The 72,089-nt window shown below is 31.9% G+C and overlaps 4 protein-coding genes across 4 annotated transcripts; 2 read left to right on the top strand and 2 right to left on the bottom strand.

The window, feature by feature from the left end:
- Positions 1 to 6,831: 6,831 nt before the first annotated feature.
- On the top strand, positions 6,832 to 8,409 carry LOC129286299 (uncharacterized). The gene is made up of 6 exons (XM_054922293.1): positions 6,832 to 6,888; positions 7,040 to 7,113; positions 7,196 to 7,301; positions 7,591 to 7,880; positions 7,985 to 8,080; positions 8,364 to 8,409. The coding sequence occupies exons 1-6, from the start codon at positions 6,832 to 6,834 to the stop codon at positions 8,407 to 8,409; spliced, it is 669 nt and encodes a 222-aa protein (XP_054778268.1).
- A 31,292-nt stretch (positions 8,410 to 39,701) lies between these two features.
- LOC129286298 (uncharacterized) lies at positions 39,702 to 41,704 on the top strand. The gene is made up of 6 exons (XM_054922292.1): positions 39,702 to 39,814; positions 39,894 to 40,023; positions 40,120 to 40,292; positions 40,419 to 40,707; positions 40,822 to 40,991; positions 41,562 to 41,704. The coding sequence occupies exons 1-6, from the start codon at positions 39,769 to 39,771 to the stop codon at positions 41,702 to 41,704; spliced, it is 951 nt and encodes a 316-aa protein (XP_054778267.1). The 5' UTR covers positions 39,702 to 39,768.
- A 2,164-nt stretch (positions 41,705 to 43,868) lies between these two features.
- Positions 43,869 to 51,061, bottom strand: LOC129286680 (GDSL esterase/lipase At1g28580-like). The gene is made up of 5 exons (XM_054922662.1): positions 50,752 to 51,061; positions 47,630 to 47,860; positions 46,402 to 46,550; positions 45,404 to 45,677; positions 43,869 to 44,331 (listed from the first exon to the last, which is right to left on the bottom strand). Exons 1-5 carry the CDS (start codon positions 51,044 to 51,046, stop codon positions 44,075 to 44,077), a joined length of 1,206 nt encoding a protein of 401 aa, XP_054778637.1. The 5' UTR covers positions 51,047 to 51,061; the 3' UTR covers positions 43,869 to 44,074.
- A 4,194-nt stretch (positions 51,062 to 55,255) lies between these two features.
- LOC129286681 (GDSL esterase/lipase At1g28580-like) lies at positions 55,256 to 68,004 on the bottom strand. Its single transcript, XM_054922663.1, is given in 7 exon segments — positions 55,256 to 55,627; positions 55,761 to 55,826; positions 55,829 to 56,033; positions 56,593 to 56,708; positions 56,711 to 56,740; positions 67,375 to 67,605; positions 67,711 to 68,004. Coding segments are annotated over 7 exon segments (1,116 nt in total). The 5' UTR covers positions 67,991 to 68,004; the 3' UTR covers positions 55,256 to 55,439.
- Between the last annotated feature and the right edge of the window lie 4,085 nt (positions 68,005 to 72,089).

The following is a 72,089-nucleotide window of genomic DNA, read 5'->3' as shown; positions in this document are numbered from 1 at the left end:
CAGCTAGTTAGAATTAAAAATAGAAATAAAAGGCAATAAAGTCAAGAAGGGTGAAGCTAGTCAGTGTGAGTGTCTGAGTCTTAATCAATATCAATATTAGCCTCCTCTTCTTCCTCTAGCACGTCCAACTGAAATCTCTGATGCAAGAATAACTCAATGTGGTGGAGCTTGAAGTCAATCTAATCCAGCTGGCTCTAGAGGCCCTCATGCATATTCTAGATGAGTACTATGAGGTTGCTCAGTGTAGGCTTAACATGAGGTGGATTAATATGCCTTCTGCCATCCGCAACTTGATCTGGCACATCTCTTGGTCCCTTAGCACATTGAATTTTTTTGTAATTGAACTTTGGCAAAGGAAGGAGCATAAGATCCTTCAGATAAGTGGGAACCTTCTTTTCTAAGCATACTTGAGTAATCAAGTGCGGAAATCCAAATACCTGCTTGTGATATCTACTTCTGGGCAACTTTCACATGTACTTAAACATGATCTTTGGAAAGTCACTAGGTTGCCTCATCATTAAAGTATATAAGAGGGCAACTTAATCAACGTCAAATCACTCATATGGATCACTAAGATAACATTAAATGCCAAGAAATGCCACCATATGCTAGTTGTCTTGTTCAAATTACAGTGCAAAATGCTCTTGGGATTGTCATGAGTGTCATGTTGCCAAATATTTTTGTCAGGAAGGCATAGTACTCAGGCTACATCATCAAATGGCAATTGATTTCTATCATTCTTGTAAATGGTATATTGGCACTCTTCTATCGTAGAAAGGTTGTACACCTTTCAAAATGTGTCCTCAGTGATCTCTACCCATTTGCCCCTTATCTTGCATCGCAATGTATCCTTATAAGTAGCATAGGCATATTAAGCTTCAACAAGCAGCTGAGAGGCATGACTTCATTCACGGATGAGGCTAGTGGCATGATAGACATCATACAAATTATTGTAAAATTGTTCAGACCATCTCAAAGGGAAGGGTCTTTCTTAGACTATTTTTCTCTCCTTCAAATTTTGCTCAAAATAATTTTGAATCACAACATTGGAAAATCAAGTTTTATCCCATCCCGATCCCTTGAAACTTTCACCAACCTCAGTGACCTTGGCTTTTTTAGAAAGTGAGACACTTTTCTTACCCATTACCTGCATAAATGCCCAAAACACAGCAAACTGAGACCACAAACAGCAAAAGCAAAAATAACCCATAAATTAGAAGCATAAGAATACAATGAATTCAACACAAAACTTGCTCTTAACTTAAAATATAAGCTGTGCCATACAACTAAACAAACAAGAATCAAGCCCAGTGGAGGCTATAATCAGGATACAAACCTAATAAAGGCTATATAATTATGAAGAATAATTTAAATTCCCAAAGTGAGGATAGTGCATCATCACAATTGCAATTTTATTGCCAGAGTAAATCACAAAAATCAATAAAAGTAAGCCTTAACAGTGAAAAATTCCCAATGAGCATCTCCATTGTGTCAGTCAAACAATAAAAATTATTATTAGGGCAAATGCAATTCATTGTCATCTAAAATTCAATCTCTAGCAGAGATGTGTTTATACCCTTTGATGCCCAAGTTTGCCCCAGCGAGAATTCCAAAAATATAACTCTACTTAATCTCAAAACCACTATCCAAATTAGCATTACAATCAGAAATAAGGCACAAAATCACTATCAAAATGCCAATGCATTCTCATAAATTTATAACACCATTGAATTCAGCTCCAGTAGTAAAATCAAATCAAAAATTAATACTAAATATCTCAACCAACAAAACCACATGAACACAAAGAAGCTGGCATGATAGCATACCTTAAAGCGCAAAGAGATAACAAATGCAGGATTATGAAGTGAGAAGACGATAAGGATAGGGGTGAAGAAACTCGAACAATGAGCTTTATAGCAGAAATTATGAGAGTAATTTTAGACCCAGCCAAAGCAATAATCAGAGCTTTACTTAGCAATGAAAGGAGATTTGAAATTCATAACAGCATAATGCACATAATAGCAGTTGGGCAATGACAAGATTCAAGGCACTTGAATCTTGAAAAAAATAGTGCACATTTCAGCTTGTGATTTACAAACAAAGCATAAATGCGTTTAAGAAGGGAAGAGATGATAGTGAAGACCTACTCAAGAATGAAAATCATGAACGAAGGAGCAGGCTTGTGGCTGCAAGCAGGACAATGGTGAAGATGATGATGATGAACTGTGGCTGAAAGCAAGAATGAAGAAAACACTAAGGGAGATCGAGTAAGATGAGACTCACAACAGCAGAAGCACCCTAGAGCTCCACGATTAGCTATGGTAGAGAGGAAGAAGCAGTAGCAGCGGCAGGGGCTACGGCTAGAAAGCTGTGGTGAATAGTGTAGCTCCAATGGAAATGGCAGTGAAATGAGATGCTTTTGAGTGACTGGACCAGAGAAAGTAGTTGACAGTGATGATCTAGGAAGAGCTAAGATTGAAGCTTGTGAAGAAGAAACAAGGACGAATCGATGAGAATCAGAAAACGTGACGGTAGCTTGAACAGAAATGATGGAGTGAGGGAGGAAGCAGTGGCTACACAGGGAATGAGAAATAAGGGGCTGCGTGGGTGTTAATGGTGAATAATGAAGTGAATGAGAAGAAATGGAGGTCGACGGCAAAGGCAAGTAGATGTAAAGAGGCCGGCGGATGGCGGTGGAGCGAGATAAGAGGCAGAGTGCGGGTGAGGTAATGAAATGGAAAATAATAAAAGGAGCTGAGGGTTTTTAAATTTGGGTCAAAAATAATTTTTTTTAAACTGCAAGACTTAGCACATTAGGGGAAGAGAAAAAAATTATTATTAATATTATATATATATATATATATATTTAAATACTGTAAAACATAGCACATAAGGGGAAGAAAAGAAAAATTATTATTATTATTACATATATATATATATATTGAAAAAGAAAACCCAAATTTTTTTATAAAAAAAAACAAGTCCAGAGAAGATGAAAGTCACGACTTTAGGTTTAAGCCTAAAATGAAAGTCACAAATTTTACTTTCTCTAAAATCTCAAAGTCGTGAGCCCAAAGTCATGACTTTTGTCAGAACTTTCTTGACAGCAAAATTCTGCAGCACTCTGTTTTTAAAAATCTGATTTGTTTACCCCTTGAAACCTCTTCCAAGCATTATATTCACTCTAAAATCAATCTCTAACCATCATTCATCAATCATACATAATTTCCTTCAATTAAAATACAATCAACCCTAAAAAAGAACCATTTTTCATGGAAATCAAACCATAAAAAATTTGCATTCACTTCAATAAGCTCAAAATAATTGCCAAGACAAGTTTATAATCATAAAAGAAACTAAAGTAGCTTGACTTCCCTGAAATTTTCCCTCCTCTTAGATTCTTTTAATCTTTGGCCACATTTCTTGTTTTTTTTCAAAGGCTCACACTTCCTCATATATATCTTCATGTTAACCTATAAAAGACACAAGATCATATATAACTTTACCAAAACAACTAAACTACAAAGGAAAAATCAAAAGAGAAGGTTTAGAGCTTGGGTTGCCTCCCAAGTAGTGCTTGTTTTATAATCATTCAGCCTGACTCTTCTCTTTTTAAAGAGGCATCAGATAAGGGCAAGGTGATTGCTTCACAGTCTACCTCACCACCCCAGTAATGCTTTAATCATTGCCCATTGACTTTAAATCTTTCTCATTCAATGCTCTCTAGCTCAACGGCACCATGATTGAAAGCTTAGACTACAGTGAATGGTGTTGATCATCTAGACTTGAGTTTGCTAGGAAATAACCTCAATCTAGAGTTGTATAAAAGTACTTTTTAGCTTGGTTCAAATGTTTTGCATAAAATTTTGTTGTCATGCCATCTCTTTATCTTTTCCTTGTATTGTCTAGCATTTTCATAAGCATTGAACCACAATTCATCAAGTTCATTCAGTTGGAGAAGTCTCTTTTCACCCACAACCTTAAAATCAAAGTTGAGCTTTTGGATAGTCCAATAGGCACCATGTTCCAGCTCTACGGGGAGATGACATGCTTTTTCAAAAACTAATCAGTATGGAGACATTCCAATAGGAGTTTTGTAAGCCATTCAATAAGTGCACAATGCATTGTCAAGTTTGGTGGACTAATCATTTCTTGTCACTCCTACCATCTTCTCAAGTATCTTCTTGATTTCTCGATTAGAAATCTCAACTTGCCCGTTAATTTGAGGATGGTAATCAAGTGCAACCTTGTGCTTAACAATTCTTGATTCCCCCTTGAATTATTGCAGATGTAGAGAATGAGTTGAAACATTTTCATGTGGGGAAGACACAGTGAGGTTTTGATGATCTGCTTCCTATGGATACATTCAAAGATGTTGCTAATGGATATCTAGTTCACGATTCTTGTGTATTTGGAGCTGGGGTCTTTGTTGTTCAGTGTTCTAGAAATTAGGAATGTCTTTCAACACTGGATGACAAATTTAAGGATTCATATACATGGAATTTGTCTAAATACTCGTAGATTGTGGAGGCATTTTGTGATTTCGAAGCATTCTCTATTAAAGGCAAAACATGGTAAAAAAAAAAAATCATTTTTCTTAGTTTTTACCCCCTGAATCTTCATAAATTTTTTAATGCTAATGTTCTGTTTTGTGTTTAATTTGTAATTAAGTAAGCTGAGAGTTTATCCCAGAGGTGATAGGTCTCCCAAAAATGAGTTTCTGTCCATATTTTTTGTCTTGAATGAAGATGAAAGCTCGATGGCAAGAAAGAAATGGTTCGCCGAGTACACATTACGCCTTAAGAATCAATCTGTACCATCGAGAACTCGGGAATTGAATGGTACTTTTCGACATCTTTACGACACAAATGTTTATATTTATATTTGTAGTGATCATTCAATTTTTTTTTGAGCATTAATATTAATAGGTTGTTTTGGATGTTGCAGGTGCATCATGGTTCAGTCACGTGACAAATAAATGGGGATTCATTCAATTCATGACGTTGAAGGATCTTAATGAAGATGCTCTGATTATGGAATGCCAGATTACTTTTCTTAGTGAAGTTGAGCATTTCAAACACTGACAAAACTGTTGTGTTTGATTATAATGAACACTCCCACTTCTTTTGGGTAAAGTAGTAGTAAATTAAAGTTCATAGTTCTGGATTTTGTGCACATGTTGTGCTCGTTAGTGAAGTTAAATATTTGTTTTGAAACTTCAATCAATGAGATACTCTCTCAGTTAAAAAATGTAAGGCATTTTTAACCGAATCTCACCCTCAATAAAGTAGTTACCTACTTTCAAACTAACCCTATCTTGAAATATTTACCCCTATTAAACATCTGACAATAAATATAAAGTCATTATTAATAGAGACACATTTGAAAAAAAAAAAAAGCAATGATTACACATCGAAAGACTAAAAATATCTTATATTTTTTAACATTTAATTTCTTAAAAAATGTCTTACATTTTTGAACGGGGGGAGTATTTAATTAATGGAAGATATACAAATATTGCTTCAGTACAGAATGGCATTATTTCCTGGATAATTTTTTTATTATAATGTTATAATAATTTATTTATATAATCATAATCTTATTTAATGGATAATGTTGATTATGTGTTTGTTTAATTGACTTTGACTTTTAATTTTAAAAATGCATACTAATTTATTTAAATTTTAATATCTAATTCAAACACACAGTTTTGAGTTTACACACAAAATTGTTAAAAAATGTTACTTTGGAAGAATAAAATTTAAATTGCTAAATGTCTTTAATGAAAAGATGTGGAGGGAATACTACGACTAGTTTACACACATCTTCACTATGATGGAGTTAAATCGTCATGGGTTATAAATCTTAAAAATTTACCAATTAAAATTGGTGTTAGTGACAGAAGCTCTCATCATTTAATTAAGATTTACACACATCTATTTATTGTTCTCAGTATTTCGAGAAAGTTGGTGGTGTCTATTCCATACGCTTAAAAAAAAAAAAAAATCTTAAAACTTCTGAAGTATTCAGTGACAGATCTAAAATAAATTAGTTTTTTTTTTTTTGCCACACCTAAAATAAATTGGTTAGTGGAGACGAAATTTGTGCTTAAGGAATTAGTAATGTTTTCTCAAGAATATAATTTTTTTAATGGAAATGAGTGGTGGGCGGACGATGTTATTGTTGGGATTTTAAAAAGTCTCAGGAAAAAATATATTTTCCTTGGGTCTGGCTAAAGAATTTAAATTTCAGGTTCTTGTCGGTAAATCAATTATACTGAAGGAAATTTTAAGTGAACCAAACGCAGGAATTTAGCCTTTTCCATTCTGGCATTTTCCTTCTCTCATATTCCAGCCAAATCAAACGAGGCCGTTAGGTATCCTAGTCATAATCTACTTACACACACACACACACATATTAGTATATTAATAGATTAAATAAACAATTATTAGTTATATATAAATCTTTGAGATAATTTTTAAAAAAATAATACTAATCTGGTTGAAACATTTTGCTTTCTACACTTCTTTATCACTCAAGTTTTAACTATGATTTTTTTGCCCGGGAAAAAAAATTAATATTTGGCCGAGAAAATTTAACTAAGTTTTTCACTTTCGGTTTTAATAAAGATGACTAATTATTTCACAACCATGTTTGTTTTGGATAGATGATGATGATGATTGTGATTGGCCATGAAAAGTTAAGTATTTTTTTCCTATTTTGTTTGATTAAGGATGATTTATTATTTTACAATTATATATGCTATAGTAATTCAATTTGACAGATACGAAGATGATTTATTATTTTACAATTATTATTTCACGAGTCTTCATGCAAATTGCGAAGAATAGGAAACAGATACGTCCATCATGGCAGACACTAACGCTGGTACGTATAACAACAATTAGTAAGCAACAATAAGATAAAGTCTCATTCGATACGTGAATATGATACTTATAATTAACTAATTCCTTACAACGTTTGTGGAGGTCTCATCCGATATGATAGACAGCATGGACCAACGCACTATTTGATTTAGATAAAGTCATATTCATCACTGGCTGAGCTTGAAATCTATGAATCTCACGTGTTTGAAGTCATTGGCCACAACTGGTGAATTGTCTGTCACTGGGTGTACAATTATATTATTTCGTTTAGAATATATATTAATCTCCATCTCTTTTTTCATCTGCAGGAAGATGATCTTGCATCTTCGTGGAAAGAAAGAAGCCAATAGTGATTGGCGTATCTCTCTATATGTAGCAATTGCAAAAACGGAGGATCTCCCTGCTGGTTGGGAAGTCTTTGTTCATTTCAAATTTTTGGTTTATGATCAGATCCATGTTAAGTACTTCGTCATTCAAGGTATTATTACAATTTTCTTCACTTACATATATATATGAATTATTGAATATATGTGTGTGTACGATACGTTATATGCATGTATTGATGATGTCAAAACCAATTCACGCTAGTTCAGTGAGGAGCGCCTCTCCAAGTTCCATGAACAATTGAAATTTCAAATTTTCAATGTATAGATTAATGTATCATATTTTTAATTAACGTTGACGAAATTTTGTTCATTTTCAGATGAAGAGAAAGCGGTTGAAACGATATCATGTAGCAAAGACACAGCAGGGATTTGATGAACTGCTTCCTACGGATACATTCGAAGATGTCACCAATGGATATCTTGTTGATGATTCATGTGCATTTGGAGCAGAAATCTTCGTATACGAATATTGTGGGAATTGGGAATGTGTTTCCCCAGCGATTAAGGATCCATCATTTGGTACATATGCATGGAAGTTATGTAACTTCTCCAAAATCGGAAAGAAATATTGTGACTCTGAATCATTCATTGTTGAAGGAACAAAATGGTGGCGATGTGATTTCATTTTCTGCTTCTTCTTCTTCTTCTTCTTTTTAAATCATTAGATATTTGTGATGCTAATTATTCAAACGTTCGTGTCGTGTTTTTAAGGAATTTGAGACTTCATGCAAACGGCAGTAGGATCAAAGAGTGTCTGTCCATTTTTCTCATTTTGAATGAAGATGAAAGCACGACATCAAAGAAACGGTATGTCGAGTTCACTTTAAGCATTAAGAATCAACGATAACCATGGTTAAGGAATCAAGGGAGCGGTACGTCAATTTGTGTACGTCACTGAAGTTTATGATTTAGATAGCTTATTGTTATGATGTGTGCATATTTCGAATGATACTGCACAGTATGTGTTAGGGATAATAAGTCTTTTACATTTAATTTTCAAGAAGTTAATTTTTAGTTGGTCTGGGTGTTCCTTATTGCAGTTAAAACGAAGGGTTACTATTGGAATGATACTGTGATCATTGAATGCCAGATTACAAAATTTTGCGAAGCCGAACGGTTCAAAAAATGAGAACTGATATGTATGCATGATGCTGGGTGATCTCGTGTCTTTTGTTGGGAGTTATGGGCTACGTAGTCCATGACTTCTCGATTTTATTTTTCGTCGTTGCCTTTTATGATGGATAAGGGTTGATTTTATAGTAAGAAAATTTGTAAAGCTTATTGTTGCTTTTGATGAAAATCCAAAGTGCAGGCATGATGTTCAAAAAAGATAAACGAAGAAAACCTATTCATGTCTTATTTACACATTAAATTTAACATCATTGAAAAAAAAATTAAAAACCTATTTATTTTTTCCTGGACTCCATGTGGCATTCATGTTGGATGTCCAGTCAATTAAAGGTCACTTGTTTATTTTAAGTTTTCGCTTAGGGATATATACTTGAACTTGATTTTGGGTTAATCTAACTATGTATATCCTGTGTCGAGTCATAGGCAAAACATTAATTTAAATTAGTGATTGGACATCTTCTTGGATAATTTAAGTTTTTGAAGTGTAATTTTATTAATTTCTGATTGGATGTCCATTATTTGGATGCCATGTGGAGTGCCACGCGTGTATATCAGTGATGCATTTTTAAACGTTTCAGCTGGGGCGTTTTGATCCAAAATCGAGCTTAGGTACTTATAAATCCTAAACGAACACTGAGGGCAAAAATAACAAGGATCTTGGCAAGGTGCTGCTCACTTTCTCTCAGCCACCAGTAGCCTATTGGTATCCAATGTGCTTGGTTATTTATTACAAGGCACATTGAAGGTTATTTTTTATAATTTTATAATTTTATTCCTATTATAGATTTAATTTTATGGCACATTGTATATTGTGTATATCTCTCTTCTTATTTCTAATACGGGTAAAGTTAAAAAAATTTCATTTTAAGACATTTAATAAATTAACTACGTCATTCCTGTTAAATCTAATATCTCAATTCTTATATGTTCTAATAAGATAGAATAAAGAAACATGTGCGGATCTAAAAATCCATTGATCACTTGAGAAAGCTCGATTATCTCAAGTGTAAAGAGACGCACAACCCACTGGTTTTCAGAGTCTTCAGAGCAAATAGAGATAATAGATCAGAAAAAAATGTATCATGTGTTTTGTGGTTATCAACTGATCGAGTAATAAAAATCAGATCAGTAATCGCTTCATTTTATTAATTAAATAATTATATTCATTATCTCTGACTTAGTCAGTTAAGAGATAGGAAATAATTGATAACTATTGGGTTGTGAGTTAGGCCTCTGCTCATTGAGCTTACTTATATAGTTCACCTATCACAGTCCACACAAGATTATAAAGACCAATCTGCTTGAATTTATTAATTAATGTTAATCTATAAATAAATATTTTAACAATTCCTAGTTCCAATAATGTAATCTTTAAAATCATCTTAAAATAGGGACAAGAGAAAGTATAAAGTTTGTGCTACTGATATAATGTATATATAGTACATGCAAGGGTAAGATTGGCCCTTGCCTGATGCTTAGCCCAAAGGAGGAACGTTCTTGCTTGTGGGATACCCAAGCATTTAATTTTGGGTTGGGCAAAATTGGGCCGTCCTTCCCAAATGGTGTTGCTATTGTGCTCATGATGATATGAAAGTTCTCGACTTTATTTTTTTATAAAATTATTAGTTAACAAATATAATGAATCAAACTATAAAGGTTGAATTAAAATAAAATAAATTCTAGAAATCTAATTTAAAATTAAAAAAACTATAAGAGCACATAATTTAAATTACCCCATCATGATAGCGTTTTAAACAAATGCAAGAAACTCATTATTTTTATCAATAAAAATATGAAGATTCTATAGCACACTAGTAATTTATAGCATAAATCTTTTCTTTTGTAAAACTTAATCTTTTATTATTGTTTGTTCTACAGTGAAAAAAACAGTAACATTTTTTAAAAAAAAAATCAGTAACACTAACGTGTTCCTGTGCGTCGCACAGGGGCATAATCTAGTCGGAAATAAAAATTAAATCCCTTCTCAATTCCTAAAAGATGGAGGCGCATATTGCATGTGAAAATAAAATATGCACACACAACCTTGGGCTGGGCCAAATGGGTAGGGAATATACATTGCTTGATGTTCAACCCAGCTCAAACATGTCCAAATTCTTTTGGGCTCTATTTTCAGGTGGGGCTGGGTAAATTTTTTTTTCCAGCCTGGGCTAGACGAACAGCCCTATGTAAACCATATTCTAGGTTATGTTGACCAGCTAACTGCTTGCTGAAGATAATGTCTTAAAATAGTGACAGAGATTATGTCTATTAATTTCAATAGTGCCTATTTGCGATCTCCACATGGTATCATAATAATTTTATAATTTTACTAGGCCCAGAATGTACGTTGCATATCGATGAATGCCCTTTTTCCCAAATAATAGTTCAGTTGCATGCGTGAAAATTTCTAATTTCTCAAGTGTGCAGATTCTCTGTACTATATTTAGGGCTATTTATGGATTATGGTTGGCTGAGGTATTCATATAACTGAAAATGTATTATTCTTTAAGAATTTTCAGCTTATCTGGCTAAAATAAGAAGAAACAAATGTTCAATAGCATGTATTATCTTTTTTGAATATCGTATGTATTTGCAATGAAAAATTGCTGCTTAAAACTTATATTTATTAGGCACTATATTTTTTAAAAAATTTATAAATAAGAAAAATAACAAAGAAATCTCAATAATCTAAATTAAATGTGAACACCACTAAAACTCCAAAGATAATGTGTTCAAATACGATCCTAAAATTTTTCTTGAAATAAATTCCATTCCAACTAGTTTTCTAAGGACAAGTAAAGAGTCTTTTGTGCTTCTATACATTATCAAATTATCACCATAAACTTTTTAAAATTTATTTCACAATAATATGACATGATAAATCTTCCACATCCACAAATGTGGAACCACATCCGTTCTCAAGCAAGCCTTATGTAATAACCCATATTACAATTATAAAATTAGATTAAATAGTAAGATAAATTTATTGTATTTTCATCAATTCTTGGGAGAGAGGATAACTACATGCATTAGTGGCTCAATGAAACTTCTATTGATCCTTGTTATTTGGGTCTTGTGTTCGAATCCCCATTATGTATTAACGGAGATTTTTATTTTCACCTTCTTTGCTCGAAATTACAATCTTGCCCCTGAAAAAAGAATAAAATAAATAATAATAGAGAAAGGGGGGATCAGAAAAATCGTGTGTGCGTTCTATACCTTCGATCAAATGGGGAGTTCTAGAGAGATTCAGAGAGAGCAGCGTCCGAAATCCTCACCCTCCATCCATTGATCTTCGCCTTCATCCTCCTCAGCGTCGCCGGCGACTGTGAATAACTTTCAACTGTTGTTTTCCCTATCTCCATCTTGTCTCCTTGCCAGAATTCTCCAGAGCTGTCGTGAGAGGGGGGAGAGAGAGCACTTCGACCGACCTTTCCCTTTGCCTTCTTTGCCTTCTTCGATGGTCACCAAACCTTGCTGGTGTGCGCATGACGAAGAGAGAGCTTTGTCTACCACTGCAAGAGGTTTAGGTGCCATCATCATCGTCCTTACCCTGCTCTTCTTTGTCCGTGCGATGGTTTCCCCTGCTTCTTCTTGATTCAAATGTTGCCATGGTGTTCAAGTCTAGGTGGTTGTGGGTGTGTCGATTTCATTCTCCATTTTTGCTCAGCAAATTTCCTCATCCTGCTACTAACTTCGTTGATTTGAGGTAGGTGTTTCAAATTCTATTTTTTTCTGTTGCTGGATATGTGTACTGTGGATTGATATTGTGAATTTGTTATCTATTTTTCTACTAACCGTAAGTAGTGTAGTGTTGGAAATTTTCTTTGGGTGTTTAAATTTAATTATGGTTGAAGGGCTAGAATTTGGAAGGCTAAATTATTTCAAATATGAACGTTAGAAAATTTGGGAAAATGAAATTGGTAGAAAAGGAAGTTTGGTTTTAGTTAAAGGATTCATGCTCGCAAGATGTTGGATAAAAGGCTTATTAGGAGGATTTTGTTTAATTTTGTATATATAATATTGTTGATTTTTCAAGAAATATGATTTGGATTAGGTATTGGTATTTGTAAATTTAAACTGGGTTCTGTAGAGGAGTTTATTTAAGAATTTATGAAGATCATATCTCAACTTTGGATTATTGAGGATTATATGATTTATAATTTATAAAGTATATTATTGTTTTAGAAGTCACACTTAAATGGTTGAAAATGGTTGGGCAAGAGAATTAAATGTTGTATGTTTTATTGAATGGTTTGAAATGTCGCAAATATATGTGTGGTTGGTAAAAAGCCTAGGAAGAAACCTTTATATGTGAATTTTGTTGCTAAAATTTTAAAATTATTATTATTAGTTCTACTCAACTGATTCTTTTGACAAAAAAAGGATTCAAGGGTTCAAAAATAAAATTCATTAAGATTTTATTATCTTATAGGGTGATCGTAAGAAGGATAGCTCAAATGGAGTGGTAAGAAATAAGTTTTGAGCTTTGAGGGTATTACAAGTAAGTGGATAGCATCTTAATTGATATTTCAATAAAACTTCCTTAATTAAAATATTACATTTTTATGCAAATTCTTTTTACAACAACAATGTGATTATTAGATATTTTGTTGATTAAATTACTTTAATTTGTGAAATTATTTTACCAGAATTGATTATTTTAGTTAATCAATAAATATAAGTTTGGATTCTAATTATGAGATTTCATTCTAGAAATTATTGAATTGCTACAGAAAAGCTATTCATGCAAGTTTGACATCAAAAATAAAAATTTTATTTTAAAAATGATGATTTTCTTGCATGTTTGAAAATAGATTTGAAGGGAACTTTATACAAAACACTGGTTGCTAACAACAGTTTCGTTAGCCCTTGGCATACCATGATAAATGACTAACTAGTTTGATTTTCATGAGCTCCGTTCTCACGTTTGTTATTCGTGGGTCTCGTACTCGCGTTTGTTTTTATGGCTTCAAACCGCATTTGATTAGTATTACCCTTATGGACTGTGTGTCCACGTTTGTTTCGTAGCTCAAGCTACCTTTAGTTATTTACTCTTATGGACTGTGTGTCCACGTTTATTTTCATGACATAAGCCGCATTTGGTTATTTATCCTCATAGACTGTGTATCCACGTTTATAAATTATTCTAATAAATTTTCATAAATATGAGATTTTAATTAATTGATGATTTCATAAACTAATGGTTTTTAATTAACAATTTTTATTTTTGTTTATTTAATCATTTTGATTTATCAAAATTAAATGTTAAAGCTCCTTTGTCATTATAATTTTAAAGTTTCAAAATATTGAATTTATATAGAACTTTTATTTCGTATTTACAAATTTGTTTACATTAAATTATTTTCTCCTTAATTTATATAAATGTTGTAGTTTCTTCATTTTGATTCTGCAAAAATATTATGGTTGGGACGTTATTCACTAAAAATATTTTAGTTTCAGACAGCTTATACCTTCTTCAAATACTTTAAGGGATTTTGCCACTAGATTGAAGTTGTGATGCCAATTTGGTTAATCTTTATTTTATGTGAAATTTTAATTTATACATTGTTTTTTATAAATAATGTTATAGGTGCTCTACACAGACCATGTTAGAGTTTTTATTTTGTAAATATTTTGTCTGTTAGTTGGTAGGAGTTGAGCTCCTGCATGTTATAATATTTCTTTAAAAATTTTGTATTGTAAAATTTTAAGGAAATCCTATTCTTAAGGGAAATTTTGTCAGAATTTTCACAAAAATATTAAAAATTTATTTAAATGAAATGTATTTTTAAAATGAAATATTTCTTGAATTAGACTTAAGGGATATGTGTTTAGGTGCACATCTCATGCCCGTCACTCTAATTTTTGGGGTGTAGCAAATTGATATCAAAACTTAAGTTTTTTATAGCTATGTGGAGTAATGATTTTTCAGTGGGGTCTCAATTATTATTATGAACCCACGCATAATCGTAATTGAGTCATCATTGAAGGCCTTATAGAGGTCCTTGAATATCGTTCCCCTCTTTTCTACTAACTTCCCTTAATATATAGAGTTTTGTATCTCGAACTAAACGTTTCCTTTGTATTTTTCTTATTGCGTGGTGAGAAATAATGTTTAGGTGCTAACTATCAAATAGAATGATCTAAAGCAAGAGAGCTTCTCCTCGAGCCTGAACTCAATTTAGTTATATGTTTTTTTTTTTCAAGCTCATGTTTTTCTATGTGTTATAAATTTTATTAAGTTTAATAATTTTTGTGCTTTCATTTTAGAAAGAACCCAGTACACCCAAGATTACAAGTGCTATAGGGAAATGACCGAAGTGGTAGATCTCTAAAACTCTTAGTAGATGCTTTATTTCAAAGTGCAAATGGATCCCTTCTCAATTCCAAATACACACACGCAACATTTACTCATGAAAGAAAAGATAGAAGATTTGTGTAGGGATTATTTCAATTCATGTTTAGAAGACTAGCACTATAAATTGTATAATTTGGGTCAAAGATTAATTTGGCATACTCTAATTAGTTCTATGTCATTATTGGATGGATTTGTTGGAGCGATATCCAGACTACAAGAAGTTTTGGGTACAGAACACAAAATATCAAGCAATATAGAGGTTTATTGCTCTGCAACAGATAGATAATACAACAAAGAATCAGGATAACTATAGTATATATAGAGCATCTAATCATATTTTTCATGACGTAATTCATAAATTCATATTTACATAAATAAAAAATATTTATAGGACAAATGCCGACCAAGCTCAGCAAAAATACCTCATTTGAAAGCAGGACGTAGAGCATCAGCTACGCTATCTGAGAAAATAACTTTCTAGTGAATAATGTCATAACCATAATATTTTGTAGAATCAAAATGAATGAAACATATGATAGTTATATAAATTAAATGAGAAAGCAATTCAATGCAAAGAAATTTGTAAACTTGAAATAAAAATTTTATTTAACTTCAACAATAAAAACATTTAAATCTATAATGACAAAATAGCTTTAACGATAAGTCAAAATTATTAAATAATAGATAAGGATAACAATATTTACTACTTGAAAAGCCATTAAATATGAAATCACCAATTAATTAAAAATTCATATTTTTGCGGATTCATCAATTCACAAACGTGAACATACAATCTACGAAGGTAAATAACTAAATGCAACTTATGCCACAAATACAAACGTGGCCACAGTCCATAAGAGTAAATAATCAAATGCAGCCTGAGTTACGAAACAAACGTGGACACATAATTTATGAGGGTAAGGCTAACCAAACGTGACTTGAAGCCACGAAAACAAATGCAAGTACGAGACCCATGAATAACAAATGTGAGAACAAAGCTCACGAAAACAAACTAGCTAGTCATTGACTAAGGCGTGCCAAGGGCTAACAGGAGTCCCATTAGCAACCAATATTTTATACAAAATTTCTTTAAATTTATTTTCAAACATGTGAGAAAATTATCACTTTTGAAATATAGTTCTTATTTTCAAAATCAAACTTGTATGAATAGATTTGAGCATTAAAAACTTACCAAAACAAAGTTTCATAGCTAATGTCCATGTTTGGCATTTATTGAGTAACTCATAAATTACCAGAGTTGATAGAAATAATCACATCAATTTTGAAAATATCCTTCATACATAAAAGTACATACACATTTCACAATTCAAATATTCTTCAACATCTCTTCATAAATTCCCAAAACCAAAAATAATTTAATTAACAAAGTAGTAAATAATTAGTATAATTGTTTACTAAATGTTCTATGTAAAAATATATATTTTGGTAAAAGAATTTTAATGATAAATCAATTGAGATACTATCCACTTACCTGCAGTATTCTCAAGGTTCAAAACTCACTTCTTCCAACTCCAATTGAACTTCCTTCATCCAAACACCTAATGACAAGACAATAGGATCTTAATGGGCCTTTCTTTTAAGTTAATAAATTCTTTTTCAAGAGAGCTTACTTAACCAAGATTAACTATAATAACTTCAAAATGTTAGGACCATAATCCACACAAAAGTTTCTTCATGACATTCAGCCAAAAGTAACTATTAAATTAGCATTTAATCTCTTCTTCAACTTCTTGTCCTATGCCCAATGTGTGACATTCTAAACTATTCAATGGGACTTGGTAACCTTTAATTCTCTTGCCCAACAATTTCAAACATCAAAATATAACTTTTAAAATGATAATAGATCTTATAAATTATCAACCACATAACCCGCAAGAATCCATAACTCAAATAAGATCTCATTAACTCCTTAATAAATTCCTTCACAAAACTCGATGTAGAATAAAAAATCAACATTGTCCAAGCCCAATCATGCATTCTTGTGAAATTAACAAGATTACACATAAAAAAAAATTCAATCTAAACTCTCCTAATAGGCATTTTATCAAACACCTTGCAGCATCAATATCCAACTATAGTACCAAACTTTATTCTCTTCAATTTCGTTTCTGAAAATTTTGATTATCCATTTTTAAAACTTCAATTTCCATGCTGCCCAATTTTTTTATTCCATCAACACAAAGCAATTGATCTCAAAGAACATTTAAATCAATTCTTCCTCTACAGCAACAACATAAAAATGAAATTATCTAACGAGAATCATGCTCCTAAACACAAATTTTGAACTGACCGTATCCCATTTGCTCCCTCAACCATGCACAACAGCAATTGAAAAAAAAAAAAAAACAATTACAATACAACCTTACAATTACCTATACACAATCAGATCAAGCGAGGAAAGGAAGAGGATTGAGCAAAACACACACACGAATCAGGGGAGAGCTAAAGGGAAAGAATTCATGGCAGCGCTGAGGAGAGAAGGTCGACAGCACCAAACTAGGAAGGTGGGCTCACGCGAGAAAGCTCCAGTTTCCAGCAACTTAACTCCCCACGCACTACCAACAGAACAAACGGAAATGGAGAAGACAGAACAGAGAACAGCAACGCATCTCTCCCTTCTGGTTGAATGGTGGAATGAAATGAGGAGGAAGATTCGCGAATCAAACAACAGTTGTGGTCGAAAAATCACCCACGCCTCCACTCGATCTTGCCAGCTACAGGACGAAGGGAAGAAGGCAGGGAAGGGCGGTGCACGAAACTTCTTCAACTGATTCTCGCTGAAACCATTTCTGTGGAGGAAAAATAAATAATGAAAGGGGAAGGAAGTATCTGATCTTTTGTGCGTACGTAGACACCATTCTATTCTCTTTGTTTTTCCCCCCCTAGAGGGGCATAATGGTCATTTACTTAAAGACCAAAACAAAAATAAAACTTCTCTAAGGCATCTACAAGATTCGAACCAAGGACCTTTAAATATCAGCACGTTTTCCACTAGACCAAGATTCTCTCTTATCCCAAATATTAATAAAAATCCATTAAAATTAAAATAATTAATCATAAATTTTAATCTTAATTTAAACTCATGGATTATTACACTAACTGTGATATATTGTAATTTCTTCATCAGTCCAATAACGAGATGAAATTTTCTTTATTTTCAGATGAAGGAAAGCAGTTGAAACGTTATCATGCAGCGAAGACAGAATGGGGTTTTGATAATGAATTGCTTCCTGTGGATACATTCGAAGACGTCACTAACGGATATATTGTTGATGATTCTCGTGTTTTTCGAGTTGAAATCTTCGTACACGAATGTTCTGGGAATTGGGAATGTATTTCCCCAGAGATTAAGGATCCATGATTTGGTACATATACATGGAAGTTAAACAACTTCTCCAGAACTGGAACGGAATGTCTTGACTCCGAATCATTCATTGTTGAAGGCATAAAATGGTAGTGATGTGATTTCTTTTTTGTTTTTTTGTTTTTTTTTTTTGGTTTCATTAAAAATTTGTGATGCTAATTCTAATTGAAGCTTTCCTGTCGTGTGTTTTTAAGGAGACTGAGAGTTTATCCAAACGGTAAAAGGATTACCAAATATGAGTTTCTGTCCATTTTTCTCGTTCTGAATGAAGATGAAAGCACAGCATCAAGAAAGAAGTGGTATGTTGAGTTCACGTTACGCCTTAAAAATAAACAATTACCATTGGAAAATAAGGAACGGAAGGGTACGTACGTACGTCTATTATTTGTGTAAATTGTTGAAGTTTACTATGTCCAGACTTTTCATTATTGTCGCTTTTGTTCATGAAATTTTAGTTGATCACTTAGAATTACGTAGTGCGTATTTGGGTACGTATATATAGCTGGGAATATAAGTTTGCTTTCTGCAAGTTAATTTACTTGTTCTTTGTATCTTGTTGCAGCTGAAAGTTGGTTCATTGGGAACATTGGCTGTGGATTCCCTCAGTTCATTTTGCTGGAGGATCTGAAAGATGCAACCAAGGGTTACTATCGGAATGATACTTTGATTATTGAATGCCAGATCACAAAAATTTGTGAAGCTGAAAATTTCAAAAAATGACAACTTATATGTCTGATGCTTTTTGAAATGTGTCTGTGTGTTCAGCTTGTCATGTGGTTTAAACCCTTCTTGATGTATGTTGGAAAACGAAATGGAAGTGAATCATCTTGATATAATTCTATATTAAAAACAAATGATATCTTAAATTCTTATGTAACAACATTAATGAGATCCATAATATACAGTTGAGGTTATATTTGAGTCAACAAATGCATTATTTTTGTTCTATGATTTTATTTTATTCGAACTTTAACGAGAATAGTATTATGTGGATGGATCCATACTCCAAAACCAACACATATTTTTCTTACTATACATATAGTTAGAGATAATATTTAGCAACTTAATTGGGAGATGTCTGTGATTTGTCTTTAGTAAACCAACCTTGAGGAAGTAAACGTTGTCAGTTGACTCCCTTTGTGATTATAAAAAAAAAAAAAAAAAGTCCACAGCATGCATATAATTAACAATGTGGACATGTGAATAAATCCTTTTAATAACGTGGATTTAATTTGAATAGTTAAAATTATTATTTTTGTTATTTTTATTTTAAAACGAAACTAATTTTTTATAGCTGTTAGTTAAAATATTATTTATTTTTCATGATCTTTCCAAATTTAACAAAATATTAATATAGTTGCTAGGATATGGAAAATAGTAACCAGTTATCGATAAGCAGTACTAATTTATTAAATAATTATCCTTGTGTCCTTAGTATCCCAAGGAAAATAAATTTTATGTTGTACTAGTTCTACTCCCTGTGCCTTATCCAAAATTAAAATTTACTACAAATACATTATTAATATGAAATAACATAATTACCAATAAAAATGAAGGGGAGGTGACATAAAAATTTCCTTGCATATCCAAAGCAATGCAAGTAATTAATAATGAAATATCATGAAATGTAATAATTTTTTTTAAGTTTTTTGAGACCTTTCTAACACTAATTTCATTTATGAAATGACTATAAAGCCTTTAGTTTAAAATAAAAAGAAACGTACCAGAACTATTTTAATTTGGTTCAAGTAACATCTACTACTTTTTTTTAATAATGACTAAAATGAAATAGAAAATGACTAGTTTCACTATGCTAATTTTTTTTAATCATGGAAATCCAAATGCTATGAAAATTAGTTACTATTTTCAGTTTAATAATTAATTTTCTTCTAACAACAACTGCAACGAGATAATAAATGACATAATCCAAGTGTTGCGGATGCTAGTGACTACTTTGATTTAAATAATGATTACTTCTTTTGTAATGATTTAATTAATTACAACTTCATTTTTGCAAAATTTTTAATCACTGAAACTCAAGTGTGTAAATATCGGTGACTATCAATGACTAAAATGAGATAGCAAGATAATTTGCCTGTTACTAGTTTTCTTTTAAATTGGAAGCATTATAGTCATTTTACAAAAGACATTCCATGGAACACATTGTCATTTGCATAAGTTGTTTAGATTTAAATAATTATTTTGTTCAGATTAGCCTCAAAAAATTATAAAAAGTGCTAAATACTTAATTTATATTAAATAAATATTCTAAAAGGGTAAAATTCAAATTGTTCAAATCATTACGAAAATTGAATAAATAACCGAATCAATGGTTATAAATACTTTTTTAAAATAATAATATGAATGATTTGAAAATTTACAATAAATCAGTTCTAATTTATAATTGCATATCAATGATTGAAATTAATTGATTGATTGATTTTTTATATTTGTTTAACAACGTACTCCTGTTACTCCTATTTATAAGGAAATTTCGGGAGTCTAGTTTTGTTCCTTTTTTTTTTTTTTTGGTTCATAGTTTTGTTCTTGTTTATAATGAACATTTAGCTTTTCTCTAAATCACTTACTATAAATTTTCATTTATGCCTTTATAATAGAAATTGGAAATAAAAATCCAAAAAAAGAAACTAGAAATAAAAATTAAATCCCCTCTCAGCCCCTAAAAGATCACATATGTGAATATTCCATGTGGATATATATATATATATATATATCATTATATAAATCTCAGCCTTGCCTGATGTTCAATCCGATCCAAACATGTCCACATTCTTTTAGGCTGGTTTTCTTGGCAGGGTCGGGCAATTTTTTACAAGGATGGGCTGGGCATATTGGGCCAGATGAATAGCCTTGTATAAAACATATTCTAGGTTACGTGGACCAGCTAATTACTTGCTGTAGATAAAGTCTTAAAAATAATGAGAAAGATCACTTCGATTAATTTCAAGAGTGCCTATTTGCAATCTTCACATGGTATCATGCATTCAAAGTTTAATAATTTAACTAGGCCCACAATTAATAATTCAGTTGCATGCAAAAAAATTTCCAATTTCCCAGGTGTGCAGATTCTCTGTACTATATTTAGGGCTATTTATGGATTTACAGATTATGAATGGCTGAGGTATTCATATAGCTGAAAATATGTTAAGCATGTATTGTTCTTTAAGGATGTCCTGCTTGTCTGGGGTATCATCCTTTTGGAATACCGCATGTATGTGCAATGAAAATGAAAAATTGTTACTTAAAATGTATATTTATTATGCATTATATATTTTCTAAAAATATATATATAAATAGAAAATAAAAAAAAAATCTCAATAATCGATTGGCTACTAACGTGTACTAGCCTCGCATGCGACAAGATGTGCACAATTTGTATGGGGATGTTAGATTTGTCAAAGGGCCAAAGTTGCTCAAGTGGCACTAGTGGGTCTTCTGCATGTACTATCGATTCCTAATTAGATTTGGGAGTCTGTAGCAATAGATTTTATTACGATTCTCCCTTTCTCGTGACAATATGTAGTCATTATGTTAGTAATTGATAGGCTCTCTAAGTATGCACACTTTGCCCCTCTTCAAGCCAATTACACCAGTCAACAAGTGGCTGAACAATTTCTTGCTCAAGTAGTTTGCCTCCATGGAACGCCATATTCCATTATTTTTTATCAAGACAAGGTTTTTACTAGTAACTTTTGGCATTCCCTTTGTGAGTTACAAGGTGTTCAACTTCACATGAGCTCTGCTTACCATCCTAAAATTGATGGTCAATTGGAAGCTTTAAATCAATGTGTTGAAATGTACCTTTGCTGCTTTGTTCACGATTATCCTTATCGATGGCTTAAATTCCTACCTTGGATTGAGTTTAGTTATAATACTACCTTTTATTCTTCTATAGGCATGACACTCTTTAAGGCCATCTATGGTAGAGACCTACCTTTGCTCATTTGAGACTCCTTTATTTTAGATACTCTAATTGATCAACATGCACGACTTCATGACCCTGATGCCATACTTGCTTCTTTAAAAGCAAATCTTCTACATGCTCAGGCACATATGACTTAGTATGCTAATCAACATTATCAATTTGATGAATTTCAAGTTGATGATTTTGTTTTTGTCAAGCTTCAACCATATCAACAAATTGTCAATCAAGCTCAAGTGACACCAGAAACTGGGCCTTGAGTTCTTTAGGGCTTTCAAGGTGATTCAACATATCAGTCAAGTAGCTTATCATCTGGAATTTGTAATATCCTGATTTTTATATAATAAAGAAATTGTGAAATTTAGGTTTTGAGGAAAAAAATGATAATAATAGGATTTTATATTATTTGAGGTTATTTAAAAATAATATTATAGTTAGGTATTTAATTATGAATTTAAAAATTTAAATTTAAAACCACATAAGCAATATTTAGTTAAGATATAATACATAAATAAATTTTTTTTATGTGTGTGTTAAAAAAAAAGAGAAGGTAGAAGGAACAAAAAAAAAGGGGGGTGGAAGGTTGTTGTTTCTAAGTCCCACATTGGTTAGATGAGGGAAGAGAAAAAGTGCCTTCATGTATGTTCTAACTTTCCTGTTTAGATTAGCATTTAAAAATTTATTTAATTACAAAATTAATTTTATAGTTATTTTCTAAATAATATTAACTTTCTAGTGATATGATTATTTTGTAGGATAGAGTAAATATTTTGATTAGGATTTTTCTATAGGATAGTTAATTTGATGATATGATGGATTAAAAATATAGGTTAAAACTCTTAGGGATATTATAAATATTATAGAATATTTTCTTGAGGTTGAAACTCATGTTTAAGAATTTTTGAGTTAAAATCTAGATCTATATGGTTGAATTTATGTGGAATCTGAGATGTAGGGATAAACCTATAATTATTAAATATTTATTTAAGTATGAATAGGTATTTTTGAGGTTATAGAAAGGTGATTTGAGGCTTCAGGATAATTTTAAAATTTTTAATTTATTTTTGGACGAATTTTTAGAATATAGAAGGATGAAATTGTGATACTAGAAGTGATTTGAGGATAAAAAAAATAGTTTATTAGGGTACGAGAATTTTAGAAAAGAATTTGGGAAGTTAAATGAGGCATAAATCTTAAATTAGTGTTAATATGGATTATAGATCTAAGACTTTCTAACTATTTAAATTAGAGTTATTTATTTTAATGTAAAATTAATATATAGTATTGTAAAATAATTATGTAGATTATATTGACAAAGATAGTGGTGAAAAAGGAGTTGTGAAGGGGAACTTATTATTCAAGACACAAGGTAACCATTATTAATGTGTTGTGATGGGTGTGTTTGTGAATGGTTATGTGTTGTTTTGTTGTTTGGAAAAATTATGAATTATTGAAAATAAATACTGTATATACTTGTTTGAAATTATTGCCAAGTGGGTTAAAAATTTATTTTTGTTTATCATGATGAGATATTATTGTTCGGATATATTCTTGTTTGGATATTTGAATGATGCATGACTTGTCAGGGTATTTTAATGTATGGTGTTAATGGGAATTTCTGTTCGGTTAATTATTACCACGTGGTAAGCCCTCATTGGACCCAATGAGTGGCGTGTCGCTTGGTCCAACTCACCTTTGGTCGGGTGATTTGGCGTCCGAGCATGGCGAAGGGAGGATATAAGGTGCAGTCATGCAAATTAAATACTTGTTCGGTTTGTTTGAAAATATTGTTCGGTTAAATGTTTTGTGTGCCCACTTAGCAATCGCATGATTAGTTACATCCGCATACATCATTACATATTAATTTTTGATTACTGGGACTTTTAAGTCTCATTCCCCGTAGTTAATATTTTTACAGGAGCGAGTCTGGCCGAGAAAGCACCAGAGGTGTAACTATGGTGTATGAGACACCATCTTTTACGTTGCCTCTTATTTTGGATTATACTTGTATCTTGTGCCAACTTAGGACATATCTTCTTTGTGGAGCATGTAAACTCTAATCCTTTTTATTAAATGCATTTATATGTTCAAGAGGATTATGTCTGTCCCTTTTAATTTATGACCTGATTTGAATAACATGCTATGAGGATTATGTCTGTCCCTCATGGTTTTAATTGCTTTTTGAGATGTTTTAAGACCTGTGGTATATTGTCTTGGATGTATCATGGTAGAAATTTTTCTACCATGATAAGGGTATGATAAGGGTTCAATGAAAAAAAAAATGAGTTGTTGAATTAATAATTTGCAAAAAATCGGTTTGTAAATTTGAGGGTGTTACATATTGGTATCAGAGCATCATGTTTCAAGCCTCTATTTTAGTAATACTTATTTAAACTTTTGTTTGAAACTATTACTCGTGTGAATTTAATATGTATTTATTATGTGTGGTGCATTGCATATAGTCGGTTGGCAATATACATTGTTATGGTGCTTCTCATTGTATGGCCATTATATAGCTAGGCTAATTTTATTATTTATATCTTGTATCCTTTAGGAGGGGAGAGAAAATGCATGTTACTCACAATAACTTAGGATCCCAACATGAGCGCCCACCACCTCTACCGCCAAATGAGGAGCCTGATTTGGCGGAATTGAGAGTGCTTGTAAAGACGTTAACAGACAAGGTTCAAAAATATGAATGAGAGTTGACAGAGCTAAAAAGATAAAGTTCGTTGAGAATGGAGATAGGGCTCATGTTGAGAGTCATGTAGGGGAAGGCAGTTCCTCACATCCTACCATTCTGAGGGATTATGAGCTTAGAAGGGAGGAGACTAGGTAAGAGGAACAGAGAGCCCCACCGACCATTATTGATGTGTGGGAAACTGTTAGGAAGTTTAATCCTCCGACGTTTAATGGTAACCTTAAACCATCTGTGGTAAAAGAATAGGTGAAAAGACTCGAGTCCATCTTTTGAGTAGTCACATACACCAATAATTAGAAGGTGCAAGTAGCATTAGTGCTTCTAGTGAAAGGAGCAAGAGATTGGTGGGAGACAGTGGGACCCAAGGATGATTCGACACTCACATGAGAGGAGTTTAAGGGAAAAAAATTGTTCAGGCATTACTTTTCATCAAATTTAAGGTCTGAGAAGGAAGTTGAGTTCCATGCTTAAGCAAGGAAACCTATATGAGGACACATTTATTGCTAAGTTTCAGGAGTTATCTAGATACTCCACATACTTGTAGTATAGGGATGATTCTGAATGGAAGGCCAAACGCTTATTGGAGAAGGCTAGACTAGAATTGAGGGAGCAATTGATCCGAGACTATGATGAAATGTGCATAAAATTGCAAGTAGTAGCTCACAGTAAGAGGGAAGTTGAGAGAGAGAAGAGGGGGTATTCATATAGTAGACCCCCAACCTATCCCCAACCCACAGAAGGCATTATGAAGAAAAACCATCAAGGTTCGAGTAGATCATGGAACCAGGGAAGGCAGAAGGGTCCATTTCAAAAGGGCCAAGGACAGAGAAGCTATCATAGTAGTTATCACGAATCATAGAGGGGCCCAACAGTATCTACCCCTGCTCCGAGTACAGTGAGCTCTCAGCAGTGCACTAAATGCGGGTGCCATCATTTCAGACAATGCTGGGTTTGTTACATTTGTGGGAAACCCGGTTACATTGCAAAGTTTTGTGGGGACAATCAGGACTCAAATACGAAGAACCCTTCCCAGCATCCTACTATATCTGGCCATGTGTTTTCCCTTACTCAGGACACGATGAATTCCCCAGATGCCATTAGAGGTAACATCAAAATCCTTCATCATGATATTGTTGCACTATTTGATATGAATGTGTCTACTCCTGCTGGAGAATCTGTGAGGACCACTAAAGTATGCCTTAACCTAGTGGTCGAGTTTAAAAATAAGAAAACAACTATGGACTTAATTATCCTACCACTGAGAGGTATGGATGTAATTGTGGGAATGAATTGGATGGCTACAAATGGTGCTATCCTAGATTGTAGAGAGAGGAGTATGTCTTTATCTTCTTTGTCGGTGACCCCAGTCGAGACTCAAGATCATGTTTTCTTGTCGGCGGCGCAAGTTGATAGATGTATGAAGAAGGGTTGCCAGGCCTACATGGTTTTCTTCTCTATCCAAGCTGAGATTGATGAAGGCGTGAAGAATATCCCAATTGTCAAAGAATTTGCGGATGTATTTCCAGACGAAGTCTCCGGTTTACCCCCAAAGCGTGAGGTAGAGTTCTCAATTGAATTGGTACCCAGTACAGGGCCAATTTCTAAGGCTCCTTATCGGATGTCCCCCTCAGAGTTAGCAGAACTGAAAAAGCAAATTGAAGAGCTACTTGAGAAGGGTTTCATCAGACCAAGTGTTTCACCTTGGGGATCTCCAGTCCTTTTTGTAAAGAAGAAGGACGGAAGCCTCCGATTGTATATTGATTATAGACAATTGAACAAAGTAACCATCAAGAACAAATATCCACTTCCGAGAATTGATGATTTGCTGGATCAGCTTGTGGGATCCGCAGTTTTCTCAAAGATTGACTTAAGGTCAGGGTACTACCAATTGAGAGTAAGAGCGGAGGATATACCTAAGACAGCATTTCGGACGAGATATGGGCATTATGAATTCATGGTGATGCCGTTTGGACTTACGAATGCTCCTGCGGTGTTCATGGATTATATGAATAGGATCTTTCGACCATATTTAGATAAGTTTGTAGTAGTGTTTATTGATGACATTCTTATTTATTCAAAGGATAAGAAGCTCATGGTGAGCATTTAAGAATTGTCTTGCAAGTTTTGAGGGAAAATAAGCTTTATGCCAAATTAAGCAAGTGTGAATTTTGGCTCCAAGAAGTAAAGTTTTGGGCCATGTTGTGTCCAGAAATAGAGTTGCGGTGGATCCTAGCAAGATTGATGCAGTGATGAAGTGGGAACAGCCAAAATCTGTGATGGAGATATGAAGTTTTCTAGGTTTAGCAGGTTATTATCGTTGCTTTATTAAGGGATTTTTGCAAATTGCGATGCCCTTGACTAAGCTGACTAAGAAGGATGCCCCATTTATTTAGACTGACAAATGTGAAGCTGCTTTCCAAGAATTGAAAAAGAGGTTAACCACTACTCCAGTGTTGACTATTCCTGACCCTGTGGTGCCGTACACTCTGTACACTGATACTTCTTTAAAGGGTTTAGGATGTGTTTTGATGCAAAATGATTGAGTGGTTGCCTATTCCTCCAGACAGTTGAGACCACACGAGGAAAATTACCCTACTCATGATTTGGAGTTAGCTGTAGTTGTGTTTGCTCTGAAGATATGGAGACACTACTTGTATGGATCTAAGTTTCAAATCTTCAGTGACCATAAGAGCCTGAAGTATTTATTTGATCAGAAAGAGCTTAATATGAGGCAGCGACGATGGATGGAATTTTTGAAGGATTATGACTTTGAATTACATTACCATCCAGGTAAGGCTAACGTGGTAGCTGACGCCTTAAGTAGGAAGACTATTCATGCTGCACATTTGATGGTTCATGAATATCATTTGTGAAACAGTTTTCATAATGTTCCAGTAGATGTGATTGAACATCAAATGGCCGCACTCCAGGTAGCAGACTTTGAGAGCAAATTTTGGAAAGATCTCAGAGTCTCACAGTAGAGTGATGACTACTTGAAGAATATAAGGAAGGAGATAGTGGCAGGTAAAGCCCCAAATTTTACCATCTCTGATGACACAGTGATGAGATATAAAGGTAGAGTTTGTGTACCTAATGATCCAAGATTGAGGAATATCCTTTTAGAAGAGGCTCATAGGAGCAAATATACAATTCATCCCGGTATAACTAAAATGTACCATGATTTGAAGCGAGGTTGGTGGTGGCCAGGAATGAAGAAAGATGTAATTGAATTTGTTTCTAGATGTTTAACGTGTCAGAAGATAAAGATAGAACATCAGAAGCCAGCTGGAACACTGCAACCGTTAGATATTCCAAAGTGAAAATGGGATGATATTTCCATGGATTTCATCACTGGACTGCCAAGAACACCCTCGAGTAAGGATGCTGTTTGGGTGATAGTAGACCGACTCACCAAATCGGCTCACTTTTTAGCGATCAAGTTTACCTATACATTAGAGAAATTTGCTGAGATATACATTAAGGAGATAGTTAGACTTCATGGTATACCCTCTAGAATTGTGTCAGATCGTGACCCAAGGTTCACTTTAAACTTTTGGGGTGCGCTACAGAAGGCTATGGGTACCAGACTGAGTTTTAGCACCGCATACCACCCCCAAACAGATGGACAAACAGAGAAGACGATCCAGACTTTGGAGGACATGTTGAGAGCTTGTGCCATTGAACTACCAGGTAGTTGGGATAATCATTTGCCATTAGCTGAATTTGCTTATAATAACAGCTATCATTCTAGTATTGGGATGGCGCCTTATGAGGCCTTGTATGGAAGGAAGTGTAGATCGCCTTTGTGTTGGACAGAATTAAGTGAGAGGAGTATCATTGGTCCAGAAATTGTAGAGCAGACCACCCAAAGGATTGCTATGATTAAGTAAAAATTGCTAACAGCTCAGATCCGACAGAAGAGCTATGCCGATAAGAGGAGACGGTCATTAGAGTTTGAAGTAGGAGATCATGTATTTTTAAAGGTTTCTCCGGTGACAGGCATTGGTAGATCCATTAAGGCAAAGAAGTTGACACCTAGATTTATGGGCCCGTATGATATTTTGGAGCGAATTGGATCTGCTGCATATAGAGTTGCATTACCTCCACAGATTACAGGTATCCATAATGTGTTCCATGTATCACGGCTGAAGAAGTACAACCCGGATCCCTCCCATGTTATTGAACCTGAAGAAGTGGAATTGAGGGAGAATTTGACCTTTGGATCCGAACCGGAGCGAATTGAGGACTTTAAGGACAAACAACTGCGCAATAAGACCATCCGACTCGTGAAGGTGATTTGGAAGGGTGGAGCCTTAGGTGATGCTACTTGGGAGACCGAGGAGAGTATGAGGCGAGATTATCCACATTTATTTGCTTAGGTACATAGTTTCTAAGCTTATCTATTAAATTTTGAGGACAAAATTTCTAAAAGGAGGGGAGAATTGTAACATCCTGATTTTTATATAATAAAGAAATTGTGAAATTTAGGTTTTGAGGAAAACAATGATAATAATAGGAATTTATATTATTTGAGGTTATTTAAAAATAATATTATAGTTAGGTATTTAATTATGAATTTAAAAATTTAAATTTAAAACTACATAAGCAATATTTAGTTAAGATATAATACATAAATAAATTTTTTTATGTGTGTGTTAAAAAAAAAGAGAAGGTAGAAGGAACAAAAAAAAGGGGGGTGGAAGGTTGTTGTTTCTAAGTCCCACATTGGTTAGATGAGGGAAGAGAAGAGGTGCCTTCATGTATAAAAAGGAGGGGATGTGTGCATTAGGAAGCATGAGAGGCTAAGATGTAATTTAGAGGAAATTGTAACTTTTGGCCCAAAGGTTTGAATAATTAAATTCAAACCTATAGTTTTTTTTAATATAATTTTGGGACTCACAATCTCATTTTTATATTATTTTTTCTCTTCCTCTCACGTTGCTCGGCGTTTTCTCGCAAGGGAGGATTATTTTCTCTTTCTTCAGGTATGTTCTAACTTTCCTGTTTAGATTAGCATTTAAAAATTTATTTAATTACAAAATTAATTTTATATTTATTTTCTAAATAATATTAGCTTTCTAGTGATATAATTATTTTGTAGGATAGAGTAAATATTTTGATTAGGATTTTTCTATAGGATAGTTAATCTGATGATATGATGGATTAAAAATATAGGTTAAAACTCTTAGGGATATAATAAATATTATAGAATATTTTCTTGAGGTTGAAACTCATGTTTAAGAATTTTTGAGTTAAAATCTAGATCTATATGGTTGAATTTATGTGAAATCTGAGATGTAGGGATAAACCTATGATTATTAAATATTTATTTAAGTATGAATAGGTATTTTTGAGGTTATAGAAAGGTGATTTGAGGCTTCAGGATAATTTTAAAATTTTTAATTTATTTTTGGACGAATTTTTAGAATATAGAAGGATGAAATTGTGATACTAAAAGTGATTTGAGGATAAAAAAATAGTTTATTAGGGTACGAGAATTTTAGAAAAGAATTTGGGAAGTTAAATGAGGCATAAATCTTAAATTAGTGTTAATATGGATTATAGATCTAAGACTTTCTAACTATTTAAATTAGAGTTATTTATTTTAATGTAAAATTAATATATAGTATTGTGAAATAATTATGTAGATTATATTGACAAAGATAGTGGTGAAAAAGGAGTTGTGAAGGGGAACTTGTTATTCAAGACACAAGGTAACCATTATTAATGTGTTGTGATGGGTGTGTTTGTGAATGGTTATGTGTTGTTTTGTTGTTTGGAAAAATTATGAATTATTGAAAATAAATACTATATATACTTGTTTGAAATTATTGCCAAGTGGGTTAAAAATTTATTTTTGTTTATCATGATGAGATATTATTGTTCGGATATATTCTTGTTTGGATATTTGAATGATGCATGACTTGTCAGGGTATTTTAATGTATGGTGTTAATGGGAATTTCTGTTCGGTTAATTATTACCACGTGGTAAGCCCTCATTGGACCCAATGAGTGGCATGTCGCTTGGTCCAACTCACCTTTAGCCGGGTGATTTGGCATCCGAGCATGGCGAACGGAGGATATAAGGTGCAGTTATGCAAATTAAATACTTATTCGGTTTGTTTGAAAATATTATTCGGTTAAATGTTTTGTGTGCCCACTTAGCAATTGCATGATTAGTTACATCCGCATGCATCATTACATATTAATTTTTAGTTACTGGGACTTTTAAGTCTCATTCCCCATGGTTAATATTTTTACAGGAGCGAGTCTGGCCGAGAAAGCACCAGAGGTGTAACTATAGTGTATGAGACACCATCTTTTACGTTGCCTCTTATTTTGGATTATACAATGTATCTTGTGCCAACTTAGGACATATCTTCTTTGTGGAGCATGTAAACTCTAATCCTTTTTATTAAATGCATTTATATGTTCAAGAGGATTATGTCTGTCCTTTTTAATTTATGACCTGATTTGAATAACATGCTATGAGGATTATGTCTGTCCCTCATGGTTTTAATTGCCTTTTGAGATGTTTTAAGACCTGTGGTATATTGTCTTGGATGTATCATGGTAGAAATTTTTCTACCATGATAAGGGTATGATAAGGGTTCAATGAAAAAAAAATGAGTTGTTGAATTAATAATTTGCGAAAAATCGGTTTGTAAATTTGAGGGTGTTACAGAATTGCCTCCCCATGCTCGCATACATCTAGTGCTCCATATCTTTCTCCTTAAGCGTTACTATAGATAGACAAATACAACTTATGTTCCCCTTCTTTTGCTTATAGATAAGTCTAGCTTAATGATTTGACCCATGGTGGTCCTTCAGTTAGATAACTTTGTCATGGTTCTTCATGATCGACACATATTCTAGCTAAGTGGGATGGATTAACTGAGCCAACTTGAGAGAATCATCATTTCATTTCACCATGAATATCCTATCTTCAACCTTGAGCACAAGGTCACTGTCTCAGAAGGGGGCCATGTCATGCATGAGGATGAGCAGGCAGGTGATGTGGAGACTAGCATAAACATTACAAGTAGACATGCTCAATTGATGGAAATTCCAAGAACAATGCGCACAAGCACACGTGTATGTAGAGTGACATGGAATATGTGGGAAGCGAATGAAGGATAAAATATTGTTATACAAAGAGTATTGCACAATGATTAGATGGTTATGATATTATGATGCACTCTTCCCTTTCTGTTATTTTCTTTTCTTTTTTAATTTCTTGTGTTATTGTTATCCTCTTCTTGTTATCTCAAATAGGGAATTAACTGAAGAAGTATTAAGGAAAGAATTAACTAAAGAAGTAATTACTAAATATTTCTTATTATCTTATATCCGTTCTCAAACAGGGCATTAACTGAAGAAGTAATTACTAAATATTTCAAGCAATAAAGAGACGTCTATTGGTTTCTCGTGTGTGTGTGTATAAGTAACTTGACATAAAGTCTTGATGAAGAATAGGAAACAGCTAATGAAAGATCCATGCCAATATCAATGGAAATAGACTCTGATACCATACCAGTATTAATGGATTCAAGTATGAAAGAATAATTTTAAATCTCTAAATTATTCAATGGTCAAGAGATACATTTATAGGCATTGCTAGTATAAAAATAAATACAAACTTTGGGACCCATATGCATGTGATATTAATCGTAACCTAACTGACTTAGGTACTCTATTACTCTCATACATCCAACAGTATGTCATGCATAAGGATGAGTAGACAGGTGACATGGAGACTAGCATGAATGTTGAAGGTGGACATGCTTAATTGATAGAAATGCCAAGAACGGTACGCAAAAGTACACACGTGTTAAAGTCATATAGAAGATGCGGGAAGCGAATGAGGGATAGAATATTATTATAAAGAAAGTGTTGTGCAATCATTAAATAGTTATGATATTATGATTGCACTCTTTCCCTTTTGTTATTTTCTTTTCTCTCTGAATTTCCTTTGTTACTGTTATTCTCTTCTTGTTATCTCCTTCTTGTAGACGCCATTGAGAGGACTGTGACTTTGATTTTATCATCATAATATTAGCATTTGGGGATATTCTTCTATGTGTTTTAGTTTGTTAATTACAATTGTGACAAAGGTGCTTTCATTGAGAGGAAGTGATGGCAGAGAACACACGGTTGAAGGAACTAACTAATGACATGAGAAACACGCAAGATGAAATGTAGATTATGTGGGAGATGATCGATAGGATAGAGAGTGCTGTCAATGCATGCATGGAATGCTTAGAGTCTGCCTTGAGCGACCTTTTGAAGGCCCCCAATTTCAAGCTCGACATGCTTGAAGCTACCTTTGAAGCTATGGCCAACAATTAGAATTCAAGATTCGAGAAGATAGGGACTCAAATAGATGCTATCATGTGAATGATTGAGAAATGGTCTCAAGATGCTGAACAGATAAAGATGTCGAGAAACTTTGATTCAAGCAGTAGGAGATTCGTTCCTTATCATCAATGTCAGTAAAAATCAATTTCTTATAATTTGATGTCACTGACCCCATAGATGGATCTTTCATGTAGAGCAATTCTTTGCATTCTATCAAATGACACCTCACAACAAATCATCTTAGCTTTTGTTAACATAGAAGGTGTTGCCATTCCATGGTTCCAGATGATGCTCAAGTCTAATCTTATAACTATATGAGAGACAACATTAGAATAATATTTTGGCCCTATTAAGTTCGAGCACCCTCATTTGCAACTATTCAAACTGGTATAAGAAGGTTCATTAGAAGACTACCATCAACAATTTATGACTTTGGCAAACTAAATAAAAGGTGTGATAAAAGAAGCATTACTTGATTTTTATATTAAGGGATTGAAACATGAAACTAAGAGAGAAGTAATTTCACGATCTCTTAAGACATTCTTAAAGGCAGTGGGATTCATAAAGTTATTCCATGACAAATGAAACTAGAGCTCACGGGGATACAAGGGTAAGAGTAGTGTTGCAAACACTAGGAGTGCCATTCCATGGTCATCAAAGATGAGTTCTACCACCAAGCCAACCACACATTCATCTCCAAGCACGAATGCATCCACTGGTTCAAGCAAACTACCTTCGATGCCACTGCTACTAACACCCCCTATTAAACCATTAGCAGCTATTCGAAAAATTTCTCCTATAGAAATGCAAATCCTATGAAAAAAAGGGATTGTGCTATATACATGATAAGAAATTCTCCCCTAACCGTCGTTGTGCAAATAGGCATCATGTGGCTGCAAAATGAAGATAAAGAAGTTACACCTAAGCCACCACCTCTTCCATCATCTGATCCACCTGATGGAGAAAATACGGCAACCTTCCATCACATATCCTTGCAAGCGTACAATGGAACATTAGGAAGAACAACAATATACTTTTTCGGCACAGTCATGGGAATCGCTGTTCAGGTGTTGTTGGAAGACAGAAGCCTTGATAGCTAGTCCATCCACAGATTGTGGACCATTTGAAAATTCCGGTTGAACCTACAAGGCTTATGAAAGTCTCAATGGGAAACAAGAAAATTATGAAGGGTATAGGCTTGATCCAACATTTATCAATTACTATCAATGGGCATACTATTTGGGTTGCTACTTTTGTCCTTGATATTGCGGGCTCTGACATTGTAATGGGATCGAACTGGTTGGCTACTTTAATATGCCTACTTTATCTTCTTTACAACAACATATATTTTCGTTTGTTTAAACAAAGCATGATTTTCTATCCGAATGGTCATAATGATGTCAGAGGCAGGCATATTTCAATGTACTAAACAATTGCAAAAATTGAGGATCTTTCATCGGTTGGCAAATCTTTGTTCATTTTAAGTTCTTTGTTCACGATCAGATCAATGATAAGTACTTGGTCATTCAAGGTATTTTAATCATTTTATTTGTAATATTATATATATAAATATATATATATATATATATGTAGAGAGAGAGAGAGAGAGAGAGAGGAAGGGAAAAGGAGGTGGGAGAATGAGAGGCACACAAGACTGCATGCAAGAACGACACCTATTGAAAATTGGACTAGAGTCATAAGGTCAAAAGTACTTATTTTCATTACCCATATACATGGACATGCAGATACTTATATTGGATACAATATAGTAATTTTCATAATTTTAGGATATGGGTTTACCTTTACTGCTTCAGCTAATGGTAATTTTAGTAACATTGACGAAACGTTTTTTAACTATTTCAGATGAAGGAGACAAGTTGAAACGCTTTTATCCAGCAAAGACAGCGGGGATTCGTTGAACTGCTTCCTGTTGATGAAACATTCAAGGATATTAGAAACTGAGGTCTTCGTAGTCCATGGTTCTGGAAATTAGGAATGTCATTCCACTCTGAATAATCCTGCATGCGGTACATATACATGGAAGTCAAAAAACTTCTCTCAAATTGAGAAGGAATATTGCGAGTCCGAATCATTCACTGTTCAAGGCACAAAATGGTTTGTATTAAATGATTAAGTTATTTTCTTCGTCAGTTCTCTTTTAAATCATTACAAATTTGTAACACTAATTCTTAAGATATTTTTTTTCCCGGTTTCTCTAATTGAGGAAGTTGGATAAACCCAAAATGAGTTCCTGTCCAGTTTTTTGGCTTTGAATGAAGAAGAGAGCATCATATTAAGGAAGAAGTGGTATGTTGAGTACACATTAAGCGTTGAGAATCAAAAATTAGCAAAGAGAAGTAAGAAAATGGACGGTACGATGTGTGTCCTTTTTCTTGTTTTGTTGGTTCGTGATACTTGATTGATATAGTTCATGTTGTGTTTATCTTTAATAGTGTCCATTTGCAGGGAATAACACTTCAAAGTTCTGTCATTTGTCTTCCTTGTTGCAGGTAAACAGTGGTTGGTATGGTGATTCCTGGGCATTCCCAAAATTTATGTCGCTGGTGGAGGATCTTAAAGATGCAAGAAATGGGTACTGTGTGGATGATACTGTGATAATTGAATGCCAGATTACATTCATGAGTGATGGTGAACATTTCAATCATTAAAGACATGTGAAAAAGTGTTCTGATGATCAACTGATATATGTCATTTGTGTCTTGGGAGCTACTCTATACAGTTGTGCTCAGTGTTTCGTATTTCGTTTTGTTCGGTTGTAAGTTTTCCATTAGTGTCAATTTGCTTAGTTTATTTTTTCTTTTTCAAGAAAGTATCGAATATTAAAAGCTCCAGCAATTCAAAGTATTAAAATTACTTTTTCTTCATTAATTTTAAACAAGGACCAAAATTTGATATGAAAATTTGATAAGCCCTTTTTTCTTTCTTTCTTTCTTTTTTTTTTTTTTTTTTTTTTTTTTTTTTGGTTTTGGGTAAGTTTTGACATTAAGGCTTCCTTGAAAGAAGTCTTACATTTCCTAAGATTAAGGAAGCCTTTAGGTGTGCGAGATGGGTCGAATATTTTCAATTTTTTGTAGAATTAAAAAAAGTTATTTAAAATAGCTTATGAGAAAAGCTTTAACATTTTCAAGTTTGAAACTGAAATATTGGATTTTGAAACATTAGAGTATTTTTATCACTTTGTCTGGGACATAATGAACAGAAACAAATTTTTAATCAAGATTGAATGGTCTAACCTCCATAAATTTTTAGTGCTCAATGGCTCTAACATTTAGAATCCGAAATGCTAGCTTAATGGTGAATATCTTCAAGGGTTTAAGAATTTAAATCATATGAAATCATAATAAACCTTAATACCAAGGAATGAGATAAAAAATAATATAATATTCTGTAATAATACATTAAATGAGATAATTAACTTGGAGATTCGATCAACACTCAAAATAGGAAAATTACGTCCCTTCGGGGACATCCGATAAAATAGGAAAATTACCCCAAGGAAACCATATCAAATCATAACCTCTTTTTCTTTTGTTTTTTTTTTTGGTGGCTCTCCCCTTTCTCTCCCATTATACACACAACTAGAGTTAATACAATTGATGACTCAACGTGATCTCTATCAGGTTCTAATCACACCGAATGTTTTATTATCTTTTTCATTGCGGAACTTTCGACATGAAAAATGCATTGTCTATTTTTCCTACATATATTTATCTATTGAAAAATAATGAAAGAATTATTATTTTTCATATAATTTAATTTTAATTTTTTTTAGTTTTCTATTGAAAAATGCATTTTCTATTTTTCTTACATATATATTTGTCTTTAATTTAGACCAGATGAAGCGTTCAGTGCTCGATCAGTGGCTCTTTATATATAGATACACATCCACACACACACACACACACACACACACACACTCTTACATACATAAGTGCTTTGGCAACGTAGAAGGGAAGAAGAGATCGATGTGAACTGGTCATGGACGATTATGATCTCAACGGTGAGTTCTGTTCTTGTCTATTAATGATGCTTTAATTTATGTTTATATACATACCAATCGTAGACGACATTTTCAATTTCCGCCCCACCTGCAAATGAGTTAATAATTGATTTGCAGGAATCATCAAATCAGAGAGAATTCATCCCCATGCTCACCTCATGAAAATAACGTCATATTCATCATTTGCTTCCAACTGGGCGAAAAGATATCAAATAATTTGGTATATTTGATGCTGCAGGTAACAAGTGGTGAGTTAATTACTTTTATTATTTTCCCATTGCAAATAATTCAATACGAAACATATATATATATATATATATCTATATATGATATGTGTGTGTGTGTTCATTTTTATTGTCTACTTAATTATCAGGAATCGTGTTTTCTACCCCCGAGGGAAGATTAACAAAGGCGTCCTCGTTGAGCATATCTCACTTTTCTTACAAGTAGCAGAGCCTGAAAAGCTTCCTACTGGTTGGTAAGACTATCATCATCATCATCATCATCATCATCATCATCATCATCAGATATGATATATCGATTTGAATCTACGACGTCGTATGACTCAACTGATACCTTATCAATTAGTAAGAAACTATGTGAAGCGCTTTTACCTTGCCAGGGTAGAATGGGGATTTCATGAACTTCTTCCTATGGATATATTCAAAGATATTGAGAACAGACATCTTGTTCATAATCGCTGTTTGTTTGGAGCCCAGGTTTTTCTCAAAGAACAGGAGACACGATTGTGTTACGTCATTGACGTCTTCTGTGAACACAGTTCACATGGCAGCCCTGTAACTTGTCGAGAAACAATAAGTTCCTTAAATAGAGGTATTCGCTGTTGAAAAAACCGAATGGTATGTATTCGTTCCTCTCTTTTACTTGCAAGTCATCTTTAACTAGTTCACGCAGAACTATTATAATCTCGATTTTGATGATTCCTGTTAATACATGTTCTTATTTGTATTTTTAAGGACTCGTAGCTAATTGTATTTTATTATAAAAAATACAATTTAAAATGTGTAGAGACAAAAAAAATGCAAATGGTTGGAACCACACAACAGCTGTTAAGTGTGTTAATGTTGGGGACAAAAGTGAACCACATAATGACTGTTTAGGAACAAAAATAACTCAAAGTTGAGTTCAGGGTTCCCACAAACACTAAGCCCTGTTTGGTAGCTTGGAATTATGGAGAAAGAAATGGAATTGGACATGGAATCTGTTAACATGTGTGTTTGGTATACAATAATTATGATTCTTTGAAATCTAGATTTAAGGAAATTTGGCAGAATCCAATTCCATCACATGCATCATGGAATCCTCCCTTTCTCCAGTTTGCCCCTTCTCCCTCCTCCAATATAATTTTTTTTAATTTTAAAAAGGGCACTTTGGTCTTTTCTTATTTTAAGTACTTATATTTTATTAAAATTATATCAGGATTTCATCATCATACCAAACACACTTTTAAATCCAATTCTATTCTAATTTCAATTATGATTTCGATTCCATTAAAAACTCTTCTATCATACCAAACATGGCCTAAGAGTAAAGTTCAGGGATAAAAGCGACCTTAACTTTGAATTATTGAAAGGATCCCATAAGAACATTAATGACAATTACATATCTTGAATTATTAAAATTTTAAAAACAAACTATAATTCTTACTTGCAATTAAAAAACTGAGAATAGTCAATTAAAAAATTAACAAAATATATTTGAGATTATTTATAACATTAATCAACAATTTATAAACGTTAGTTGTAAGTCTTGATAATTTTGTTGTCAATACATAAATAAACCACATATGAAATTAAGAAAATATACTTAAAATTATTTGTGATATTAATTAAAAATTTGCGAGAGTTCTTTATAAATAGCAAGCCAATCAACACTTGTGATGTTTTATCAATATATAGATAAATTATTTGAAAAATCTATAAAATATACTTAAAATTATTTGTAATGTCAGCTGAGAATTTATGAAAGTCAATTATAAATCGCAAGCCAATTATATGTATTTTTTGTTATCGTTTGGAAAATTAATAAAAGATACTTAAGAATATTTGTAGCATTAGTTGAGAATTAATAAAAGTCTATTGTGTCAATAAAAGATAATTTATTGCAAGCGAGTACTAGGTTTTTTATTAGGATTTTAATAATTTAAAATCTATAATTGTCATTAATATTCTTACCGATCCCTAACTATCATTTTCCCAAAAAGGAATGTATATATACATATACACACAAACAAAAGGAATGTATATGTTATAATTAAGGTAAAATAAAGGGACTGTGGGTGTATTTTACTCTAAATTATAATTATAACTTACTGATTTACATGGATTAAATAATGATGATTACCACCAAAAATTATCTTTCAACAATATAGCTATTTTTTCATAAAATTATTGGAAAATAAACTATTTGTGAGAATAGTTAAATAAATATTAATCATCATAAATGTTGACCCGTTCTCAAATTGAGATTATTCCGACGTAGCCCTATTGAATATTTCTAAGCATCGAAGAGCCTGCCGTCAAGTGCCTCTTTATATGATCCGACGTAGAAAGAAGTGAACAAAGGACGATCATCATGGAAGAAAATGACTCTGTAACATATGATCTTACAATTTTCAATGGTTTGATTTCTTTGATCCTCTCAAAACTGCTCATCTCTACGTGCCTAGCTGACTTGATAATGAGTTCTTTGATGTACAGGAATCATGAGATCAGAAAGAATTCACCCTCCTGCTCACTACCTGATGAAAATAAAGTCTTATTCATCACTTGCTTCTCGTTGGACAGAAAGATATGAATCTGGTGTATTCGATGCTGGTGGCCACAAGTGGCGAATCACTTATCACTTCAATCATATATATATATATATATATTTATATCAATGAAAGGGAATCAAAATTTGTTTGCTTTCTGGTCTTTTTATCAGGAGGATTGTTTTCTACCCACGTGGGAAGAACAAAGACAACGACGGTGCTGAGCATATCTCACTTTACTTAGAAATAGTAGAAACTAAGGAACTTCCTACTGGTTGGGAGGTCTTGTCTCATTTCAAGTTCTTCGTTCATGATCAAATAAAGGACAAGTACTTGGTGATCCAATGTACGTAATAACATTGTTACTAGTTTCATCTGTGATATGTACATATACCTATTTGAATCTACGTGTGTGTGTGTGTGTGTGACTCTACTGAAAACTTAATGTATTATTAATATTAATTAAGTGCAGATGCAAAAGATGATTTGAAGCGTTTTTATCCAGCTAAAACAGAGTGGGGATTTGATGAATTTCTTCCTATGAATACGTTCAAAGATATGGAGAACGGATATCTCGTTGATGATTGTTGTTTGTTTGGTGCTGAGGTTTTTGTGGTTCAAAGAACGGGACAATATGAGTGCATTACGTCATTGCCGCCTTCTGTGGTGAACAGAAAATACACATGGAAGCTCAATAACCTCTCGAAATATGGCCCTCAACGACGTCAGTCAGAATTATTCACTGTTGAAGGCACAGAATGGTACTATATTTTCCATGTTCATTTCTTTTTTTTTTAAATCACTTTTTAAAACTTGTGTTCACTGATTATGCCTATATATTATCATTTACAATTATTCCTATTCGTGTTTTTAAGGATGCTCGAAGCTTACCCGAGAGGATTTACAGCTGACGTCTATGATGAATATTTTTCACTTTATTTGATTTTCAAAGATAAAAGTCAGCTGCCATCAAGTATCAAAGTGTTTGCCGAATACACTTTTCGCTTGAAGAGTCAAATTAATTCGGAGAAAATCGTGATCAGAGGTACAAATTCGCATGTTTAATTTCATTATTCTTTTATGTTTGTTTTAGGATTGGTGTTTAGGGGTATCGTTGTTCTTTTTCAAGTACAAATCACTAGTGTTTTATCTTTTATGAGAAGTACATAGCATTACTGTTTTAGAAGATGATATAGGTCACTGAGATTCCAAGGTTAAAAAAAAAAAAAAAAGAGTTCATAGAGATTTCAAAATATAGGATTTTGCTTGTTGTGAGTTACTTGCATGGGAGACGTGGATTAAGGTTCCAAGTATGGTTTGAAGTAGTCAACTAGTAGTTGAGAACGTAGTAGGAGTGGTTAGGATTTTGTAGATATTTAAGATAATTTATATATATATATATATATATTAGTCCTTATATTTAGAAAAGTGGTTGAATATTATTTTGAATCTGTTCTATTCAAAACTTATCCGTCCGTAATACAAGGAGAAGTTAGATTTTAATCAAATAAATCTCTGTAACTATTGCCAGTTAAACGCTGATTCAATTATAATCCAATCAATGAATTGAATTAATGCCACGATGTATTATCTAATCTGTGTTTTTGTTGTGCAGCATCAAGTTGGTTTTATCCCGACGACGCTTTTGGATGGGATAATTTTGTTTCGCTGAAAGACTTGGAGAGTTATATTTTAAATGATTCGGTGATTATTGAATGTCAAATAAACTTTTTATCAAAAATCGAGTCGTTCAAGTGATTTTTATTTCAGGCAATATCTCCATAATCCGTAGGTTATTTATCTTTTTAGTGGTATTTTTATGGTTCACAAGTAGGCGTGTTATAATATATCAGCCAGTACTACTTATTACTTACGTTTTCAATTTTTTTCTGTTGTTTTTATGCTTATTGATTTTTTAATAGTTAATACTCTATTGTCAGTTTATATGGTATAGAACTCGAAGACAAGTGGAAGACCCTCTCACTTTAAGAAAAATAATAATCTCTCATTGGTTCATATTTGAAGTTAGGGAATCTTAAACTAAATGATAATATGCCATCTTAATCAATTCCTTCCACTTCAAACTCCAACATGAGCTTGTCCCCACCACCTTCATTAAATCAACAAAAATAACAAGACAGGAAAAATTGGAGAAATTCTCACTGTATAATTATAATTATTCTTCTTTAATAATCATTTTACAGCAGCAACTGAAACCAAAATACAGAACTAGAAAATATAATAGGCAGATGAGAGCATCGATCAGGACAAAATGACCAGAACAAGTTCCGCACCCCCATTGGACCCTAATGCACGTCTTTATATTTGCTGGTGGCACATAAGCCCACTTGATGAAGCCTCTAGCCGAATTCTCATAAATTTCCTTATGGTCCAAGCCCATATTAAAATAAAACCCATTCATGACATATCTAACCACGTACATTAAAATGGATTTTATCCTCAAAATCGCAGCTTGGAAGTTTTGAACCCTGATTTTAATAATTAAAAAATAGAAAAAAAATTTAACAGGAAAATGTATTGACAATTACGGAATTTAAGGGGTAACAAGACCCATATGGATCAAACTCTGATTTTTAATTACTCTATATTCTCATACCCATACTATTTTGCCTATACTGGTATAAGTATTATTCTCCTAAATTTCTAAGCTCTGTTTCAATGAGATTTTATCTGAGTTAAGTATTTGATTTTTCTTAGAATCATTCTTGAGCTTATTTCATTTCATACCCTAGTTATTTGAGAAGCTGTTCAATTGCTTTGTGGTTATAATCTTGTTTATTTGGGTACTAAACATTTCCACCGGTATAAGTCTCTTGGAAGAATTTTTGTTCTTCTATACTGGTATAGTGTCCCTTGTTCCCTTAGAATTCCACTATGCCGGTACTAAGGTTTTGTTCCTTTGGCCACTTTCTTGTTCATGTGTGCCTCTATGCCAGTAATGTTATTCTCTATACCGGTACACTGCTCTTATACAGCATCATTCATCCCGGTGTTGAGTATATTTTATCAATGTCTTTTACAAAAAGCTATTTTGATACAATCCGTCTATACCCATGCTAGTCTTGGCACTTTTTCTCTGAATATTCACTGTTTATATCGGTCCAGTGGTTATTTATATTGGTACTAACATGAACATTGTTTTACAATATTCCCAAACCTATGACCTTTGAGTCTCACTTGTTTCTTATTCCTTTTATATTTTAAGTGTTGTGTTAATATGTTTACCTATTTAAAAGTCTTCTAAACATAACCTCGAGTAAAATTAAACACTTATCAATTCTTATACTTTTCTTTATACCCCTATTGCATTTGGTTTTATTGGCATTAACCAACCAACTTTTTGTTAGAGTATTAAATACATATAACTGTCATTTTCTTTACTTGTCATAAAAAAAGTAAAGAAACATTGTTTTATCACCTTATTTCCAAAGAAGCTCAAAAAGAAAGAAGATAGCCCTTAGAAAACCAAATGGAGAAGCATGGTTGAACAACACAGTAACAAATTTTGAATTAGTCAATTGTACAATTTATACAAGAATAATAGAACTTCCTACTCATTAATAGCAACCTTTTTGCAAATTTTAAAAGCTCCTTCACCTCATTATCACGCACATGCGTACACACACACACATGCACACCACACACACGCATATGCGCATGCACAAAGAGTACAATTGAGCAGGGGATGAATTAAAACTAGTTGTCTTGGGTTTCAATTTTGGAAATATAATTGTGTTAAATATTCATTAAGAGAGTTTTGCCACCAACATAGTCCTACCCTACTTAGCCCATGAATAATGGATAATTGTATTCAAAAAAATGAGTTGAGCCGAATTAAATTAAATTAAATCAAATAAAAATAAAAAAAATATGCAAGGGGAGACACGAGAACCACGAGATATATATCGAACAGTGGTTTTTTTTTTTTTAAGTGTCAATCAATAAATAGCCTTGTTGTAAAGGGATATGTATGTTCAACTATTTGCTCATATTGAATATACATATCCAATGATTTATTTGAAAACAAAAACATGAAAATGAACCATCACAACTTAAACTGGCTAGACAAGGTAAAGCATTATTTGAAGCAGTCACAAGGCTATTGAACTAAATTAAACATTCAAATTGAACATTATTATTTATCAGACCACGTAAGGTACTAAATTCAGCAGCATCGCAGTGTTCATTTGTTAAACCTTTGACAATCCATCTATGTGCTGCCTCTGTCATATGAATACCGTCCCAGCTAATGTACTTTGAAGGATCGTCACAAGCATTCACCCCTGGTTCCCCACATTTTCGTGAAGAAGCATTGAACTTGTATGGACCTTCACTTCCACAACAAGCTTTCAGACCTGAAAAACCTGTAATTTATCACGTAAATTTAATAAATTGCCTGATTGAGATATCAAAGTAAAGTAAATCTAAACCATTCAAAGTTAATAAAAGATTATTTATATAGACGTGAGAGGACAAGCCAATTAATTGATTTGTTAGACAAACCTCAACCTACCCTCTAAAACAATCACGTGACATTGGCAGACATATATAGGAAAAGTTATTTTACACCAATCATGAAATATTATTTTTTAAAAAAAAGAAGTTATTTTCTCCCGTGGATCCTAGCGCGCGCGCTCTCTCTCTCTCAATATATATATATATATATATATTAATGGGTTAATGAGCATCTTAAACTCTATATCATTGTGCAAATAAGATCCTAAATTCTGAACTCATAAATATGTAAAAACTCTCTTTAACTTTTAAATTTCAAACGCTTGAAATCTCACCATTAAGTTAGAAAAAATGGCCATTACTTCTATGGTTGTGGAGCTTAGTCGCATGTTGATGTGGCACTCATATTAATTCTTAAAAATAATAATCATTTTTTTTAACTTAATGGTGAGCTTCAAGCACTCAAATTTTAGAAGTTGAAAAGAGTTTTTTACACATTTTAGAAGTTCAAAATCTAAGATATTATCCACACAATAATTTAGGGTGTAGAATACTCATTAATCCTATTTCAATTTACAAAAGAATTCTTTTTTCAAAAAGAAGGTCTGCTACTACTACTGCAGTGATCAAAATTAAAAAATCACTATCCCTCAAGTTCCTATTATAAGACAACTTTTAGAAGCATTTTTTGATCCTTAATATAAGGTACACTATGGAGTATTAATTACATTTTTTTTTTCAATATTATCAATATTTAAACTCATTAACTATGAAAAAAAATGTAATGCAAATTTGAAAATTTTGCATTTAAATAGGGTTAAAATTATAAGTTTATTTTATTTTTAGACAAAGTTATTAATAACTTAACTACCTCTATTTGATTTCGGTGAGATAGTTGAATGTACCCTATAATGGAGATAAATATATATATATATATATATAAAATAAGAAGCGGAAAAGTTGAAGACAGATAAATATTACCAAAATTTGTAGGAAAATGATATAATGGCAAAGCAGCATTGTAATAATCAGCATAGATAATTTTGGCTTGAGGATGAAGCACTTGAATCTGATTCAGTTCAGCTTGGAGCCTTTCATTGTAGTACTCAGTAAACTTGTTTAACCATTTCAGGCAACCAGCTTCATCATAATCATTCTTATCTTTGCTCTCATACATTGTTAAGTACAATGGAGTGCATCCTATCGGAAAATTTCCTGGAACCATTAGGGTATGAGCCCCTAGATCAATCAACTCCTGCCAACACAAATTAAAAATCATCCAGGAAATTTTCTTTCGAATTAGGGCATGATCCAACTCAAATCCATATTAGACTATAATATCAGATATTGGATAGTCTATTACCCAAAAAGATGGTTTAGAATTCTTGCTTTTTGCTATACTTAAAATTAAGTTATTAAAATCATAAAGACCGGGGTCAAATAACAAATTGGCCCCCTAAATTATAGATATAGGAGTATCTGGGACTCTAAATTTATTTTTCATATAATGTTCTCCTTCAACTTTTAAAAATGATGCAATTCTGACACTATAATTAATAAAAATTATTTTTGATAATTAGTTGACTAAAAAATAATAGAAAATAACTTCAAAAACTACAAAAAAAAAACCAAAAGTTGCAGTGAAGAACCTAAAAATTGTATTTAAAACTCACCAGGAAAGGACAAAAAGTTTATCGTTCCTTTTTGTGTAATTTTGAGATCTTTTTTTTTTTTTTGGTCTTTTTTATACTAACAGTCAAAATTAATTTTGGCTAAATGTAAGGGCAAGATGACACTATTTTTAAAAGTTAAAGGAAAATATTACACCAAAAATAAGTTCATGATTTTAGATGTTAATGGACTTATAGTTCATAGGCTAATTTGCTATTTGACCCTACAGACCAGTAATTCTTCTTTTTCCTAAAATCTTACATTGTGCTAGATGAAATGGTTTCACAGCATTATTTCAGAAATCTTACACGTATTGTTGATGAGATTACATTAATCACATGAGGCACGAATGTTGTAATCTCTTCTAGGCTCCTTCGCACAAGAAGAGGTCTATTAAAGTCATTGCCTCCGATTTCTCCTACCAGAAATAATGACTTCTCAAGAACTTTTTTACAGCCTGAAATTTAGTTGAAGGTAAGTTTCGTTTAATCTTGCATCAGCTATATCAGGCGAATTCTACAAATTTTGAGTCTGCAAAACCTTTCAATTAGTCATTTTGTCTCACTAAACTCGTTGGGAAGCGTGTAAAAGGTAAGTGGAATTAAAAGGATAAAGCAGTTAGAAATTATAGGGAAGTTAAGAAAAATAATAGAAGAAGAAACGGGAAATTTAGCATGATGAAACCTTTAATATAAGGGACAAAAACCTACAAGTAACAAGAAAAAAAAATTAACCATAGAAAATATGAATTATAATAATTGTTCAATTCCTATGAGGATTAGGAGACTATATATATATATATAACTTCCAAAAGATAAAAATATTAACTTGACTAATAAATAATATTTCCTTGCTAAAATATCAATTATAAATATAACAAAAATATATAATAGATTTTAAGCCAAGATAACTTATAAAATAAGAGTAAAATATAATAACCTCCATTCATATTTGTTAAAATTACATAGACCTTCCCTCTATTTTTAAAATTTATATTTTAGTTTATTTTTTTAACACTGTTAGGAGTATCTCATTTAAAATTCTAAAATAATTTATTATATTAATTAAAATATCAGAAAATTTTAAAATTATTAATCTACCCATAATCTAATGTATTCTCTCTCCTCATATTTTAAAGAATATTATTTTTCATAAGCATTTTACTAAATATTAAATTTAATAAAATAAATATAAATTATATTAATTAATTTATATCTCATTATAATAAATTCCTAACTCTTTTTTTCCAATAAATTTTTTAATTTATTAAATTTTGTCATGTATGTCTTAAATATTAATTATTTTCAAAATTTAAACGACTCTTGGATAACATTTATGTTTAAGATAGGTATTTTAGTTTTTAAAGATTAATACGGTTGGATGGATGAAAATAAAATTTTTAAAATAGATAGAATATATGTTTTATGTAAATTTTGATTTCAAAGGAGTTTTAAAAACAGGCATAAGAGTAAAGGGTTATAGAAATTTAAGACATAATCTAAAGAAAACCTAATATAGAAATAATTATGCACTTACTTGAATAAGAATTGCAAAGGGAAAGCAATAACTCCTTGAACCAACTCAATTGAATGCTTAGAGAATTGTTGGTGAACAAACTACGAATACCCTTTTCTTCAAAGAAATCTGCATTCAGAGCTGTTGCTCCTGAAACTGCGAAATTCACTCCCTCTTCTACCGTCCAATTTTGTATTTGTCCATTCTTGATTCCCAAATATGGTTTCAATAATTGAATCCCCAGAGACTCAGCTACACAGCCCAAGAACAATACAACACAGATTATAGTCAAAGCAAATCTTTTAAACGCAATTACTAAGTTATTAGGAAAGAAATGATATTGAACAATAATAGTTCTTTTTAGGAGGTATGACATTAAAGTTTCAAAAGAATGAATTAATAACAGTTAAATTTCTAACATAATTTTTTGTAAAATAAATTATAAATATTAATTTAAATAGTTATAAACAAGAATTCAAATTCCAAATTAATTATTATATTTAGAATTTAAATACTATATTTATTATTGAAACTTTTAAATTTGCAACTACTAAAATCAATATTTACAACTAATTTTTCAAAAAAATTATTAGAGACCTAACTGTCATCAATTTTCTCTTACACTAATCATAACAGTAACATTTTAATTGAATCACAACTTCTAAATAATGAGTTAATTATCCTTAAAATTATACACTATTTTCTTGTTCATTTGTTTAATAGGGTCTCTCAATTAGAAGACTTTATACTCTCTTTAATTTTATTTATAAGTCATTTTTAATATTTTTACTAAAATTAAGGAAAAATTTAAACCTCATTAACTTTGTCTAAACATTCAACAAGTTTTCAGTTTTACCTTTATTAAATATACATTCTTTAAAAATAAAATACTCTAATATTTAATAACATTTCCAACATTCAGTAAAGGCAAAGGGTAAATATGGACACAACAATCATTAAGGTGTTTTATAAATAGGACTAAAATAAATAATCTCTTTGCTTTAAAATGAGAGCAAAGAAATACACCCCTAATTATAAGGGTACCTTAAAAAATATTATTAATTTCACCTCAAAAAATATAAAATGTCTTATTTTTTTGTCTTATATTTTTTAATAGAGAGGGTATATTCTAGAATTTTATTCCATCAAGGAAAACATTAATCACATTTTGAGATCTTTTTCTTATTGTACTCCCTTAATCTTTATTATAGAACACCTTTTATAAGTATTTTTTGGTCGTTAACTCAAGGCACACTATAGGGTATTAATTATTATTTTCAAATATTACTCCTACTTAAACAAGTTAACTATAAGACAGAATATAATGTAAATTTAAAATTTTTTCATTTAAATATAACTAAAATTAATTAAAAATTTATTTTATCTTTAAAGAAAGTTAATAATTTATTATATTTTGTTGGAATAGTTGGAAATGTCTTGTAGGAGTGGAAATGGGTTGGGCTAAGGTAGGCGTTGGCTGAATAGGCTTAAACTTGTATAATAAATTAGAGGCCTAAGCATTAGCATAAAGCTTGTAAAAGATTTTTTTTTTATGGCTCAAGCTTAAACCTACCTAAAGCCTAGTCTTGCTTGAAAGCCTATTTAAAAGCCTACTTAAAAGTAAAACTTTTTAAATAAGCTTGCATTTTAGTTTTAAATGTCTCACATATATTTTAAAATTATTATAATATATAATATATAATTTGATTTATCAAGTACAATATATAAGAATTGAAATGACTTACTAACTACAATACAAGATAACAATAAAGTGACAACATTAAAATTAATATGTATAAGTTAAATATGATTGAAAAAATAACTAAAAGTAGTGAAGAATAAATTAATTAAAAAACATATGATGACATGTATTTGTATAGTACATAATATATATATATATATATAGGTCGGCTTGTTAAGCTCGTATGCTATGCCTTAAAAAATAGGCCTAACCTAGTTAACTAAATAGACTTAATTAAAGGCTTGAGTATAGTCTAAGCCTATTTAATAAGTAGGTTAAGCTAGATTTAAAGTAGGCCACGCTATAAGTTCTCTCTTAAGGGCTTAAACTATTCTCACCCTGAATAATGCCTTATACTCCATCCGTTTAAAAATGTAAGGTATTTTTAATTGAATTTTACCCTCAATAAAATAGTTACTTATTTTTTAACTAACCCTATCTTTTCATATTTATCCTTATTAAATATTCTATAATAAATATTAAATCATTATTAATAAAAGTACTTTAAAAAAAATAATAATTACACCTCAAAAAATTTAAAATATTTTATATTTTAAACATTTAACCTTTTTAAAAAATATTTTAAATTTTTAAATAAAAGGAGTGAGTTGTAATAAAGACAGGGAGGGAGGGAGGGAGAGTAATAATTAAATTAGGACTAATAATATTTAAGAGAGCACAATTATCTATGCTTCCAGTTGGAAATAAATGTGCTTTGGCGAAAAACAACATGCTAGAAATAAATGTGCGGATAGAAATAAATGCTTAAGACAGTGAAATTAATCATATGATGGAGACTGATCGAATTAAGGTGACCCGGCTACCAATAATATATATTAAAAGGAAATATTTTTTCGGTTGATAAAAATTTTTTTTTACATTATAATATAAGTTATTATTAATTGTACTCTGTTATTCTATTTATAAATTATTATTATTATTTTTATTAAAATTAAAAAATTTTAAATTTTATTAACTTTATTTAAAAATTTAACAAGTTTCTAACTTCAACCTCTACTTTAAAATAAAATATTTTAATATTTAATAAGCTTCGCAATATTTGATAAGAGCAAAATGATAAAAATAAATATAATAATTATTAAGGTATGTTATAAATAGGATTAAATACTCTGTCTATCTTATAAATAAAATTAAAGAATACTAATTTATATATTTATAAAAATATTGGTTATAATTTTGATTTTATAAAAATTTTATAAATTTTTTCAATCATATTTTTTTAAATATAATAAATATAACATTTAACTTATCCAAAACATCCTTACTAATTATTCAATAAAGCAAAGATATAATTAAAAATATATATAATCCCTATATCGAACAAAATAGGCAAGCTGCCAAGACTGAAATGTGAGAAATAGGAGTATTATTAGCTGATTACCAATGAAATCGACGATAAGACGGCCATCAGAGCACCTCCCGGTGGGACGACCGAAGTAGGATTGGCCGAAGGGAGGGAAGAAGCTATAATGGAACGGTGGTGGTTGGGAGCTGAAGTACAAGTTTCCGGTATCAGCAAGCGAGTCACCGAAGCTGAAGATGGATGTGAAGTAGTGATGGTGGCAACCTGTGGTGCTGTTAATGAATGATATTAAGGAAGCTACATGTAGTGCCAGAGCTACAGTGCTTCCCAAGGACGACCTCAGTAAAGAAGATGATGACTCAGAAAGGGTCATTAGGAATACTCTTGGCAAGAGGATATGCAAGGTGAAGAAGATAATAGATTGATTTTTGGGTTTTATAGATCGGATCTGTCGGCTGATTGATTCGTGAACCAAAAAATTGGGTTTTCTTTTTCTTTTTTCCTAATACGAAATTTCTCAAAAATTACAATTCACTGAATAGATTAAAAATAATGAATATTAAACAATGATCTGTTATGAAAATATTAGTAGACATGAATTACCATTTATAATATATATTTATTCAGTAAAAAAAAGAAAACCATGACAAACAATGAAAATTTTTTACATAAACCAAGTGCATCACGTTATTTATAATCTATTAATAAAAAACATGTCGGTTCAATTAAATAAAATTTAATATATTATTGTTTTTGATGATTTTAGTTTTAGAATTATGTGCCTCTTTGATCTCTTAATTTTTTCTCCTTTTATTATCATTAATGACAAAATCAATTTATACTTACAATCATTTAATCTTGCATGTTTTTATTAGACAAATCATATATAAATGACGTGATATATCTAATTTATATAAGAATTTTTCAATGTGAGTAAAGTTAAGAATTGGGTAGACTTAGCATATAAGTTCGGTTACACCAAAATCAATCACTTTTTAAAGTTTAAACATTAAACTCTATCCTTATTTCTGACTCCATCCACATGCATTGATATTAGCCTCCATGGTAGTAATTATGATGTGTTCTAGCTTGGCATTGGGCTTCTTGATCGTGAGTTATAATGTATGGTTCAATTTTTTTTTTTCCCCCCTTAACCCAAGGCATTTTCAAAGTCAACAATCATGAGATTAATTTGTCCAAGAATTTAAGCACTATTTAAAAGATTATCAACTCCTTAAAAATGTTTTTCATATACACCTTAAAATGATGATTAAGATGCCTAAACTGATATCACAAGTGACACCGAAAAAAAAAAAACATTGAACCTTAATCTGTCACACTCCTTATTAAAGCTTCGTACAATAGTACCTCATGCTCCTCGCTGGCAAAAGATTCCCTTGTTGTTGGGCCTTCTTTGTCTGTCCTTTTTGCCTATTTTGTACAATGACACCATTCACAGCCAAGCTTCCTGTCTTCCATCCATTTTTATTCTTTTCGGTTTCTTATCCATGGGCTCTGCGCTGGCCACCAATATTGAGGTGCTGCTCCTATCATTTAAATTTATGTAATTAAAATTAAAATGTCATTCAATAGCGTAAGAAATTTTTGATTTTAATGGTTATAAATAATGATCACATAAATTATATATACTTTTTTAAATAATTGTGGTTCAAGAAATTTGCAATAATATTTTAAGATACATTATTTTCCTATTCATTAATTATTCAATTGTAAAATTTAAATTTCGGACATTTATTTTTAGTGCCTTTCAAGAGAATAAATAACAAACAAAAAGTATAATATTTATAATTTACTTTTAATGTTATAATCAGAAATATAACGAATATGACTTGTGCACATAAATAAAAGAAATATACGACTCAGTTTTTTTGGACAAAATGTTATACCCAGCTTAATTTTGAGTATAAAAAATTGAAAACTAATTTAACTGTTTAGGCCCAAAAAAAAAAAGCTAAATGGTTTGAAAATGGAGATTTAATCCGTATCCAGAAATTTCAGGCGGGTCACCAGAAAAATTACTGAATTCGAACCAATAAAAAATTGATCCAGTTAGTAACTCATAACTTACAAAGTTGTAAGTTCCAATTTCACTATTGATATGATGACTTTATTAATGGGGTAAACTGTAAATATCTCTCATAAATGTTTTTTGAATTTAGAGACATGTTTTAGTCATGATAAGTCTTGGAATCCAACTCGCCTATCCTTTTATATATATATATAAAAAAAAAGTAGATGGTTTTGAAGAAAGAGTTAAGCAAGGAATGAAAATGTTAGATCAAAATGAAGTCGATGGAGCGATTGCTGGCAGATAACCAAAGATTCATTAATCTCTCGTAATCGCTATGCATTCGTAAGGGAAATCTGCAAATTGATTTCTTAATACAGAATCTAGATGGGAAGACATGGACGCCTCACACACACTATCAATTGGTTCATAGGATTATTTTATTAATTCATTTTCATTGTATTCATCCTTAGGGAATAGGTTCATAGGATTAGATTGATCGGATGGCATGCGATTTTCTCTCTTTTTTTTTTTTTTATCTGTCTTCCTCTATCAAGGCCTTTTATTTGACTTATATTGCTAGATTGATTCCGAAAGAGGGATGAATTTATTTTCAGATGAATATTCCTCAACTCATATTATTTTTTACTGTTTGTAAAATCAGATTGACATGACTATGAACTAGTGAACCAGTCATTTGGCCAATTTGATTGATTGAACAAGCCATTTACTTTGTGACCTGGCTTCTACTCAATCAACTAGCGGATTAAATGGGTTGGTTTAATTTACAGCTTTCTCTTTTCTCTTTTAAATATTGAGCTCTAAATTAAATCTAAATCAGCTTTTAATTAATATTTTAATGTATATTTTATTATTGATAGAAACTTATAACTAATAATTTTTTTTTTGGTTAACTACAAGCATTCCTACAGCCGACAATTGTAAGATTAATTTCTTAAAATATCTAAGCACCATTTAAGATGTTATCCTTTTTTAAGTGATGTTTTTTCATTCCCACCTCCACAAATCAAATCTTAGAATGATACTTAAAAGGTTCAAACTATTATCATCTATATCACACCTACTTGGTACTTATAATTAACATTTGTATAAGATATTATAAGATTTTGTGGATGAATTTTCATTTACTTGAGAATTGATGTCTTCTATTTTTCATAGTCAAATATATATATATATATGAATATTTTTATATTTAAATTAAAACAGATTATTTTGATCATGACTTATTTGACCAATGTTATGGAACCTAAACAAGTACATTTACAGAGTTTCACTGAAGTCACCAAGCTCTTTCCTATTTCAATCTTACGCATCTATCTTCAACATTCCAACTTCTTTTACTTCTCATTCATTAAGGGCAATTCAGTCTTTTTACCAAAAAAATTTGCAACCAAGACTTCTGGACCTGCAGAATCAAATCAGGTTCTATAGGGCCTTGATTGTAATTTTGTTGGTTCTGAGGGCCTTCAGTGCCATTTTCCCTTTCACTTTGTACGTTATTGTTTAAATTTCTAAAATAAAAAATTGTTAATTTTTATATGGAAACAAATTGTCATTTACACTTCTAAGAATATGTACCGGGTCCTACGTTCTAGATTAAAAAAATAATATTTTTCAAAATTTAATTTATATAGGGATAACACATAAAATACATTTTATTTTGAATTAATAAATTATAAAATAGAACATGTTATTTAAATTTTAATTTCATTTACATGGGGAGAATCCCTCCATCTGTCCCCTCTCTTTCTCTCCCCGCAAGTCGACGAGGGCATTTTTGGAAAATGGTGGATTCCAGCATGTTGGTGGGACCGTGAAAGACACCGTTACTCATTCTTTCAAATCCTCACTGCCCCAAATACAGGATATGATCTTTGTGGGCCATATTAGGCCTTTGCCTCTGATTCATAGCCCATGGACTACCAAGCTCTCTTTTCCCACTGATCCTCACTTATATTTCATTGGGTTTGGCCTAGTCATATTCTAGTGCAATCAAGGCCTAATTATATTTTTTTTATCAAGAAAACAATTTATAGACACTAAATTGAAAAATCAAATCAACTAACAACGGGATTATTGGGTCTAATGAAAGGCAATATTTTTTTTTTATATGCGATGAACCAATTTTTTCAAGCTGAAGGCATGCCTTGGGGCCTAGTGAATTTCAAGGGGCAAACTCACCTAAATTTATTTATTCAAAAAAAAAAGAGCCCTTAAGAAAACTAAAGGCTTGTTTGGCAATGAGCAGGTTTTTGTTCTTCAAAAAAAATAATTAAAAAAATTTGTTTGATAATATATTTTCAAAAAGTATTTTAAAAAACTAAAAAAAATCAAATATTGTTTTGAAGAATATAAAAACAGAAATGCCTTTTAAGTATTTTGAGATTATTATTTAAAAGAGTAAGAGAAAATGTAAAAAACACCTGTTTTTTTTTTGTTTTTAGAACATGTTATACAAAATACCCATTTTAGAATAATAAAATAAAAAAAGTTTTAAACAAACCTGAATAATGGGTATAATCCAATGTATGGTTGTTGAAATTTTCAAAGATTCCATTAATTAATTCAGGGAGAATTGGATATAGCCTATAAGTCCCAAATAATAAAACTAACAAGTCTCATCCACTTGTAAATGTTATAATTTGACTTGTAACTGAACTATGGAAAAATAATTGATTTCCTTATTTGATTATAATTCTCCCAATAATGTATACATTCATGAAGCGTAGGGCCTATTTAGTAATCCTTGGGCAATCAATCTATATGCTGCCTCAGTCAGATGAAGACCATCCCAACTAATGTGCTTTGAAGGATCATCACAAGCTTTCACTCCTTCACTTCCACATCCTGTTGAACCACTGTTATTGATTTCACCTCCACAACAAGCTTTCAGATCCATAAAACCTGTCATTTTATTCCATGAAAAAAAAAATATATACACACTTGAAATGGATATCAATACATCTGCAAATTAAATATTCACAATCAAATTAACAAAATATTTTTTTTCTAGTTGAGAGGGAATAATTTATATTACCAAATTTTGTGGGAGAATGATACAATGGTAACGCAGCATTGTAGTAATCAGCATAGATGATATTGTATTGGGATAAAGCACTTGAAGTCGATTTAATTCATATTGGAGTCTCTTGTTGTAGTATCTAGCAAACTTGTTTAACCACTTTAAGCAACCACCTTCATCATAGTCCTTCATGTGTTTGCTTTGATACAATGTTAAATATAATGTATTGCATCCTATTGGAAAATTTCCTGGAACCATGAGCGTTTGAGCTCCTAGGTCAATCAACTCCTGCAACAAACAGATTCAGTTGAACTTAATCTTTGAAGAGAGATTCAAAAACACTTCATCGATTTATTTTTTCTTATTGCTTGTGCATCACGGTATCCTGGCCCTGTTCCATGTTGATATGAGGGGACTTAACAAGGGTCTAGACTAATCTGGATAGAGCATTCTACCTCCAAAAATCCATCCCTAATTTTTGCAAACAGTAAACTTCCATCGCTAAAATTTGCCATGAGTAAATTAGTGACAAACACACTTTCATCACAAATTCCATCCCAAAAAGCATTTGGGATGGATGTTTTGTATTAAATCAAGAGCAAAATCCATTGCAAAACACCTATTTTCTAGTAGTGTTGATAGATTATTTTTGGTCAACAGGCTCTACCATAGAGTTTTAATTTCTAGGGTTGGTACTTGAGATCATTGATTAAGTTGATGCAATTCTTTACCAGTTGATCCACGCACTCGATAGTTATTGGATGGATTTATTGATGCAAGGAAAGAAAAAAAATGAAGGTAAATTGAGAATTTCGTGTGTGTATATATATATATATAAAGATCTTACAACTATTGTGGAAGAGATTGTATTAATCACGGGGGGCACGTAAGTTTTAATCTCTGCCAGACTTCTTCGTAACATGAGAGGATAATTGAAGTCGTTGCCTCCGATTTCTCCCACGAAAATATTGACTTTTCAAAAATATTCTTGCAGCCTGCGACATTAAAATTTATATATAAGAAGCCAAATTTTGTGTTGGAGAGCAAAAGACAAAAATATTTGGAACCAGGGACGGAATCAGCTTCTCAAGGGTGAGGGGCCAAATTTTCAAAAAAATAATATTAGTAATTAATTTTTTTTTTTAATATTCATCATAATTAATATTCTTAAAAATTTTATATAACTTTAAACATGTTAGATAATGATACGAAACATTTGTCAAAAATTAGAATGTTACAAATTGAAACGATGATAAATAAGTTTGAAGAAAAAAATTTGATAAATTGATTTTGAGAAAGAATTAAAAATAATTATTGAAGGTTCATGTTTTCTATATGTTTCCTATATTATTTTATTTTGATTATTTGAACTAAAATATTATGACATATATTCAAATTTTTTGAAAATTATCACATTAATATGAACATTTAAAAGTTTATGTTTGATATATTTAAATTAATCTTAACTAATTTATTTACAGGAAATTAAATAATAAAAAATTAATGAATATATATTTAATAAACAATTTTAAATTTTTTAATAATTTAAATAAAATAAAATATGTATAATACAAATATTTTCTATTATTTTATAAATAATAAATTCAATAAGAAAGTAATAGAGCTTCATATATTAGACAGAATTTTAAATTCCAATAATGTGTTTAAATCATTCAAAGCTCATAGAAAAGATAAAATTTTTACTAATTTAATGATAGTTTATATTGAGAAAAAAATTGCTGAAAATTTATGATAGACATGATAATTAATTATTCTTATATTATGAAAAATTGATGAGTGAAACTTAAAAATAAAATATTTATTTATTTGTTATTTATTTGCAAAATTAAATATAAATATATACGTGAAAATATTTATATTATGTTAGTGATATATATATATATATATATATAACTTTCCTTCTATTGATATATAAGAATTAATGATCACGTCTATCATAAATAATTAATAACTATATATGTTTTGTCATTTTGGCCTTTCTTAATAAATTTTTTTTTGACTTCGCCCCTGCTCAACCCTATATCATCACTAGTATAACTTATTCCTGCATTAGGTTATTTTAATTTTTTTAAAAAAATTGAAGATATGATATTTAAAAAAAGAAAAGATTAGTGTCGTTATTTGAAGCAGTAAAAATACGGAAGTTGACATGTAATATATATTTATATATATGAAATGAATCTTGTATATAAAAAATAAAATAATTTCAGAAGCTACACTATATAAACACGGCATCTGCATGTAGAATATTTCAATCAATGGGAGACAACTCCTGTACAGAAATTTTTATTAAGAGAGGCTAAGATGATAGAAGTAAGATATTATTGAATCAAACTTTTAAAAGAGAAGAGGGTTTACATGATAAAGAACACATTGATTTTATTGCTCAAAGGAGTTTGAACAAATTCTGATTTACAACACAATCAATGCTCCCTTTTATAAATAAAGGGAGGAGAGTCAAGACAATACACTATTATTACACGTGAACACAATTTTCTAAAGTTAAAGTAGACATGACTAAAAGTAAAAGTAGCTTTGCTAAAATTGATCTGACTATGGTGGACAATTTTGTCAAAAAGTAAAAGTTATTTTTGACAAAAGTAAAGATGACTCAAGATGACTCAAAAGTAAAGATGTCTTTAACAAAAGTGGATATGATTAAAGCAAAAACATATTTTTCACATGATTGAAAATAAGGCTTCAATCACCTCATATGCTTGTAGATTCTTTCTTAATTAGAAGCAAAATTGAGACATCTCTTTTCTTGCTTTCTAAGAAGTCAGTCTAAGAGACTTTCCACTTTATCTTCATCCATATCTTCTTGTTCTTCAGATGGTCCAAGGGTACGAAAGTCTTTTGTCTCCGAAAATTATTGGTAGTACTAAAACTCTATGTCATAAGAATCCTAGGGATTTGGAGAAGGAAGGCTCAGAGGAGATCCTGTATTCTGAGATGACTATGTTCCATGGATTGAAGAATATGGTTCCATCAATGTTAAGAAGCCTTGTTGAACAACAATACCGACAACCATTTTGGAAACTGGTATTGCATAAATGGCGATGGATCATTAGGAATAATAGGTTGATGTGGAATAGGACTAAGAGATGTGCACTTGATGCTAAGATATGTGCTTAGGAAGTTATCCATATCACATAAAAAATATTTTAATTCGGATAAAATTAATTTTTCATGTGATGGCCAATTGATAGAGATTTTTCACAGACAAGTTTGGTTGGCAACATAAATATTCCCATGGCTATCTGGATGGAAGGGATGATAAATAACAAAGAAGATAAGCCTTCTATTTGTCCAAGGGTACCTTCCATAGACAATAATTTTCAATTCCTTGAAATGGTGACAATCATTCAAGGAAGTTCCAGAGATTATAACCTTCATTAGCAGAATTATAAAGGTAATGATAAATGATTAAAGGTTGAAAGGCTAGTACACATGCATAGAGAGTGGAGAAAGACTAAAGATACCACATGGCTTCTTCTGATATAGGACCCCTGATGTAAGGTATGGCCAATTATGGGATTTGTATGTCAAAGAACTTAAGCTGTGGCTAGATTTAGGTTTTTTGAAGAAGAAGGTGAAGTCAAAAGAATAAGCTTTTTTTAGCTAATTAGTGGACTTCGGTGACAAATTTAAGATTAGAGATAGGAGGGAAAACTAGTTTTTTGGGCATGATATTGAGGATGAAAAGAGGTTGATGGTATGAGGTTGTTTTGAGCTGGACTCTTTTTCCTTAATGGTGTTGTGGTACGAGGGTGTTACGAGGGTGAGATACTATGCAATTGTGTTGTGGTATTCCTTAATGTGTTTGACTATACATTTATAACGGGAAAACCAATCTTGAGTTGAGCTTTAGGAAGTATGTTTTTATTTTGATCAAGGGTTTTGGGAATGGTGTGTCATCTATTTCTACCATAAAGTGGTAGGGGTTGAGATGAAAGCTAAACTTCTCAATGCCACATTTCAAAGCTAAGACTTCTTTGTAAGCTGTGATAATGCTTTTCAGCAGGTTTGAATTCTCCACTAGTATGATCATGGTAATGTCTTTTTCCATTATTTTCTTCAATAAGCATTACTCTCCAATAGCCATCACTTGCATTGGTTTGTAGAATTCCTTGTCCTTTATCAGGAATCCTCAAAGGTGAAGGATGCTAACAAATCTACTTTAGATATTGGATAGCTTTTATCTGGTTGATTCTGCAAGGAGGTGGGTTTTTTTTTTTTTTTTGCAATAGCCTAGACAGTTGGTTGTTGTGATTAGACACCTGAAGGATAAAGTCCTTGATGTAATTCATAATTCCCAAGAATTGTTGAATTTGAGTCCTGGATATATTTTCATGTAGGAAATTGAACAATTTTTTAGCAATATGTGGGCTAAGGTAGTGCTATCCATCTTGAATAATCATTGCCAAAAATTCTATCTGGGTTATACCAATATGACCTTTACAGGTTAAGAGCATAATTCTATAGTGTTGGATTATTTTGTAGAATTAGGCTAGGAGGTCTTTATGTTCTTGCTCAGTTTCTGAGAACAAAAGTATGCAATAAATATAGACAAAGGTACTGTTGATGATGGGCTCGAAGATACAGATTATGGCCTTTTGAAATTGTGATGGGGGCAGTCTTAAGCTAAAAAGGTATAACTGTCCACTAGTATTGTGTAACATCCTAAGTTCCTCAAGTAATTATCAATGTTTTCAAGGGTAATTTAGTTAATTTAGATAAATTATTAATTTAGCAAGGTTTATAGGAAACTAATATAGTTTTTGAATCCTTGAACAGTCTTAGAAGAGGGCTAGGGCTATGTTTGAGCAGGCTATGGCACCAAAGGGAGTTTAAAATTTTGTGAGACTTTCTGTACCATGCACTATAGCGGGTGTGTCAATGCGCTGCGATGCACATGCAAAATTTGCACTTTTCATATCGCGAATTAGACTCAAAAAACAAAAGAGAGAAAGAAGGAACTCGAGAGTGACGACAAAGAGAGACTTGTGGCTAGTAGGGCTTGCTTCCAGCATGATTTTGGAGGCCTTTCAAGCTTCATATATATTGGGTAAGCCTTCCTTTCTTCTCCCTCTCCCTCATTATGCAAAAATTTAGACATTTAGGACAATGGGGGCTTTGATTTCGATTCTCTTAGGTTTAAACCGAACCCATTAGTTTATTTAAGGTCTTGGGGACTTAATCAAGCCTTTAACCTTAAGTTTATGAGTTTTGTGATGATTGAAAATTTTTGGTAAAGATTTGGACGAACCTAGGTATAATTTAAAAATTTTAAGACAATATAGGATATTGGTTAGTGATTTTGATGTGTTGAGATGTTTAATAGGATAGTTAGAGTGTTTGGGAATGGTTAATGTTGTTAGAAAATGAATTTGAATGTTTTAGACACTTATAACCTAGTGAATTCGGAGTTATCCAGAGTGATAATTGATGAGTGTCACTTGATTGTGTAGATTGAGCATTGCTCACGTTATAATATGCGTATAGAACATGTGGAGTTAACGTTGAGCCACGGTAACCCTTTTGTGTGACAAAGGTTTGAGGTAAAAGAATGATTTACACTATTTGATTATATTGCTTAATTGTATGTGAGTATATATGTTAAATCCATTATTTGAGATTTGTTAACCTAGCATATTGCGAAATGTGATTTTGTACATGAAAAATATATCTGTAAATGATGAGGAAGATGAAAGTTATATATGAATGGGTTGAGAAATTTGAAATGTATATGTGATATATATGTTGAGTGAGGGCATAATCATGTTAGAGGGTGGAAGTTCACCTATAGGAAGGAGTGGTGGAAGTCCATATGGAATGTATCTTCTTAGTGTCTAGTGACGCACAGTGTTGGACATTTTCTCCTTAATATCCATACGGGATACGACATTGGAAAGTAATACTATTTAGCATCAATGATGCAGTGTTGAAGTAACACCACCTCGATTCGTAGGCTAGAAGTAGGATAGGACATCTTTGGCTAGGTGATCCTATCACTGAAGGTGAGTTCGGATCATTGTGAATGTACACTTAATCCAAGACCCTATGGTTTTGGTCGGGGTGATATGAAGGCTTGGATGGTAGAACGATCATGCTAGTAGTAAAAGATTTGTATTGATGAAAAGAGTATGTGGTGATATGCTAAAAATATATGTTGAAGTTTTATAATTTTACTCTTTTATGGTTGTGCATATTAATTAATAGTAGTGAATTATTTTGTTACTGAGATATTTATCTCACCCTATAATTATATTTTACATATGAGGGCTCCGGTAGGGGCAAGGGGAAGGAAGAGGCTTTTGAAGAGTGAAGAGCATAGTTCTATAGCTCTTCTCTTTCCTCTTTTTGGGTATTGTAACAAATATTGTTAATATATAATGCCAACTTAGGAACATGACATTGTTGTGATTATCCCTTGATATGAATTTGTGATAAGGGTGTGTGTATCTTGGTCTAAGGTTAGTGTTGTGGATTAAGTGTATGTGCTTGGCCAAGTTACACTTACATGTGATATATTTAAAATAATTGATGTGCCAAAATGACTAAGTTGATATATGCGTTAAGTTTTATCCACCCCTTATGTTGTTGTGAATTGGGATTTTAATGGTCATTTTAAGTGTGAATACTTAATTGTGTGTTATGATTCAATTGTCATGTTGTATGTGGTCCATTTGAGGTGGTTAAAGTATCTCTGGGACTAATGGCAATTGGCATTATGAGTTGGATATCTTTGTGTGTGTTTTAAGGTGAAAACGAACCATTTTAGGTTTAGGTGTCCATCTTTTAAATCGATGATTGTTTGAATGTGAGATCAGTGCCATTAGCTAGAGGCTAAAAGAGTTTTGTATGGACACTTGAATCGCTCAAATCAAACGTTGGATGGTGAAACGGCACACTTTGGAAGTTCAAAAAGCCGTCATGACAGCAATCTACTGTCATGACAATAAGTGCGCACTGCGGCGCATGGTAGTTGCACCATGGCACAAGCAACCTTCGAGAGACTTGTCCCTTTATGCCATCCGTTGCGATGGATAGGCCAGATAATTGCAAAATGGCTTATTTCAACCCGTTTTAAAGTGATTTGATTTTCATGCTTTCGTATTTGTTCTAAATTAATTTTTAACCATGGTTTGAGCTCAAACAACATTTTAAAAAGGGTTTTCTTAAGATCCCAATATTTTAAACTAATTATCTTTTAAACCCTTGAGTTGTGATAACTTCTTTATGGGATTTTATCTATTCCTAATTATCACAATAGCGTGTATGAGTGTTGTCCTGATAATGTTGAGACGAACATTACATATTGAACATTAAGAATGTGTAAGGCTATCTTGTGATAGTCTATTGGATCAATTCCTAATTTCCAAAATCTTGTTTTAAGATTAAATTTAGAAAATATCTTGGCCTGTTTTAGATGGGCTAGTTGAGTATTAATCTTTAGAAGTGAAAATTTATCATCCTGTTAAAAAGTATCTAGATGCTTATACTTAATCACTAGTCTCTTTTTTGCTCATTGTTTTTCATATCTATTTTCAACATAGAAAGCTTGGCATGCCTAATCTAATCTGGCTAGTTTAATGAGCCCTTGCTTAAGTAAAGTTGTACATTCTTGTCTAACCAGCGCAAGATCTTTTGGATTCATTCCGAAATGAGATACTTTTGTAGGATTGATGTCTTTTTTCTTAAATGGGAGTTTGATGAAAAACTTCTAATTTTTCCATAAAGGAAATGGAGATATTGAAATTGATCATGATTTTCACATCAAAACTAGATAAGTTGATCCCGAATCTGTTCATAATTGGAAGGGCTCCCTGAATTTCTAGGATACTCAAGATATTAGTGTACTTACTAAAGAATTGTTTAGATTTTATTCCATTGGGAAGTATCTATAAGTTCTGTATCTGTCGATAAACATCAAAACCAACAAAGTTGTCTTTAACAAGTATATCACTTCAAAGGAACTTAGTCCAAATGACGCATGCAAGGAAGAATATTATATCAATTTTTCTCCTGGTAATAAGATCTATCCTGAAAGGCTTTCCATCAGCTATAGCAAAATACTCTTCATGTGAGACCCATACTTCTTTAGGAAGTATATAGGGCTTTATAACACTTCTACAAGAACCGATATTAATAAAAGTAATGGCTGAAATGGGCTTGTGATATTTTCTAGGTAAAACTTGGACTTTTATAGTGGGTTGAGGAAGCTCAGTATGATGAGGGTGGCTGCAAGAGTTTATTGGCCCAAAAGGAGGTGAATGATGAGGGTTTATTGGTCCAGAGAGGGACCTAATAGTATAAAGCAGTAGATATTGTTTTTCATTAGAGTCAAAGTCTTTCTCTAATATGGGAAGAATATATTGAGTATCTTCATCTCTTTCAAATTGTTCTTCAAGGACATATTTAATATCCTAATCATCATCAAGAGGAATAATAGTCTTAAAAGAATGGAGTAGTTTCATGTCTTTCTTGGATTTATTCAGTCATCTAAAATGCCCTTTTTGCTAACAAATAAAACATCTATATGACTTTTTCAACTTTAATTTGAGGTACTCCTTTTGAATGTAAAGGAGGTTTCTTCTTTTTACTAAAGGATTTAATCCTATACTTGTAGAAATGATTCTTCTTCTTGCAAGAACATTGATCATGGTGTTTCTTGCATTTAATCTTCAAATAATCTTATGTTTTTAGAATGGCTTGCCAATATCGCTGTTCAACAAGGCTTCTCGACGTGGATGGAACCATGTTCTTCAATCCATAAAACATAGTCATCTCAAAACATAGGATCTCATTGAGCCTTCCTCCTCCAAACAGCCAGGATATGTATGACATAGAGTCTAAATACTATCAACAATTTCTAAAGACAAAAGACTTTCTTATCCTTAGGCCATGATAAAGTAGAAAGTCTCTTAGCACTACTTTTCAAAAATCAAGAAAAGAGATGTGTCAATTTATCTTCTGACTAAGAAAGCATCTACAAACATATGAAATGATTGAAACCTTATCTTCAATCATGTGAAGAATTTGCTTTTGCTTTGATCATATCCACTTTTGTCAAAGTCACCTTTACTTTGAGTCATCTTTACTTTTGTCAAAAGTAACTTTTACTTTTTGACAAAATTATCCACTTTAATCAGATTAACTTTAGCAAAGCTATTTTTACTTTTAGTTATGTCTACTTTAACTTTAAAAAAGTATATAAATAATGGTGTGTTGTCTTGACTCTCCTCGCTTTGTTTATAAAAGGGAGCCTCAGTTGTGTTGTGAATCAGAACTTGTTCAAGACTCATTTGAGCAATAAAATTAGTGTGTTCTCTATCATTTTTCTCTTCTAAATCCTCTTCTATCCTGAAAGCTTGGTTCGACAATATCTTACTTTTGTCATACTAAAATTCAAGTATATTCTGCACTTGCTTCTTTGAGGAACTTGTGCATTAGAAAAAATCTAACCATGATCCATGAGTTTGATCCCATGTCATTATGCTTAGAAATCTATGAGTTGAAGTGTCAAGAGGTTGAGGAACCTATAATAGCCTATGTTTGCTTAAGTGGCATTAAAAAGCCTTACCTAAATCAATATTACTCCTAAGATACATATACATGAGGATCTTTGGATCTAGACGTGCATGAGACCGCCCCGATGGTAATAAGAAATTTCTACATATCTTGTAAGCATAAATACTTAATAGTAGCTAATGTGCAGATGAACTCTGTTGTTTCTCATACTAACTTGTTAAAATTATGATGAGTTGCATAAAAAAAAAAGTAGAAAGCAAAGAGAAACAAGTAGCACACTAAACCAAAATCTCTAAATGCGCAATGAGTAAAACTTCAAAAGAAGAATTTACACTATGGCTAAGTAGAGAGGTAAAAAAGTTATTAGTAGTCATTTTGCTTATACGATGTCAACCCATCATAGTTTTACTAACCTAGCATCAGCATTAATAGAGTTATACACACACACAAATAGGTTCAACTTTGTAAACCATAATAAAAACTAACATTGTAGACAAATAAAACCTAAGAGACTATGAGCAATGAAAATATATATGTATATATAAGAACTAATACAAAACATGTTGAAAGTATATGAACTAACAATTGTATTATTTTTCATGTGCCTGTGTAATATGTAAATATATAATTGTCCATGGGATGACTAGATGAGGGAGTGGGTGTTAATTTTGTAGCATGGGTGAACCAGATATTTTACATATGCACACACACACATATTAACTACAAGGAAGTAGATGCTTCAAGTTGAAGATATTTTTTGAATGTTGCCTAAAGTTAAATATGGCGACAAATTAAATAATCCATCAGGGGACATCATGTTACCTGTTCATAAATATAAATAAGGACGGGGAGGAGGTGTTTTGGGGTAACGTGGTCCCATCCCTATTTGAAATGTATATTGAAATGATGTGGGCAAATGCATTAGCTAGCTGTCGAAAGCAATGTTGTGAGAAAACTCCACTGGAGACACTGAAGGGTCAAGGTATTAATTTATTGGATCGTAATTAGTGACCGCATATTGTCATACATGACCAACTATGTCTTATTTGTTTATATCAATTCCATAGATACTAAACAGACACAATCACACGCACACTTCTAACCTGAAAGGCTAGCTTTTGTCTACATTACAAATTATCAATTATGTCAAATTAATTGTCCGACTAAACTAGTACAGGTTTTTATAATGAAGTCACTAATAAATCATCAAATATATATAACACTAAATAAAAAACAACCAAAAAATAAATAAAAAATAACATAATTTTGTTATTGATTAAAAAAAAACAGCCAATTAATAATGACTTTGTAGCATATTAACATGTTAGTCTCACTCCCAAGTGGAAGATCGTTAGTTCCAATTAAAAAGGGGAGAAGTCAGTTAAGTCTCAAACTTAAATTAATGGCAGTTAGGTTTTCACAAATTTTTTTAAAAAAATGGTTATAAATATCAATTCAAACAAATATAAATAAAAATTACTCTTATACATTAAAAGTTACATTTCATATTTAATACATATTTATAATTGAAAATTTTAAATTTATAATTATCTGATTGATATTTACAATTTATTTTATAAAAAATTTTGTTCACACCTAATTGTCATTAATTTAAATTTCCGGACCTAACTATCACTCTTAAAAAAAAGAGTTGGTTAGAACCGACTTTTTACAAGTTCTGCCAGTCCAGTCCAACTAGTTCACTTTTTGATCGGTTTTTATCAATTTCAAATTTCACATATGGTGTTGCAAAATCAAGTAAGACGACAACAACAACAACAAAAGAAAACAAAACTGGATATATGGTTCTGACCGATTTAATTCGATTTTAACAACAGAGGTGAAAAGAGAATAATACCCTTCTTAAAAATTGAAGCTTTTAACGTCTGATATGAACAAGAATTTGAAGACCTAAGCAATCAAGTGTGAAATCAGAGTGTGTGTGGGAGAGAGACTTAATTTTATTCATAAATCACTACTCCTACAATGTTTCATGATTAAAAACATGACGAGATCAACCAAACAGAGAAACCCCAAATATGCAGTTAAGTTTTTTTATATACCAAGAACTTACTTGATGAAGAATTGCAGAGTGAAGGCAATAATTCTTTAAACCATGCTAATTGAATTCTGAGAGAATCGTTGGTTTGATAATTGTGGATATCTTTCTCTTCAAAGAACCCTAGATCCATGGCCGTTGCTCCTATAACTGCAAAATTCACTCCTTCATCACTCTTCCAATTCTTCACACCGCCATTCTTGATTCCCAGATATGGCTTCAACAATGGAATCCCCATAGACTCGGCTACACAGCCCAAGAATCCAACAACAATTTAATTAATCAGCAACAGTAAAACAGGGAAATTAATGATTCCACTGCCAAAGCGGCCAGATCTTAGAGTAGTGATACCGATGAAATCGATGATAAGACGGCCATCGGAGCACCTTCCGGTGGGGTGGCCAAAGTAGGTTTTGCCGTAGGGAGGGCGGAAGCAATGGTGGAGCGGCGGTGGTTGGGAGCTGAAATACAAGTTTCCGGTATCGGCAATTGAGTCGCCGAAGTTGAAGATGGATGTGTAGGGGCTTCCGGCAGAACTAGAAGGGCTGAATGATAATAATATCGCCGCTATATACAGTACCATTGCTACAGTCCTTTTCTGTTGCAGAGTCCAAAGTGGAGAAGATGCCATCGGAAGTCTGTCTCACGCACGTTTTACTTTTTCTGTCTTCCACTAGCATCATTTAAATTTAGGATTTGGGAAGAATTTCAGCAAAAGGACCTTGCAGGGATTTAATTTCCAATCAGGACCATTGCTCCATTAGAATGTGAAAATACATGCAGGTTCAAGAAACTAAATTAAAACTTTTTGATAAAAAAATGACCAAAATGCCTTTATTTTTTTTAACAAGTACTTTTCATGTTTTAACAAGCCAACAAGATCAAATATGTAAAATATATTGACAATTAGTTCTCATAGCAAATAATTTACAAATTTGCATTACTGAAATGACAAGTTTATATGTTATGGTATTAACAAGTTCTCTTCATGTTGCAACAAGTTAATAAGACTGAATATATAGAAGGTATATTGTTAGTTAACAAGTTCTTCTACTGAATTAATAAGTATATGCATTAGTAAAAAAAACAAAGCTAGGTTTTCCGTAAGTCTACTTTATATACAAGTAAACAAAATTGAATATCCATAATGTATTATCAACAAATTCTTCTAGTAAATTTACAATTGTACATGTTACCGAAATAACATGTTATATTGGGTTTATAATATAAACCCAATATTGTGACAATTTAACAAGATTAACTATAGAGAAGATATTGTTAACAAATTTTATTAGTGAATTAAGAAATACACATTTGTGAAATAACAAGTTAGAGTTTTAAAAAGTTCATTTCATATTTTAAAAATTAAAAGGCATCATTAATTTTCTATCAAGACATATTTTCATTTCAGTCCTTTAGTCTATCAGTCCTGCAATATATTTTCAAATTTTATTGATCATGACTTGAAATTAAACCTTTACAAGAAATTCTTCCTTAAATTTATATCTTCGTTCAAGATTAAGCAATTCTCAAAGAGTTCAACGACTAAATTATTATTTTTTTAATTCACTATATTTTCCCATCCCAAAATTTTCTATGGTTACGTGGGACCTTCAAAACTCTTGCTTTTCCCCTAAATTGCAATCTATAAGCGTCAGAATAATTGTTGTCATGAATCATGATAGCAAAAGCTATATTTTTCGAGCTGAGTGGTTGAGCGGTTTGATTATTACGAAGTTAGGTGGGTTTCATTTTCATATATTATCCAACTAATTGAGATTGATTTTTGTATAATTTTTAAAACTTAACAAATACGCGCCAGATTTAAAGAAATTAAAATTTCAAATAATTTTTTGTACGCCAAGCCTTGATAAATGTATGGGCAAGGTATTGACAAAGTATTAAAAAACATATCGATAATTGAACTAGTCAAAATATTAGGACATAAATTTGTAATCTAACGAGAGTCAAACTGAGGTCAAATTGATATTATATGAACTAATTTATTTTTAATTTTACATAGATTTTTGCAAACAAAAAATTTTAAAAAGAATAAATTTACATAATAATAAGATAATATTAAAGTGACAGAAATAATTGTAAAATATAAACATATAATTAAATAGAAGTATAAATAAACTAGTGTACAATATTAAAGATACATCCTTTAGAAAAATAATAACTAGTTATAGATTTCAATATATGCTATGTCCATGAGTAATGAGAAATCGATATGTGTGTGGTGGTGGCAGAAAAAGTGTGTTGGGTAGAGCGAGGGAGATAATTATCATCTGACATCTTGTTTGAATAAAATAACAAAAATTCATAAATTTAAGATAATATTAAATCTTGATCCATTTCCTCCTTTCTATATGCTATTTTGCTCTGCCTCTCCGATTTCAAATGAAATCTGGCTCAGGCGAGGGACTTGGCTCTGAAATTTAACTATGGAAGGCAACATTGCGTTGCAAAGCTTTGGCAGATAGTGGGGCATGGGGTTTACAATAGAGTGTGGTCTGTGTTTCTCTGTTTTCTGTTTTCTCATTTCTGTTCTTTTTCTTTTCAGGTCTTCATTGTACCCTTCTTCCTTTTCGGTTCTTCTTCATTGTTTCAGCGACATTGCCTTCTTTTCTTGAATTGGAAATGTTTTTTTTTTTTTGTCATTTTTCCTTACTCATCTGAACCGGCCAACCCACTCGTTTGTTTGGGTTAATCTGATCCAAAAATACTGGTTTACTTGAATGACTAGACCGGCCAGGTGACCAGTTCACCAATTTACTGGTCCAATTGTTGATCTAATTTTTAATACCAAATTTGTCATTAAAATGGTTGAGACAATGATTTAAGGATTTGTGGTCTAACAATAGTTGAACTTATTAGATTAACCCAATCATAATTAAAATCATTGTTAAGAAAAATGAACTGGCCAATTGAACCAATTTAACTAGGAACTAGTACCTAGTGTAGTCTGAAACATGCAAATAAATGGATCACAAAAGAATCACCCTCCGATGAACTTGCCAAAATCCAATAAACCAGACCATGATTTAAGCCAGATTAGCCAAAAAAATATTTAAAACTAAAATTTAAAAAACTTGACTTTGAGCCCACCGCTTTTAGAAGGTGCATTAGTACAAAATAAAAATTTTACAATACACTTTCTACATCAATTGCAAATAAGCCTGCTTAATTGAAGATATCCATATGCATTTTGCAACTCATTTTGTGGAGAGTTTGTGAGTTTTGTATATATAGTTGATTGTAAAAATTTTTATTATTGCAATTTTTTAGTAGTATTGATACTTTTTAGATAAGCTTTTGGATACTTTTATATGAATCATGTTATGTAGTTATTAGTTTTGGATAATTAAATTACATTGTGATCCGTGCCAAAATTTTGATTATTGTAAATGAATTTTGATGTCTACCTATACCAATTTTTATGTACAGAAATGGATATTGTAAAAACAGATTCAATATAAAAAAAATTTTTAAATTGATTATTATCTTAACTAATATAATAAAATGTAATACTTTTTACATCAATTAAGGTGTATAACCGATGCAAAAAATGCCCTTTTATTTTATTTTTATTTTTTTGACATACTTTTTATGTTGATTATAGACCTAATGTAAAAAATGAGCTTTTTAAATCAATTATAGCGAGCACTCCCTATATTAACATCGTTTATCAAATCGATGTAAAAAGTAATTTTTAACCTTATGTTCTAGCGTTTCACCCAATTGAATTGTTTACGATTTTTACGTTGGACTCTCCTAATGAGAGAATCTCTAACTTCTCTCTATGAGAAGCTTTCTTCCAGTGTGTGTCCCTTTCATTCTTTCTGCATCCCTCACCCTATAGGTTTAATTGCTAATTCCTTTCTGTGTCTACCTACTCTTATCTCTTCTGGCTTTTTTCTTTCAAGTTTTAGCCTTAGTCATTCCTCGTGCCTCTTGCCTCTTCTCTTCTTCTTCTCTCTCTATTGGTTTTCCTTAACTATTGTTAATGTGGCTGCTCTAGCATATCTGATAGTGCCTTTCTTCTCCAATCATTCTTTGTTTTCTCTCTTAGGAATCAAGTCTTTCTACTCATTTCCTCTAGCTTTTGCTGTTCCTATTTTGATCTTTTTTACCTGCGCAACCCGTGCTTCCACTCGCCAATCTAAAGAAGTTGCTTACTTTAGTGGGTGTTTGATTGCCTTCCCTAATCCCTCTCTGCATTGAGTCATTTCAAATTCTGGATATGCTTCCCATTCTATATAAAGGGGATAGAGTACCCATCCTCCTTATTCCCTTCTTATGCTTTCTTGCCTTTGCACTTATCTCTGGTGTTTCTCTAATTTTCTTGTCAAGTTCTCTCCTTTTTCCCTTATGATCTTCTTTTCCCCTAGTTTAGTTTTACCTTCTTTAATGGATCACATTTTTCAACCCTCATTATGCTTCTGACTTCACACTTTTGCTAGACCAAGTTTCTCTTTGACCTCCTGTGCTATTGTGGATGCTTACATTTACTCTCTAAGATCTTTGGCAAGGAAGCTTAGAAAGGCTTGGATTCTTCAAGAAAACTTTAGAATAAAAGGGAGGATTGGCTATTTTTTCCTTGTAAGTTTTAACAACTTGAAAGATCGAGACTTTATTGTAGACAATAGGCCCTGGTCCATTAATAACTCATGGCTGGTTATTAATCGTTGGTATCCCAATATGTTTCTAAGGGAGATGGTTGTGGG

Source organism: Prosopis cineraria, unplaced genomic scaffold, assembly GCF_029017545.1.
Source record: "Prosopis cineraria cultivar Desert tree isolate PC_DT_omini unplaced genomic scaffold, ASM2901754v1 PC11, whole genome shotgun sequence".
Classification (NCBI taxonomy): domain Eukaryota; kingdom Viridiplantae; phylum Streptophyta; class Magnoliopsida; order Fabales; family Fabaceae; genus Prosopis; species Prosopis cineraria.
This window is presented reverse-complemented; position numbering and strand designations above follow the sequence as displayed.

Excerpts from the sequence above, each read along its gene's own strand:
- LOC129286299 (XM_054922293.1), top strand. The coding sequence starts at position 6,832 with ATGCAAATTGCGAAGAATAGGAAACAGATACGTCCATCATGGCAGACA. Across the intron at positions 7,114-7,195 it reads GAAGTCATTGGCCACAACTG|GAAGATGATCTTGCATCTTC; the intron begins GTGAATTGTCTG and ends TTTCATCTGCAG. Across the intron at positions 7,302-7,590 it reads ATCTCCCTGCTGGTTGGGAA|ATGAAGAGAAAGCGGTTGAA; the intron begins GTCTTTGTTCAT and ends GTTCATTTTCAG.
- LOC129286298 (XM_054922292.1), top strand. The coding sequence starts at position 39,769 with ATGGAAGAAAATGACTCTGTAACATATGATCTTACAATTTTCAATG. Across the intron at positions 39,815-39,893 it reads TGATCTTACAATTTTCAATG|GAATCATGAGATCAGAAAGA; the intron begins GTTTGATTTCTT and ends TTTGATGTACAG. Across the intron at positions 40,293-40,418 it reads CAAGTACTTGGTGATCCAAT|ATGCAAAAGATGATTTGAAG; the intron begins GTACGTAATAAC and ends AATTAAGTGCAG.
- LOC129286680 (XM_054922662.1), bottom strand. The coding sequence starts at position 51,046 with ATGACCCTTTCTGAGTCATCATCTTCTTTACTGAGGTCGTCCTTGGGA. Across the intron at positions 45,678-46,401 it reads TAATCTCATCAACAATACGT|GAGTTGATTGATCTAGGGGC; the intron begins GTAAGATTTCTG and ends TTGTGTTGGCAG. Across the intron at positions 44,332-45,403 it reads TCATTTTCCTACAAATTTTG|GTTTTTCAGGTCTGAAAGCT; the intron begins GTAATATTTATC and ends GATAAATTACAG.